This window comes from Solanum lycopersicum, chromosome 4 (genome assembly GCF_036512215.1).
Source record: "Solanum lycopersicum chromosome 4, SLM_r2.1".
Taxonomy (NCBI): domain Eukaryota; kingdom Viridiplantae; phylum Streptophyta; class Magnoliopsida; order Solanales; family Solanaceae; genus Solanum; species Solanum lycopersicum.
In genome coordinates, this window is record NC_090803.1 from 8,335,251 (window position 1) to 8,407,339 (window position 72,089).

Consider the following 72,089-nt stretch of genomic DNA (forward strand, 5'->3'; position numbering starts at 1 on the left):
CTTAAAGCAAAAGATACCAGACTGGGTATCAAAGTAATGCTATAAAAACTTGTAGCTTTTTCATAAACTAATTGAAGTGCTAGATGATATATTCTTAATTTTCGTTTTCTTTATGTATATTCTTGGATGGTCCACATATGATCTAGCACTTCAATTAGTTTGTGTAAAAATGATGGGTTCTAGAAATTCAAAATGCTAGATTCACTTGCATGTGTAGGTTAAGTCCTGAGATCCCTATACACGAGATATTTTATCCTTTTTGTATGTTTTAGGCTTTCAACATATCAAAATATGTGTTTAATATTGCACTACGTCATACTAAGTGAATGGCTAGTCTATTTTATTTCTTGCTTGTTGGGCATGTGGTAACGAATGTCTAATTCTCAAATTCTTATTAGGCAATTGTTAGTAAGTAATTGTGCACAAATTAACAATTTCTCCTCCTAGTTATGGCATATCATGAACTGTATGTTCCCATTTAATATTTGAAATTCAGTGTACCCTGTACTAGAATAACTTTAATACACAAAAGTAATGTCTATTATGGTAATTGTCTGATGTTTTTCATATTGTCTCCCCTTCCACCAAATCTAAGAATTCGTCCAATATAATTTTCATTAGCTACATGTGTGGTGTATGTTTTTTCAATTTTTGGTTTCTTACAATTTTGATATTAATTAAATCTCACCTAATACTTGTTTGTAGACAATATTTCTTGTGTATGTCCCGATGCGTCAGTATGGTTGTTCAGTCATGACTTGCACATTTTTGTTAGCATGCGAGAAAGCATGCCGGTGTAGGTATGCTCCTACATTTTGTATTGTTTGACCTTTATCATTTGACCTTTAGCATATTCTATTTTTTTATCGATTTTTGATTTATCCATTTTGATTCTTATTATTTGATTTTCGATTTAATCAATAAGAATATGCTTATCAAACAAATATATGACTTCTCTAATAAATTTGACATGACAAGACAATAATGTAACTTTACAAAAGCTCATAAAATAGAAATAGTAATAATAAACATGAAAAGAACTATACATGTGTAACATAAAGAGGAATATAATTCTTACTTTAGGTTTTGACGATTTGTATAATATAAAGTTGTGAACTCAAAATCATAGCGAAGTATGCATTGAAGGCTAAATGATAAAGACATAACTATTAAGATATTGAGATTAGTATTTACCCAATAACCGAATATTAAAAATCAACATCGAATCAATAATTCCATAATTCTTTTTATAAAATCATAAAGAAATCGTTCACTCAATAACCCAATGATGAGTCCCCAAATTGGACTCATCCAGGGCCTTATTTTAATGTAAGTAGTGTCCTAAATTGTACATTTTATATCGATATCTGATAAAAACCTCTAAGTTTCAGGTACTTAAGGATTTGGTAGGAGCATGAATACTTAGGCGCAAAACAAAAGCAAAATGAAAGAAAGAGTGGAAGATACAAAGCGCGCATCGCCAGACACACGATGCAATACCTCGTATAGCAGAGTTCCACCTTCTGTTACAGTAAGCAAGCCCCGAAGGAAGTGGATCAAAAGGTGAAGAAAAGGAGAAGTCGGCTCTTCGCCGAATAATTTCGTGAAGCAGAGTTATTCCGCCCAACATTACAACATGGATGGACAAAAAGGCAGGGCACAAATAATGACGAATCGGAGAAAAAGTGAATCGTCGAATCACTCGGTGATTCACGACTAAGGATGCCGAATTGATCCCTCAACACTAAATCTGAAGCCTATAAATACTAAACTCTTTTATTATTTAGAAAGAGAATTTTGGAAACTAAACATTAAGATATTTTTCCGGTTTTAGAACTTAAGTTTTTGGCATTTTTTTCTCAAGTTTGGAGAGGGTTTTGAGGAAGCTTGAAGAAAGAAGTTCTTCTTCCAATCTTGGAAGTGAGTCTTCTCCATTTACCTTGCTTTGCGATTTTAAAGGTCTAATATCTTATACCCATTTGATTCCATTATCATTTTAAGTATATTTGATTATTGCTTGATGTATGGATAAAAAACCCCTTTCTTGGGGTGTGATTTAGAAAATATGTGTTGATATTATTGTTGGGTCTTGCTTACTAATAGGGTTAGATGTACTTTAATGGTGATTTCACCTAGCGGTTGTGGTTTATGTTAATAGGTTTGTAGTTGCAAATACAAAAATCACCCATGTGTTTTTGGCTTGCCCGAGATGGAGGTCGTGAAACCAAGACCACTAGACTGATGTCCTAAGGAGTGGGGCGACATGAGGTTCAGCTCGAGAGGGTGATCCCTAGTTCCATATCCAAGCACCCTCTATCGAAAGGTCAGGGTGTGGATAAGACGTAAGCCGGTTAGTTTAGACGAGTGGGTGTCCGAGAGGAACCCATTTGATATGGGGTAAGTTGTCTGAGAGGAAATTTACTTTCACCTAAAGCTTAGCCCAGTCACCATTGTCTTGTAAATTCTAATATCAAAAGCATGTAGCCATTAGTTTGTGTCAACATATATTGCGGTCACACCCCATGAACTTTCACTCATACTTGTTTTCTCCTTTATTTTTGTTATTTTACTACTTGTGACAAAACCTCTTCTTAATATTTGACACTTTGGTGTCACCAATTTAACTTGTTTTGTTTTAATATTCAAAAATGTCTTGAGATATCACTATTTAGAACGAAATATAAAAGATACACAATAGTGAAGCATCAAAATCGTGCACTGTCGGGGAGTGGTGTCACGTGAAACTGTAGTTACTTATAGTTGTTAGTTATTTATTGTATAGTTACTGCTAATTTAACTCTTGGTTTCAGTTCAAATATTTATGTTGAGAACAGGAATGATGAATGCTCATGAGTCTACTCATTGCCACTCAAACAGCCCAGTGGCCAGCGATCTACGACGTGATTACATAGATGATGAAAACAGTGTGTATGATCCGATTCGAATGGGTATGAGTGCAATTTGCATGCCTCAAGGTGAAGGAAATGAGTCTTTTACAGTCACTAGCACAACACTCCATCTCATACATTCTAGGGGTTTATATGGAGGGTTAGATTAGGAAGATTCATATGAACACATTCAAAATTTTGTAGAATTGTGCTCTCCCTTGTCCTTCAAAAATTGGTCATAAGAAGCAATCAAACTTCGTTTGTTTCCATTGTCACTATCTGGAGAGGCGATCAAATGGTGTTCTGAACTTCAAAAAAATTCAATCAAGTCTTAGGAAGAACTGATCTCAGCCTTCCACAAAAGATTCTTTCCTCCCTCAAAAATGATGAAGTAAAGGGATGATATTCAAAATTACAGGCAAAGATAAAGTAAACCAGTCCATGAATCGTGGGTTAGTTTGCGAAAATGTCCTACACATGGGTTGCCAAGTGAACTACTAAACTTGGTATCAAAGTAATGCTATAAAAACTTGTAGCTTTTTCATAAACTAATTGAAGTGATAGATGATATATTCTTAATTTTCGTTCTCTTTATATATATTCTTGGATGATCCACATATGATCTAGCACTTCAATTAGTTTTTGTGTAAAATTGATGGGTTTAGAAAATTAAGAATACTAGATTCACTGCACATATGTTGCACTTGTAGGTTAAGTCCTGAGATCCTTATACAAGAGATATTTTATATTATATGTATGTTTTAGGCTTTCAACATATCAATATGTATTTAATATTGCACTACTCCATACTGATGTACCGTGGTTTCACGGTACTTGCAATACTTTTTCCTTAAGTTTAGTGTGTGTCTAAGGCCTTTTTGTATTGCTTTATTGTAGTTTTCTCTTTGTTTGCAGGAAATCTGTCCAGAAGGTTAACGTGAGAGAATTGTGCTGAAAATTGCAGAAGTGACGACCTACGGAGCCATCGACAGTCCGTAGGTGGCCACCGTCGTACGAAGAAAAAGGCTGCTAAAGGAAATTGGGAAATTCTTACTAAGTGTGGGGCTACGGAGGCTCTCGAAGGACCGTCATAGCCATGACGGACCGTCCTGCACATCCGTCAATGTTAACACAAAGTAGCCCCAGTACTCATCTTCAAAAGATTCTAAGTATGGAAGAATGGAAGTCATCGGCCGATCGTGGTGCATGCAACGGACCGTCATCCATATCCATCGATGGTAACAGAAAGTTAGTAAATAAAGATGCAGAAAATGAAGTTAAGTATGGAATGACGGAGGGCCTCGACGGTCCGTCGCTCCAATCGTCGACTCAGACGCATTTTTGGGCAGATTTTCCTTAAATAGATTTCCCTCTTTTGTTAGGACTCTATTATTATAAATACTTGTAAAAACCTCATTTTTGGGGTTAGACTCTTGATTATTTTTCTGATTTGCACTATTGGTGTTAGACTCTTGGATATGTTTTTCAGTTTTATTGTTCTTGTTGTGAACTTGTGATTTTGGGAAATTATTCTATTTTCTGGAATCGTTTGTTGCAAGTTTTTGATTAATTCAAGTAATTTTTTGGATTTTCTTCAATCTCATCAAAGTAAGTACATGAATTCTTATCTAATTAATATGAATTGTGTGATTATTAACATGGGTAACTAAACTCCATAACTAGGGTTTTGGGAACCATCAGTAATTAATAAGGTAAAAACTAGCTAAAATAATAATCCTAGAATAGTGTCTTGCATGTATTGATAATTCTTTTGTTTAGAAGTCTTTTTAACAAGTGCACGCGTTAGAACCCGCCTTGTTGCTACTTGTCAGACCAAGGAGGTAGATAATAAGAAAAGAATTATCAACGTAGATTTAGTATATACTATCTAATAGGCTAGTGTCGATTGGTGCGAAATAACAACTAAACCATTCATCGAAGGTTTAGTAAAGCATACAAGCGTAGCCGGACCAAGGTGCGGAGTGAAATTTCTTAGTTATCCGACAAAGGAATTAGGGATACATAACTTACCACTTTGCGAGCAAGATACTAGGAAAGGATTGTTATAGCTAGAATTACCGCGTTATGAACCTGTGGGGAATACTTAAGCCCTTGTTACTCTCATTACTTGATAAAAATCAAATCTTTGAATATGTCACTTGTTTATTTAGAAATAGCTAATTACATTTATTTCTTAAAACCCTCCTTTTTGTTACTTGTTTCTTGGAAAGGACTTGACTAAATAGATGTAATAATATGTTAAAGTTAAGTCTAAATCATTTTCCTCATGGGATCGACCCCAACCTCATAGTTGAGTTCTTTACTTGATACGATCGCTTATACTTATTTCTCGAGAATTAAATTGAGCGTGTCAAATTTTGGCGCCGCTGCCGAGGAAAGTGGCCTTTAGATTAACATTAATCTTATTACCTAAGTTTTCTCTTTGTTTTTGTCTCTTGCAGATCTATCCTCCGTGTATCCCAAGTACGCGATGTAGAGGAGAACCCATAATCTCACCCGACCGCGAACTAGAGCGTACATTGTACAGAATGAATCGAAATTTGAGTATTCTCGATGACAATCACAATCTGGAACTTCTACCACCGGGCGATGCTCATGATCAACTATTACCTGAAAATCGTGGGAAAGGTGAAACGGAGGAAAATTCTCGCTCCACGCCCTCAAGAATATTATAGGGGATATGATAATATTACTGATAGAAATGCTCACCGCTAGAGGTTTGTTTTCTGGGATACCTTTTGAGGATCCACATGCTCACATCGCCAAGGTGACATAGTTGGGTTGAGAGTGTTTCCTCTCTCACTGATGGGAGAGTCCACTATATGGTTTACCTAACTCCCCTATAACTCAATCTTAACCTGGAATCAATGGAAGGATGTGCTCTTGGCACGTTACTACCAAGTGTGTAAGAAGCTAAACCACAAAGATAGAGTGAAAAACTTTGTGGAACTACCAGGAGAATCAGTCAGTAGCTCTTGGGATAGGTTCACCTCATTCTTGAGAAATGTCCCCAATCACCTCATCGATGATGAGTCACTGAAATAATACTTCTATCGGGACAAGATGATACTAATAAAGTTGTACTTGATATGATAGCGGGTAGTTCTTATGGGGAGTGTCCTTATGCTAAGATTGCTGAGAAGTTGGAGAAAAACTCCCGAAATAATAAAGCTTGGAGCACTAGGAAGTCAGATACTGGGAGAAACACTTTTGTAGTGCAATTCGCACACAATTCATCCACATATGAGATTCGTGAAAAAATGACTCAAATGAGAACTAAGTTTGGGTTGGTGTTGAAACACGTCACTGGGGTGAAGAAAAGGTAAATGCGGTGAACTACTTGTCTAAACCACCACCACCGACTAATGAGTATTACTATGAGGAGGACTTTTATGTGGTAAATGAGCAGACGGGGGGTTTCCGACCAAACGCCCAAGGCTCCAATCAGGAGAATTGGCGCCATGGTCAAGGAAATCAAAGTCGAAACTATGGTAATTACAACAGAGAGGGTCATTATGTCCGAGATGGGAATCACAACCGTGACAACAACTTCAACTGGGGTAACTATGGTAACAGAAATGATAGGAGTGGGCCCTATGTTCTACCTCAAAATCGTGAAGTTGCTCCTAGGGATGGTGGAGGTAGTATGGCGCGAGTTGAGAATATGTTGTAGAAAATTATGAGGAGATTTGATGCTAGTGATGAGTAAACTAAAGAGTTGAGGAGTGACTTAGAGAGTATTGGGCAAAAAGTTAATGCACAAGCAATCTCGATCAAGCATCTTGAGTTTCAAATGGCCCAATTGTCTTCAACTGTGAACCCACGCCAATCAGGCACTCTTCCTAGCAATACTGTAAAAAATCCTATAAATGATGGACATTGTATGGCAGTCACAACTCGAGGTGGTAAGCAAACCATTGACCCACCGATGCCGTCTGGTGTAGAAAATGTAATAAGAGGCAATGATGAGGTAGTGGAGGTTAGTGGTTAGTTAGAAGACAAAACGGGGAAAGAAGTTGAGGTACCCCAAAAGGTGACCCCCATGCCTAGACAACCACCTCCATTCCTACAGAGATTAGTAAAAAAGACAGAGGATGGTAAATATTTTATCACTATGCTTAAACAGATTTCCATCAATGTTCCTTTGATAGAAGCTCTTGAACAAATGCCCGATTATGCCAAGTTCATGAAAGATATAGTCACTAAGAAAAGATCGGTCAGTTTTAAGGATGATGATAGAATGCAGCATTGTAGTGCTATTGCTACAAGGTCTCTATTGCAAAAGAAAGAAGATCTGGGTGCCTTCATTATTCCATGTACAATCGGGTTATTACACTTTGCCAAAGAATTATATGATCTTAGGGAAAGTATAAGTCTCATGCCTCTTTCTATTTACAAGAAATTGGGTTTGGGTGACCCAAAGTCCACTGCGATACGGCTACTGATGGTTGATCAAATGGTGAAGAGGCCTATTGGGATACTCCATGATATGTTAGTAAAGGTGGAGTCATTTATATTTTCGGCCGATTTTGTGATTCTGGATTGTGAGGTTGATTTTGAGGTGCCTATTATTCTTGGGAGGAAATTCCTTGATACGGGTAGAGCCTTGGTTGATATGGAGAAAGGGAAAATGAAATTTCGGTTGAACAATGAAGAAGTGACTTTCTACGTTTGTAGGTCCATGAGGTAGAGTGGTGTGATCCAATCAGTATCTGCCATATCTTACAGGGTTGAAAAGTCATTTGAGGTACAAATACAAGAGCGTCTGGATGTAGAAGCACTAGCGGCAGTGATCATGAATTTTAATAGTGATTGTATTGAAGATTATGGGTCATTAGTCGCGGCACTTGATCGAGGTGATGTTCGGTTAAAACCAAAGAAGTTGGAGTTAGATATGAAGCATCGCGATTCTCCACCGGCGAAACCATCTATAGAGAAGGCTCCAAAAGTAGAACTTAAGGCTCTACTACCTCATCTGAGGTATGTATTCTTGGGAAAAGGTGACACTTTGTCGGTAATTATTGCATCAGATTTGAATGTGCATCAAGTTGAGAGTTTAGTGGAGGTTTTAAAAATATTCAAAAGAGTTATTGGGTGGACAATTGCGGACATTATTGGGATCCCTCCTGGGATTTGTTCACATAAAATCCAACTCATGCACGATCATAATCCAAATATTGAGCACCAAAGACGTTTAAATCCACCTATGCAAGAGGTGGTGAAGAAGGAAATCATTAAGTGGTTGGATGCTAGAGCGATATATCCAATCGCCGATAGTAGTTGGGTATGCCATGTTTAGTGTGTACCTAAGAAAGGGAGAATGACTGTGGTCCCCAATGAGAAAAATGTGTTTATTCCGATGAGGTCGGTGACTTGATGTAGGGTATGTATGGATTATCAAAAATTAAATGCATGGATCGAGAAGGACCATTTTCCTATGCCCTTCATGGATCAGATACTAGATAGACTTGCAGGAAAGGGGTGGTACTGTTTTCTTGATGGCTATTCGGGTTATAATCAAATTTCTATTGCACCGGAAGATCAAGAGAAAACCACCTTTACTTGTCCTTGTGGGACATTCGCATTCAAGAGAATGTTGTTTAGGTTATGTAATGCACCAGCCACATTTCAGAGATGTATGATGTCAGTATTCTCCGATATAGTAGAGGACACTATTGAGGTGTTTATGATTGATTTTTTCAGTGGTTGGTGACTCCTTTGAGCGGTGTTTGAGTCATTTTTATGAGGTTCTTAAGAGGTGTGAAGATTGCAACCTTGTGATAAATTGGGGAAAATGTCACTTCATGGTGAAAGAAGGTATTGTATTGGGTCATCGCATTTCAGAGAAGGGTATAGAGGTTGATCGAGCTAAAGTTGAGGTGCTAGAGAGACTTCCTCCACCTATCTCGATAAAAGGTGTGAGAAGTTTTCTTGGTCATGCAGGCTTTTACCGGAGGTTCATCAAGGCTTTTTCAAAGATTGCACATCCTTTGTGCAAGTTGCTTGAGAAAGAGTGTAAGTTTCATTTTGATGAATCTTGTCTTAAGGAATTTGGTGAGTTGAAGGAAAAGTTGGTGTCTGCGCCTATCATCATTTCTCCGGATTGGAGCAACCCTTTTGAGGTGATGTGTGATGCGAGTGGGGTTGCTCTTGGTGTGGTATTGGGACAAAGAAGTGACAAAATCCTTCATCCCATTTACTATGCTAGTAAAGCCCTTAATGAAGCTCAAAAGAACTACACTGTGACTGAACAACAGCTCCTTGCAGTAGTCTTTGCTTTCGAGAAATTTCGCTCCTATTTGCTTGGCACTAGAGTTATAGTTGATATTGATCATTCTGCTTTGAGATATTTGATGGCAAAGAAGTATGCGAAACCGAGGTTGATTCGTTGGGTATTATTATTGCAAGAATTTGACTTTGAGGTAAAAGATAGAAAAGGGATCAAAATTCAAGTTGCCGATCACTTGTCCCGATTAGAAGATGAAGCAATGAGAGAGTTGGGTGAAAAGTCTGAGATTGATGATACTTTCCCTGATGAGCATGTATTGGCTGCCTCCCAAGACTTGATTCCATTGTTTGCAGATTTTGCGAATTATCTGGCTAGTGATATCGTCCCACCGGACATGTCCTTTCATCAAAGGAAAAAGCTCATGCATGATGTGCAAAAATTCTTTTGAGATGAGTCATACTTGTATAGGAGTTGTGTTGATGGGCTTATTCGGCGTTGTGTGCCGGAAGTTGAGATGTTGAGTGTTTTGGAGGCATGTCATTCTTCGCCTGTAGGTGGGCATCATAGTGGTATTTGAACTGCTCACAAGATCTTGCAATGTGGCTACTATTGGCCAACCATCCACCAAGATGCTCATGAGTTCGCCAAGGCATGTGATAGATGCCAAAGAGATGGTGGCATTTCGAAAAAGCAAGAGCTCCCTCTAAATATCATTCTTGTGATTGAGTTGTTTGATGTGTGGGGCATTGACTTTATGGGCCCTTTTGTGAGTTCTCATGGAACTTAATTATGTGTCTAAATGGGTGGAAGTTATTCCACTCGCGAATAATGAAGGGAAAAGTGTTATCGGGTTCTTGAAAAAGAACATATTTTCCAGATTTGGCACTCCAAGGGCTATTATCAGTGATGGGGGGATCCCACTTTTGCAACAAGCTGTTTAAGGGATTATTGGAAAAATATGAGGTTCTCCATAATGTGGTCACTCCTTACCATCCTCAAACTAGTGGGCAATTTGAGGTGTCAAACAGGGAGATTAAGCAAATTTTTTTGGCAAAAAGGGTGAATGCTAGTATAACGGATTGGTCAAGGAGGCTTGATGATGCTCTTTGGACCTACCGCACAGCATACAAGACTCCCATAGGTATGTCCCCTTACCGACTTGTATATGGGAAGGCTTGTCACTTACCGGTTGAATTAGAGCATAAAGCCATGTGGGGAATCAAGAAAGCTAAAATGGATTGGAATGAGGCTGCGGAACAGAGGTTAAACACGTTGAATGAGCTTGATGAATTTCCCCTTAAAGCATATGAAAGCTCATCCCTCTACAAAAAAATAAAGAAGTACCATGACCAAAAGATTTAAAAGCGCAATTTTTTGGGGTTGGGGATTTGGTGCTTTTATTCAATTCTAGGTTGTGCTTGTTTCCGGGAAAACTCAAGTCCAAATGGACTGGTCCCTACTTGATCACCCAACTATTACCTCATGGTGCGGTTGAGTTGGAGAACAAGGAGGGTGTACGGTTTAAGGTGAAGGGGCAGCGAATCAAAATCTATCTAGGGCATGCTGAAACGGTGAAGAAAGTGATTGAGGCTTACCATCTTGATGAAGTCTGAGTAATTAAGAGTCCTCTGTCATGCTGCTACGTTAAAACAAGCGTTGAATGGGAGGCAACCCAATATGTACCCTTTAGCCAACTATAGGTCTTTCATTATTTTCTAGGAATAGTTGCATTATTTTTTATTTTATTTATTTAATATTCTGTCTGACTACTCTTTTCTTTTTCGTTAGTAGTGTTGGCTAGAGTATAGATTAGGGTCCGTGTCCACAAAGTTTCCAAAAATGCAAAAAGATTAACTTAATGGTGTTAAATGTGCAGGTATCAAATCACCAGAAATCTGCAAATAATTGGTCTGCTGCACCCATCAACGAACTGTCGTGTCATCGATGGAGCGTCTGTGGGATCCGTCATGCCCAGGTGTGTCTTTCAAATTTTCCAAGTTAGGTCACCCTCGACGGACCCCCATGACGGATCGTCGACCCTGTTACGATCCGTTGATGGAGAATCATCGCGTCTTTACCCACCAACCCCACCAGACCCGTCCGGTTGAATATTAAAAGTTTTAAACCTTTAAAGTTCCCACCTCTTCACATAACCCCTCATAACCGTTTCTCTCCTCATTTTCTACCATTTCTCCCCACTTTATCACCATTAACTCCCATTCCCTCTCCATCTTTTGATTTCCCAAATTTTCCCAAAACTGTTATAGTCCCTTTCTCTCCCAAATTCTCCTAGTTTCTTCAGTCAATTGCCGGTCGGTGTTCGTGGTGTTTGTGTTGTTGTTCAACTACCAGTGTCTATATTCTTCATCCTCTACTCCAGTTATCAGGTATGTTCTTCTGATCTGTGTATTAACTATCGTTAATTTTTCAGTTTTCTGATTAAACTTGTTGTCTTACTGTGTGGGTCTCCAATTTTGGACCCTTAGTGCATGCTAGTGTTCACCCCCGTAGTCCTAAGTTCCCGTAGAACACTGATATTGAAAAGGAATGGGCGTGTTTTGTTAAAAAATGGTGTGTGTTTCCTGATTCTATTTCTGAACGAGGGTTAATAGGTTGTCGAAAATTGAATGCTAAAATTCAAAAAATTCATGCCCTACAAATGATGGGATGCTAGGTAAATGTTTAGCAAACTTAGTCTTCTCAAAATACTTCAAATTAGTATGATAGGGTATCCAAGTTCGGCTGCAAAACTATGTTCCTTGAAGGTCAGTACGAGACCCCGTCAACAAGCCGTCGGTCCCTCGACGGACCGTCATTGGGTTCTGTCAACCCTACCTACCCAAGTCTACTCTAAGTTTCCCGACGGACTTCGACCATCCGTCTTGTACAACCATCGACACTGTCAGAACCTTTGTTTCGGATGTTTTCAAATTTTAGTCTAAGTGTCCCTTGACGGACCCCTATGATGGACCGTCGTGCCTTCGACAGTCCGTCCAGCACAACTGTTGCCACTATCAGAACCTCTGCTTCTGATGGAATACAAAAAGTTCACTAAGTATTCCTTGATGGACCCCCATGACGGACCGTCGTGCCTCCGACGGACCGTATTTGGGTCCGTCATGCAGTGCTGAACTGCTGCACTGCCATTCCAATTTTGTTTCTACTTTGGTTCTTTCTTATGTTGCATGTACTGGTGCTAATTGCTTTTCTTTGCAGGTACTAATGGAACCAAAACAAAACCGCGTCTACTCACGAGGGCGTTCTAAGTCCGTCACCTCGTTCGTCCATATGGACATAAGCTCAGACAATGAGTGTGACCCGGAGTACGTGCCACCAGGCACTCTCACTTCCACTCGTGTTGCACGTACCACCAGAGCCATGCCCACAAAGATGGCGCCTGGCGGAGTAACGGCCTTCCAGTCTGAAGAGGAGCGCATACTGACCGGCACACCTTCTAGGTCTGCTGCACAGTTTGAGGGAGCATATGGGTCCTAGGATGATTCCGATTTTGAAGAAGTGTTCGGTTCTGAGGAGGTCTCCGGGTCTGAGGAGGCCCCTACTCCCGCCACTGCATCCCAGTCTGCCTTATCTAATGAGACTGATAATGCTTACTCAACTCCGGCACCCCAGACAGGCGTCCCCACTTCAGTTGCTGATCATCCCAACAAGTGGTGTGTCGAGGGGCAGTACCAAATCTACACTGATGCCAAGATGCCCAATGACAAAGGGGTCATGATCCGAACCCTGACACTTGAGCAGCGGGTCGTCACAGGGATTCTTCCAACCATGCCGGCAATCCATGAGTTATTCACCCAACATCGACTGGAGTAGACGACTCAAGATGTAAGCCGCTACAATAAGGATATGGTCCGAGAGTTGAGAGAGACCACCAAGAGGTGTATTGCACAGTACCTTTCCATCGATGGTGAGCCTGTCGATTGGGTGTTGGAGCCTACGGGAAGTATCAACAAGTCTAACCTCACCTTCACAGCCAAGTTTTTGTGGTTATTAGTCCGACATTGCCTTTTCCCCACTGCAGCTGACAATATCGTCACTTGGGATCGTGTGGTACTGATGGTGGCGATGATTGCGGGGTTCGAGGTGGACTTCGCATGGCTACTACAGGCGGTGATGCACGAAAAGTCCTTCAAGGCCACTACTACTTACCCCTTCGCGTTCATGGTTTTTGCTTTGTGCGGGTTAGCAAGAGTGCCCGTGTGGCACATTGATGTGCTCAAGACCCCATCTGGCATAGTGGATATTGGCCTCATTCGGGATGAGGTCAATGATTTGGCACCCCATAGAGGGCCCCATCCAGAGGTGCAGACGCTTGGTGAGAACCTAGCGGCAACAGTAGAGCAAGACCAAGCGGCTAACCCGACTACATCTGAGCCTACTGACACCACTCCGGTCGAGTCTATCCCAGGTGGTAGCACCGCTCCGAGCTCCTCCCGCTCGACTCCATATGCTACTCAGGTCTTGATTGCTAGGGTCCAGAAACTTGAGGCCCAAATGGCCACACTTTTGCACCACATCCAGCATTGGATGCAGAGTTCTATTGCTGAGGAAGACGAGCGCTTAGAGAGGAAGATGGCCCAGCATACTGAGCGGAAGTTCATGGAGGTCCACCAGCGTTTGGATGCTTTAGAGTTGCGGGTTCTTGCCCGACCAGACCCTACAGTGGATGTGATGTCTCTCTAGGCTGTTGTGGAGAGTCTTAGAGAAGACCTAAATACTATACTAGAGGCTCGAGTGCCAGAGTTTGAGGCCCCTTCTGCATAGCCTGCTAAGGACACAGTGTTGGTTGCCTTGTTCTCCACTGCCACAGTGCCACCACCTCACCCACGAGAGCATGCCAAGAGGCACCGGACTAGAGATGAGGATGAGTCCCAGGCTCGAAATAAGGAGCGCCATGAGTTGGAGGCTGCGAGGAGAGCCTCGCTTATTGATGAGGAGGCCCGCCAGTTAAGGGCTATAGAGTTGGTTGCTGAGACGTCTAGCTCCAACGTTGTTGAAGCTGAGAGGAGCACTACTGATGGTGCTGTTGTTGCTGAGGACACTGCTGAGGGTGTCCCGACTACAAAAGAGAGCGGGTTCCGGGCAACCGGACTCGCCAGCTTATTGATCGCCGGCGCTTTGCCCTCATGTTTGCTTCACCTACCACCCTATTTTATATACTTTTATGCATTGGGGACAATTGCATGTCTTTTTGTTGGGGTGGGGTAAATGGAAAGTAAGTGCTAGGGTGAAGTTTGAGTATCCCAACTCACGATCCTCTCTTGGGGTTTTCTTGCATGTGTTCTTTATCCCCAAGAGACTGGTTATTTTATTGTTGAAACGGCATGTTGGTATCTTTTGTACATAGTATAGAAATGGAATCTAAAGCATGATGGCTAAACAAAATGATATCCTGATTCAAAGAAAATACTGCATGACTAGGCACGATAACTAATAAATGTGTGGCTCTAAGCATGACATAGAGATACACCACTGCATGACCCTAAATCTAAAACTCGAACTAGATTTCTGATAATTTGGTAGAGTAACGAGATATCAAGTGAGTTTGAGGAAAATTTGAATATTCAACCATTGGTACTGAGCTAGAACTTGCCTGGTTAGTCCTCCTAAAAGTAAGTCGTAATAGACAATTAGGAAAGGATCATAGGCCCTTGTTCAATATAGCCAATCTTTAGCCTAAATAACAGAAAATCGAAAGAAATTAATCCCTTCTTGATCCAAATGATTTGAACTTAAAATAGACCTTTCTTTTTCACCCCAACTGATCTTTTCTGGGAACAATATGTTGACCCTGGTCCCTCCTTGGACATGTGCACCTCAGCTTATGTCAAAAGCATAAATTGAGGGTGGCTAATGCAGAAAACAACCTTGTTGTGGCCATGACCCAACTTTGGGTATTGTGTACCTTGACTCATGGTAAAGCCATGAGTTGAGAGTGGCTATTATGAGGAATACTCCGAAAAGTGGGGTTGAAAGAAAAAAGAGAGAGAAAGAACAAAACAAAAGTGACTCAAGAAAATTTGAAAGCAAAGTGAAAAAATTTGAAAATTTAAAAATACAAGAAAAGAGAAGAGTCACTTACACAAAAGTAAAAAGAAGGGAGAATAGCAAGGTGAAACAAAATTGAGAAAAAGGACGAAATAAAATGATAAAAAGGTAAGACGCTTAGCCGTTATGTCAAGGAGGGCAACAAGTCACTAAAACATATCCTAATGTACCCTACCTGACCCTGAGCCTAAGTTACCAGCTAAGAAAGTCCTATCGTAATCCTAAGAGTACATTATGGTAAACTTAAAGAAGAAAAGTTAAGGGCAAGCCTATGGCAACAAGTATAAATGAGGTGACAAGTTGTTCTGAGAGTGAGTGTTGAAAAATAATCCTTATACTCAAACTGAAATCATTGTGTGAAAAATGAGGATGTTGTTTTGAAGTGAGGACACTAGTTGCAATACCGGAGAATTGGTACCTTAGGGAGAGATCAAAGAGGATAGTTGTATGTATGTGGTAAGTTTGTGTCATGGTATGATCCACATTATCAAGCCTAATAGTGATAGCATGCATAAATCAATTTGAATATAATCGGGATTAATAGCCAGATGATTGCAAAAAGCTAAAATAAGGATGCTCTTGTACAAATATTTTGTGTTGAGTTATAGTGTGTCGCTTGAGGACAAACAACGAATTTAAGTTGAGGGTGTTGATGTACCGTGGTTTCACGGTACTTTCAATGCTTTTTCCTTAAGTTTAGTGTGTGTCTAAGGCCTTTTTGTATTGGTTTTAATGTCGTTTTCTTTTTGTTTGCAGGAAATCTGTCCAGAAGGAGAACATGGGAGAATTGTACTGAAAATTGCAGAAGTGACGACCTACGGAGTCATCGACGGTCCGTAGGTGGCCACCGTCATACGAAGAAAAAGGCTGCTAAAGAAAGTTGGGGAATTCTGACTAAGTGTGGGGCTACGGAGGCTCTCGATAAACCGTCATAGCCATGACGGACCGTCCTGCACATCCGTCAGTGTTGACACAAAGTAGCCCCAGTACTCATCTTCAAAAGATTCTAAGTATGGAAGAATGGAAGTCATCGGCCGATCGTGGTGCATGCAACAAACCGTCATCCATATCCGTCGATGGTAACAGAAAGTTAGTAAATAAAGATGCAGAAAATGAAGTTAAGTATGGAATGACGGAGGCCTCGACGGTCCGTCGCTTCAATCGTCGACTCAGACGCATTTTTGGGCAGATTTTCCTTAAATAGATTTCCCTCTTTTGTTAGGACTCTATTATTATAAATACTTGTAAAAACCTCATTTTTGGGGTTAGACTCTTGAATATTTTTCTGATTTGTACTATTGGTGTTAGACTCTTGGATATGTTTTTTCAGTTTTATTGTTCTTGTTGTGAACTTGTGATTTTGGGAAATTATTCTATTTTTCGAAATCATTTGTTGCAAGTTTTTAATTTATTCAAGTAATTTTCTGGATTTTCTTCAATCTCGTCAAAGTAAGTGCATGAATTCTTATCTAATTAATATGAATTGTGTGATTATTAACATGGGTAACTAAACTCCATAACTAGGGTTGTGGGAACCATGAGTAATTAATAAGGTAAAAACTAGCTAAAATAATAATCCTAGAATAGTTCTTGCATGTATTGATAATTCTTTTGTTTAGAAGTCTTTTTAATGAGTGCACGCGTTAGAACTCGCTTTGTTCTACTTGTTGGACCAAGGAAGTAGATAATAAGAAAAGAATTATCAACGTAGATTTAGTATATACTATCTTATAGGCTAGTATCGATTGGTGCAAAGTAACAACTAAGTCATACATTGATTATGATGCTTAATATGAGATAAAGGTATGGTTTAGTAAAGCATACACACGTAGACGGACCAAGGTGCGGAGTAGAATTTCCTAGTTGCCGGACTAAGGAATTAGGGATACATAACTTACCACTTTGCAAACAAGATACTAGGAAAGGATTGTTATAACTAGAATTACCGCATTATGAACCTGTGGGGTACACTTAAGCCCTAGTTACTCTCACTACTTGATAAAAATCAAATCTTTGAATCGGATACTTGTTTATTTAGAAATAGCTAATTACATTTATTGCTTAAACCCCCCCCCCCCCTTTTTGTTACTTGTTTCTTGGAAAGGATTTGACTAAATAGAAGTAATAATAGGTTAAAGTTAAATCTAAATCATTTTCCTCGTGGGATCGACCCCAACCTCATAGTTGGGTTCTTTACTTGATATGACTGCTTATACTTCTTTTGAGAAGTAAATTTGAGTGTATCACATACTAAGTGAATGACCAATCTATTTTCCTTCTTGCTTGTTGGGCATGTGGTGACGAACGTCTTATTCTCAAATTCTTATTAGGCAATTGTTAGTTAGTAATTGTTCACAAATTAACAATTTGTCCTCTTAGTTATGGCATATCATGAACTGTATATTCCCATTTAATATTTGAAATTCAGTATACCCTGTATTTGAATAACTTTATATAGTTGTCTGGTGTTTTTCATATCGTCTCCTCTTTCACCAAACCCAAGAATTCGTCCAATTTAATTTTCATTAGCTACCTGTGTAGTGTATGTTTTTCCGTGTTTGATTTTTTGCAATTTTGGTATTAATTAACTCTCACTCAATACTTTCTTGTCGACAATATTTCTTGTATATATCCCGGTGCGTCAATCTAGTTATTCAGTTAGGACTTGCACATTTTTTTTTAACATATATATTCCTCTAGATAATGCAACATATAATTTTCCATGCGAGAAATCATGTTGGTGTTGGTATACTCCTACATTTGATATTGTTTGAACTTTATCGTTTGACCTTTAGCATATTCTAATTTTTTATCGATTTTTGATTTATCAGTTTTGGACCTTAATGGTTTGATTTTATATGACCTTTAGCATATTCTTTGTCTTGAGCATTAAAAAACAAATCGTCACAATTCTCTAAATTTTGGAAAATGATATTCAGAAGCATATATCTACATCACAAGAGAAATTGTAAACGAAATCAAATGAATTTAGACTACATCATGTTAACATTTATATACTAGAACATTACATACTAATATATAAATTAAGTAAAAAGATAACTATTATATTATAAAAACTATATTATTTTCCTCCAGCACTCGAGGTCATGGAATAAATCATCTTAGAATAGAACGACTTACTTTATCAGATTAGTGGTACCTCATATTCTGCTAAACTTTGAAATCACTCAATAACAATAAATCACAGCAAAATAATATTAAAATGCAAGGAGAAGAAGAAGAAGAGTAGAAGATTAGAAAAAATGCGGTTGAAAAATGAGAGAAAGTCCCTCTATTAATAGTTTTTAAAAAGTAGTATGAAGAAATGTCTTTTGTGTTTTATACGAAAAATCATGGCCTTTCCGAGGAGTCACAACACTTTGAAAAGGTCACAACTCTTTGGAAATTTCACAACTCATCAAAAGATCACAAACCTTTCGAAAAAGTGGCAAGTCATCGTAAAAGTCACAACCTAAGTTAGGGATATTATAGTAATTTAACATTTAACTTAGGAGTTCATGCTTCTAGGGAATACTAGTTTTGATGCACGTGTGTTTCACGTGAAAATCAAACCATGTACCACACAATTTTTAAAAATAATATAAATATTTCTAAATAAAAAATTAGTCATTCTTAAAATCTCTTAGTTACACCTCTTAGATAAACTTTCTACTCCCTTCCCCATAGTGCATTACTTTGTTATTATTGTTTTCTTGGTGTTCTTACTTTTAGTATAACATAATATAAATAAATATTGATATCAAATATAGATGACATACTAAACTGGATGTTTTACTTGGAGTATTAGATTAATTTAACATTCATGTTATGGAGAGTTCTAATTTTCATTGAACTTTGAAATTGCCAACGTTTGTAAATCAAACGTGAGGTTTTAAAAAGAGAAGAATAGAAAACACAAAAGATTTTAGTTTAAAAATGTAGTATTAGTATGTACATATTGTTTCTCATCATATAAATATAGAAGATATACTAAATTGTGTGTTTATAGAATAATAATAATAATAACAATAATATTTTTTTAAAACGTAGTTTACAATTTTTATGAAAGCCCTCATTTTACGGCCAAGAAAGTGCACGGTATGAAAAGCTGCTCGTGGTGCCTTATCAAAAAGAAGTCACAACACTTCAAAAAGGTCAAAACTCATCGAAAAAGTCATAACTCTTCGTAAAAGTCATAATCTTTCGAAAAAGTCACAACTCTTTGTAGCCGCAACCCTTAAAAAAGTCTTTACTCTTCGCAAAAATCGCAACCCTATAGAAAACTCACAACCCTTCAAAAAGGTCACAACTCATCAGAAAGTTATCACTCTTCGAAAATATCAAAATCTTTCAATGTGAAAAGTTGTCTAACTTTAATATAATATAATATAATATAATATAATATAATATAATATAATATAATATAATATAACAAATATACTTCATTTGGTGTTTTAAGTTGGGGGTATTATAATAATTTAACATTTAAGTTATTAATTCATTCTTTTAAGGTAGTATAGATTAAAAAGAGATAGATATAAATTGGTCTAATTTTAATTAGATATTCAATTTCAAAAAATAAAGAAGACTTTTAATTTAAGGATCATATGTAGAATATATAAAAATATTGTTTAACTTTGTAGTTTTAACAATGCGTCCTCACCCCAAGGAAAAAAGAACATTCTATATAAAATTGAATAAAAAAAAGTACAACAAATAAATTGAAAATGAAAGAGTACTTATTAAATGTAGTTGAATTCTTCAAACAAGTTATTGATCAAATACTTTTTCTCCAACCGTTTGAGACTTATTAAATGTAGTTTGTGCAACGAAAAATTATTGAACTTCTTGTCAAGGAAGAATTGCTGCAAAAGTATATTTTATGGCTATTAAAATGAGTGTGTTTACTAATTATCACGATACTCTTCTCGTTTGAAGTTGAGTTATTTCATTCTCCTTTTTTCATCAATTTCTATTGATCTATCTAATTTACCCACAAAAATAAAATATTATAATTTCATAATCCAACAACTCTCACAATCTTCCCTTTTTTAAGTAGAAGAATAGAAAACTTACAAAATTCGTAGTTTAAAAAGTGTGAGAAACCCCCTCTTTTTATAGAAAACAACATAACGTATGAAAAGGTACTTATCACGTCTTTTCAGATAAGTCACAATCCTTCAGAAAAATCACAACTTTTCGAAAATGTCATAACTTATCAACAAAGTCACAATTCTATTTTAAAAAAAAAAGACACACCCTTTAGAAAAAGTCACTACCCATCAATGTGAAAGGTGTCTGCATTTATTATAATATAGTGTATATAAATATAATATTGAGTTGGTTGTCTTAAGTTGGGGGTATCATAGTCATTCAACATTAAAATTAGGGAGTTCATGTTTTTAAGATAATATAAAAGATAGGTAGATATAGACATGTGTAAAAATGATAGGTTCAGTTGAATCCATTGATTATAGGTGCATCTACCTCTGGAGAAACGTTTAGTCAATAACAATGATAACAAATTGGGAAGCAAAATAACCCTGAGTATGAAAAGTTGAGTATAACACCATTTTATCTTCAATTGTGATCAATGACGGAAATTTGAAGAAATGAAAACATTTGTTGTGTTTCTCCTCAATTGAACTCAATATGATAGTCAAATACTCACCAACTAATATCAAAGACAAGGTATACATGAATGTGGAACCAAGGAAGAATGTGGACAAATAATCCAACATAAGGACAAATCCATATTCCAAGTACATAAATGTACAATAGAGCAAGTAGACATCTTGATAGGTAACATAATAGTCTAACACAATGTCGAGTAATAACCAATAAAGGGAACATATGAACGTGTGACAAGATGACATATATCAGGGACTAGACAATTGAAGCAAGTTGGCTTGATATGGGCAAATTGTATATCCAACATATAAACATATGTACCATGTATAATCTAGGATCACTTTGATTTATATAAGGTATCTAGGATCACTTGGACAATGAAACAAGTTTAAACCTTGCATGATAATACTTGGTAGAGTAAGCACGTACATTTAGTTACAAACTCATATTAGAGTGTTCACTTTAATGCTCTAGGGAGTAGGAACTATAACTATAGATCAGTCAATACCAATGACACTTAGAAAGCTTACTTTTTGTAATGCAAGTTTTGGATTCATGCCAAAGAAATAGAAAATCGAATAGCCTTACATACCTCAATTACCAATTCGTATAGCTTACGAAGTCTCAACCTGTCCTTTAACATCATTGTCTTCATTTAAAACAGGCAATCATTAAGGATTGTATTCAACTAATCTGAACAGTAGTCATCCCATAATCTTTCTAATTCATTGTTTTCTTTCACAAATCCTGTCGTTATACTTATTTACACGAAACAACCTTCACATAGAAAGGGCAATGAGTTAACTAAAACTTTAATTTAATGGTGAATCACCATAGCATATAAATATTCCCCCCACAGCTTTCCGCAATCATTCTCGAAGAACATCCATGACCTCCGATAAAAAAATCAATACAATAGCAGTACTCCTCAACACTCAAAAATAACCAAAAGAATAGAATTTTATGGTTTTAAATCACCATCCCATGAGTTGCAATAAACAAGTAATTTTGGAATTCTCAAATAAACTAATAACTAAAGGTTGTGGCAGCGCCCTTACCTTGGCTATCTAAATTCGTTATTCTCCTTCAATTACTATTTTTGTAACCTTCTCTTAATATTTGCAAAAGAGTGGCAGAACTTCGGCTTCCAACATATATATCTATCTCTGGTTCACTCCCTTTGAAGAAATATCCAATATACTTGAAACAATATAGGAGAGAAGGTGTTCTTATGGCTGCTTTGGAAGAAACATGGTGAAAAATAGTTAGAACCTGAAGGAATATTGATTGTATTGAAGTGTTAACCTAATAAGGGAATACATGATATATATATATAGGAGATATAGGAAGGAGTACTAATCCTAATAGGATTAGGATTAAGGAGTACTAATCCTAATAGGACTAGGATTAATACACAGTAAATACTAATATTATTTAATACTATTTATTTAATACTATATATTATTATCCCCCCTCAAGCTGAGCTGAGCGGAAGCGAACGGAAGCTTGGAACTGAGGTAATCGTGTTGTCGGCTCGGGAGAGGCTTGGTGAGAATATCAGCCGGTTGTTCTTCAGTGGGTACATACTGCACAGTCATGGTGCCGGCCTGAACTTCATCGCGAACAAAGAGACAATCGGTATCAACATGCTTCATTCTGGTGTGTAGGACGGAATTCTTGGCCACACAGATGGTTGATTTGTTGTCACAATAGAGAGCAGGAACAGTGTGAGTGGCGCGGAGTTCGCGAAGAATATATGTGACCCATATGGTCTCAGCAGCGAGAAGAGCAAGGGTGGGGTATTCAGCTTCAAACGAGGACCGAGAGACCTTGGGTTGTTTTTTTGTACACTAGGAGATCAGGTTCGGCCCCAAAAAAATGAGAAACCCAGATTTAGATTTTCTGTCATTTTTATCATTCGCCCAATCTGAATCTGAGAACCCCCGAAGCTCCAAGTCCCCGGTTCAAATGAGTAAACCACGACCAAGAGTGCCAAAAATGTATCTGAGAATGCGTTTTAGACAATGGTAATCATGTTCACTTGGTTGATGCATGCGCTGAGCAACTCGGTTGACAGCAAACTGGATGTCAGGACGGGTAATGGACAGATACTGTAGAGCCCCAATGAGGCTTTGGAAGTGGGTGATATCGGCAAAGGGGGTGTCGACTCCATTCGTAGATGAAGAGGCTGCCATCGTGTTGGTTGACTGGTGCATTTTTCCAATCCAGCTTTCTGCAACAGATCTCGAGCATATTTTGACTGATGAAGAAACAAGCCTCTGCCTGTCCGAGAAACCTCCATTCCCAGAAAATAATGTAACGGCCCAAGGTCCTTCATTTTGAAGGTAGTATGCATAGCTCGAGTGACATCCTGAATTAGAGCTGCAGTAGAGCATGTAATAATGATATCATCTACATAGACAAGAAGAATGACTGTACCGTGTGCTGAATGTCGAGTAAACAGACTCGTGTCGTGTACGCAACACGTGAAGCCGAGTCCCTGGAGGAACATTTTCAGATGTGTGTACCAAGCACGGGGGGTTTGCTTGAGCCCATACAGAGACTTCTGGAGTTTGCAAACATGTTTGAGGAAAGCGGGGATCAATATAGCCCGGTGGTTGCGTCATGTAGATAGTTTCATCAAGCATGCCATGAAGAAAAGCATTGGAAATATCCAACTGATTGATGAGCCAATTGTTGCGCACGGCGAGTGACAGTACCAGGCGAATGGTTTCCTGCCGAATAACAGGACTGAATTCTCGGAGTAATCAAGCCCATACTCCTGATTGTAGCCTTTAGCAACCAAACGAGCCTTGTACCTGGAAATACTGTCATCTGCATTGTGTTTAATTTTGTACACCCATTTATAGCCCACTGGGTGCCGCCCATGGGGCTTAGGTACAAGAACCCAAGTTTTCTGATCAGTCAAAGCCTTAAACTCGTCATCCATAGCATGACGCCAATAAGAATTTTTTGAGGCAACAGAGTAGGTTGTTGGTTCACTATCGGGAAGGGGTGTATTTGGTAGTATGGTAGCCTGAAATGTTTTGGGCTTAAAGATACCGGCTTTGCCACGGGTTAACATGGGATGAGTATTGGGGGTGGCACGGGCGGTGGTGATTCGGGGGTGGCCGGGAAGGACCTAAAACAGGATCGGGCTGGAGATGTTGTGGGTATGGGGTAGTTCAGGTTGGTTGTGAGTGTGGGTGGTGGTTGCGGGTGTATTGTGGGTGACGGTCGAAGGGGTGATGAGGGGTGTTTGGGTAGTGGGTGGAGGTGTGGGGGAAGGTGGTGAGGGACCCTGTGAGTATGTTGGAAAAAGGGGAAGGACGTCAATGAATGATGTATTTGTGGAGGAGGAAATAGACTCGTAGGGAAACTCATTTTTGACAAATTTGACATGACAAGATATGTAGACTTTATGAGTTTGTGGGTCAAGACAGCGATAACCCTTGGAGGTAGGATGATATCCCAAAAAAATACAAGGACGGGATCGGGGTTATAATTTGTGAGTAATATGAGGGCGTAGCCAAGGGTAGGCAAGACACCCAAAGACGCGGAGGTTGGTATAATTGGGAAGTTCTTGGTAAAGGAGTTGATAGGGGTGATTTGTTGGAGAGGGTCTGACTGGGCATTCTGTTAATGAGGTAGTTTGCGGTGGCTAGAGCTTCTACCCAAAAGGAGACAGGGAGATGAGATTGATGTAGAAGAGTAACCACCGTTTCAATGAGATGGCGATGCTTACGCTCAGCCACCCCATTCTGTTCGGGAGTGTATGGACAGGAGGTTTGATATATAATTCCCAGGGATTGCAGAAACTGGACAAAGATGTTATTTACATATTCCTTTCCATTGTCACTTCGAAAAAGTTTAACATGAGAATTGAATTGTGTTTTGACCATTTTTTCAAAAGTGACAAAGGTGGTGTATGCCTGTAATTTGTGTTTTAGTGGGTACAACCAAGTGTATTTTGTAAAATCATCCACAAAACAAATATAATAGCGAAAACCAGCAAATGAAGGAACAGCAGTAGGACCCCATAGGTCAGAATGAATAAGTTGAAAAGGTGCAGTTGTACGCTTCTCAAATAAAGTAAAAGGTAATTTATGAGATTTAGCAATTGAACAGGAGTCACAATTGTTTACATGAATGAAAGAAAAACCTAATTGAGACATTAAAGAATTTGTTATTTGAGTAGACGGGTGACCCAGACGACTGTGCCACAACAGACTGTGGCCATCAGCTGAAAGAGCCACCGGAGCCACAGGAACGCTTTCTGAAACTGGGTGGGCAGACGAGCTTGTGCCAGGAGGAACGTACAGACCATGCTCACATGGGCCTTGAAAAATCACTCTCTTGGTAGTATTGTCTAGGATCTGAAAATCATTAGAGGTGAACAAGAGTGAGCAATTATTGTCTTTTATGAATTGGTGAACTGAAAGGAGATTGGTTTTAATAGAAGAGACGTGGGTAAGGTTACCTAGGTGAAAGATAGCGGTGGGGGTTTTAATGGTACCCGTGCCAGTGTGAGAAATATTAAGCGACTCACCGTTGCCAACAGTAATACCATTGGAGCCATGATATGGATTTGGAGCGTTAAGCTTGGATAGATCAGAAGTAATGTGCATGTTGGCCCCAGTATCCAACAGTCATTCAGAGGAGGGGCCGGTTTGAGATGCATAATTGGCACGGTTATCACTATTTCGGCTCTCCTCATACCAAAACCAGCAACGAACAGCGGTGTGTCCTATTTTCTGACAGATTTGACAAGTTGGACAATCCCGCTCGTAAGTGCCCTGCCCGCCGCTGGAAGCTGACTGCCCGCCGCTGCCGAAGGAGTGCAGGCTGTTTTGCTGTCGTGCTGCTGATCGTCGTACGGCGGACGACTGCCCTACTGACCGCCGCGCCCGCGGCCTCCGCTGTTTCTGTCGTAGCCATCGTGACTCCCCTGCCGGCCGCCACTACGCCCCCCGCGATAGTTCTGGCTTGCGGTGAGGGCGGTGGCCGGCTCCATAACAGCGGCTTCTCGGAGAAGAAGTTTGCTCTTCAAATCCACATTGATTTCTTCACTTTTTAGCCACGAGGAGAGAGTAGTCAGGTCAACGGGCGTTGGACTGATGCGAACCGCCTATTTAATGGAGGAGTAAGCTGATGGGAGCCCCTGAACGACGCACATGACGAGATCTTTTTCGGGAATGATTTCGTTCACGGTGTCGAGGGCTGTGATGATGGTGGAAACCTCGTCTAAATACTCCGCCATAGTTTTCGTGCCTTTGGTAATTGTGTGGAGACGATCACGCAATTGAAAAATATGAGAGTGGGAAATTGATGCATAGCGTGTTGCGAGGGCCGTCCACAGGGCTGAAGCAGTTGTGTAAGATTGGACGTGTTTCTGAACCGTGGGAGAGATGACTGCAATCAAACATGATCGGATCTGGCCATCCACGGCTTTCCAGGCGGCATGGGCCGGATTGGTTTTTTCTGATTTGTCCGTGGCAGTGATGACTGCCGGCAGCGGTTCTGTGCTTCCATCGACGTATTTGAGAAGGTAATTGGCCTCAAGGGCGGTAAGAACGGTGATTTTCCATGTAGGGTAATTTATGTCTGATAATTTTTCAGGAATCAGGGCATGAAGATGCCTGAGAAGGAGTTTAACGCCAGAAGGAAGTGAATCGAGAGGATCCACCTCGGTTGTCATGGCTGCCGCCGCCCAAGAGAAGAGAAGGAACGATCGGTGCTCTAAAGAGAGAAAAAAAAAACCTAGAGAGAAGAAGATCTAGGTTTTCTGGCTCTTGATACCATGAAGGAATATTGATTGTATTGAAATGTTAACCTAATAAGGAAATACATGAGATATATATATAGGAGATATAGGAAGGAGTACTAATCCTAATAGGACTAAGATTAAGGAGTACTAATCCTAATAGGACTAGGATTAGTACACAGTAAATATTAATATTATTTAATACTATTTATTTAATACTATCTGTTATTAGAACCCTTAGTGGAAAAATTGGGCGGTTGGTTCATCTTGAGTGAGAGGAATATATGAACTTGAGAGCTTAAAATTTGGATAAGAGAAAAATGAGATATTTGTATCAGATTTTTGACCTTAATTGGTTCTCTTGTGCCACCTTTCTTATACTTTATTTGCAGCCAACATGTGTCTTTACTTTAGGTCACACATAGGTGATGCACCTAATTTTTCATTCAAATTATTTCTTGTGGGCTTGAAAAGATTGGGTCTTGGTTGTCCGTTTCTCCTTTATTTTTCTATTCAACTTGGACCAGATATAGGTGGTGTACTTGGCCCAATAACATGGTCAAATGAGTCTTAGTGGGTGTTGCACCTACTTGGGCATTTGGCTGGTCAATAAGTCAAAGTAGGTGATGCACTACTTGTCACCTACTAGCTTAGTGAAGTCAAGCAAGCACCTCAATATTTTATTGCATTTCTAGAACATAATACCTTTAATTTAACTTAAAACTTGTATACATTGTCAATTTCAACTCTAGACTCAAACACCACCTTATGATTTCAAGTTTAAATACTTCCATCGATATCAACTTAATCGTGTCACATCAAAATATATAGACAGTACACTTTAAATCTATTCTATTGTCACTAGTCGCATAGGAAACCGAGTTCATAACTATACCACAAGACAATATATAAGCATCGTATGATAAAACAAGTACACGTAGAATACAGGGTGTTATAGTAACAAATGGAAAAAATATATAAGGGGATCACTCCACCAAAAGACCAAGAATTTAATCCTTTCAACGTATAGTTTTCAATGGCTATAAAAAAAATTAATATAGCCCATAAATATGATGATTAAATGGATATTAAGGTATTTTCATAATAATTAATAGTAACTCATTAAAGACTAAATAATAATGAATAACGAAATAGTAATGTTTTGAATATTATTGTCATACAATAAAGAGTCTAATAAATAGATTAAGGAAAGAAGCTTAGACAATAATATGAATTATTATTTTTTGAGATACTAGAATTATTTTTTCAAGAATTCCCTACATATCTCAAAAAGAATATTACGAAATAGAATGAAATAAGAGTTTTTTTGTTGGATTTTCACATATGAGTCTAATGCATCGAATCTGGTGTCCGTAAAGTATGAACCAGACTTAAGTAAAACAAGATTATACTTACATGAATAATTTGGTGAAGTTTAGAACTTCTATGAAACAATAATTATTTTGTAAGTCCAGCATCTTATTCCATCACATTATACTCACAAAATCTTTGTCGTTATCGCGGTTTTGTGCTAAGCGGTCATGCGCATGTCCTAGTATTCATGATTGCTCTATAAATCTGTAAAAATTTCATAGAAGCGGCACCATTTCACACTCATATAGGTCCAATCATCAAGTGTATTCTGTAGAGCAATACACCACCTATAAAGGATATGATTTGGATTAAGAGCTCTAACTCTGCCTCACTTTGCTTTGCAGATTATTACACTATATTCACACATTATAGGAGGGACAAAACTTTATAGTGTTTACTTGATCAACTAATGACTTGTTATTACCCATATGAACCTAGTTCATGGGATCTTCAATCACATAGGTTGGGTTACCATCATTGTTAATCTTCTCAAATGACTAAGGTCTTACTCCCCTCGATGTTTCATTAGTCTGTGAACTGATCAGATTTACCTTCGACTACACATAATTTATTTACGTAAATAATTTATCGCATGCATTATTTCTACACATTGTGTCTCAAACACATGTATCTAATTTAGTTACATAAAAATTGATTTTATTCCAATTGGAATACACATAGAATTGTCTTAACCACTAAGTCTCATCACCGATCAACTTCACAACAACTAACTTTGTTTAGTTGATTTTTATATTATGGCATTTACAAAAATGTACCAACTTCTTTTATCTTTGTCATCATATATTCTTCCATTTTTGTACAACAAATATTTAATTTACTTAGTATTGTACATATTGTATCTCTCATGTGTTACCAAAGACTGTTTCAAGATAATATATCAAGAATTAATATCATTTTTACCAACAAGTACATTAGAAGTATTTTCACTTTTAAAAACTCAACAATACTTTGTTTTATTTTTCCCATCTCTAACATTGCATTCAATCAAATCACAATTGATTACCACAAATATGTGTATATGCCAAATTTATTAACATACAATTATGAAAAATTATTTTGATCAAATTTTATTTTATTTTACATTTTTCTTTAGGATCATGATGTAGCACAACATTAGAAACATACTCCTACACTTTCAAATACTTCATAATAGAGGAAAAAATATTCAACATCCATAAAATTCTCTACATTAAAATATTTTTCACATCTAGTCATTATTTATAAAAGTCTCAAGAAATTCGATAAAATCACTTTTAACAACTTAAACCCTCAAAAACGCCAACATATATTTTCGTAGTAATCTTAATTTCAACATAAATTTATGCATCAAAAGAAATTCATATATGATAACTTAGACAACCACTCAATAACGATCTTCAAAACAATTTGAAACAATAAGTATAGATAAATTACTAGCATAAAACTCATTTTAATATATAGAGGTGAATATTTAAGAAGAATTTTTCATTTTAAGAACTTGAAGTAGTTCTCCAATTTGGATATAGAACACAAAATCACTTCAAGTATAAAAAATGATTAGAAGCACTAAAATCTAACACCCATTTTCTCACATATTAGCCACAAAATTCACTTGAGAAATGACCACAATAGTTTAAATCATTTGCTTAGTCAAATTTATATTTACTTAGCGGAATTATATCATTTTCCAAACATCTTTTCATTAAGGAACATACATCATAATATAATTTACCACATACAAATTCAGTAAATTATAAACAAGCGTGGTAGGTACCTTATTAACGTGAATACAAAAATTCAATTGGCCTTCTATTTGTTTTATCAAAACTTTGTAATTGATTTTCCGTAAAATAAAAGTTAAATATCCTTAAGATTGTTCTAAATTTTACGAAAAATACCTTCATCACGAACACTTGTACCAGATTCACCAAAGCTTGTATTTCACGAATAACTTTCATAGGAAATTTTCATAGCTTGAGGCGTGTCAAAAGACACTGTCCTTAAAGATATTTCACCCGGTATGGATGTATCCCCAGAATTCAGCAAGCTCTTCTAGTATAAAACTCTAGGAGCCAGAAACTAACAAAGATTCTATCTCAAAGAAAACCAGCACTCAAAAAATTGAAGAAGAAGAATATTGTTTCTTACTAGTCATATTGTGTTCATCTCTAACACATAAAAAGAACATATTTATATAAGTTGGGGATGGTCCAACGAAAACTGATGTTAACGTCTCTTTGGACGTATATTCTTCAGGCTGAGATCGATGATATCATCCGAAGAGACTAACTGGTTTACATTCTATCATTGATTTACCTGACTTGACGCGTTAGGTACAGCACCACATGAAGAGTTGACATAGAAAGTACATTTTCGTATTCCAGATACACTTGTTAAATGTATTGGTGAAGAAGATTATGACAAGTAGTACGTGCCCCGTGTGGTTTCCATTCACTATAGAAAATCTCTCTATGCACCCATGGAGAATTCCAAGCAGAAAGCGGTGAGGGAATTGTTACGCTTGTTGAATAAGAAATTGCTCATCAGATGAGGAGCTGCTGCTGGCATCCCTTGAAAAAGTGTTGAACAAGAGTACTTGCTCAGTGCTCGAGATTTTTATGATGAACATTATTCAGACAGTGAGTGGTGTCAGATGATGTTCCGCGATATTATTTACTTCATCACTAGTACTGGCAAGAGGAGCTGGTTTAATATCATGAAGAAACGTGATAGAGATTTGGTGTGGTGTGACATTTTATTGCTTCAAAATCAATAGCATGCGCACTCAAATGTGAAGAGTTTACTTTCCAGCTTCAAATTCCTCTTCCTATACTTGATAATTATATCAACAAAGTTTTCTTTCATGATGCTCCACTTCCTGTACATCTTCTTCAATTTTATAGAGACCTGTGAATCAATGTTTTATTTAAAGATCATGATGTCGAAAAAGAAGAAGAAGAAGAATATCATCAACCTTTCTCAATCACAGATTTGAAGAAAGTCCATGGAGTTTCCTTGCTGTTATTTTCACGGTTAGTATGACTGTAATTCAGACTGTCTTCACAGAAATTCAGACATAACAAAAGACTGACTGACTGTGTACCCCGCTATCAGTATTTCATTCCACGTTGTATCGTGATTGTGTTTGTATTTGAATAAGTCAATAACAAGGCCTTGTTCGGCTGCATATTTGTACTTTTTCATGTATTCGTTGTATTTTGATTGTCGTTGTATTTGATTAAACAATAACAAGGCCCTTGTTGGGCTGCATATTTGTATGTAATTCATGTACTCGTTGTATCTTTATTGTGTACTTATTACAATAGTAGAATATGGAAATGTTAAATGAGTTCACTTGATGTAAACTCATGGAATTGAATTTGTCAAAACTTCTTAGAATGGATTTGTTGAAAAGCAGCACAGCCTCTTGTGATAACATGCTCATATAACTTATAGCCATGTTTTGATCTCAAACAGCCAACAGAGCAGTCATGCTTTGTATGTGTCATTTCATTTTGCTTGTCTTGAAAATATGATGATAAATTTACAGCAGACGGAAGATTAAAAATCTAAAGTCTATGACTTACTTTTTCCATCATTAATTGAGTAGGCATTTGGAGATAGACTTGGTTGAAACTTTGGAAAAATAGTTTTAGAAGTTGAAAAGTTTTGGAAAGATATTCACATTTTTTCATATTTGCCAGACCAGTTTGCACATAGTTTATCTATTAGAGGCACTCTGCAAATTGAGGAGCTCCTAAGTCAAGCTCTTGTTTCATGATGCAGTTCATAAACCAGTCACTGCTGAAAGTCCATATTCCCTTTTTCACTGCTGACAATGCTTCATCCATGTCTTCTTCACAAGCAACAAATATAGTTTTACATTCATCTTTCACTTGATTGAGTCCACGTATAACCTGAGAATTTGATGAGAAATGCACGTAAAAATAATGTAGGGCATGTCTGTTGGGATAAATATTGTATGTATCTAAAAGTGTCTACACAATAGATGCTCAGCAAAGGGAAGCCTTATGCACTAAAGTCCCTCTATGCACAGTGATCCTGGAAGAGCCAATATCATGTTGGATCTTATGTACGCAGCCTTACTTGCATTCATGCAAAGGTTGTTTCTGCAGCATGAACTTATGACCTCTTGGTCACACCATGAAATTTTTTACCATTGTGTCAAGGCTCCCCTTCTCCAACAAATGCACAATGGAGCTATAAAACATAAGGATGCCCTAAAACCAAATTCTGCTAAGGAAGTTGACAAGTAGAGAGCTCAAGTTTGACATGATTTTGGAACATGTAGAAGTAGAGGTCGGCAATATGAATCCATACACAACATTTTGAATATTCCAAAAAAATGCTTGCTCGATTAATAAATATTACTAACTCACATTGCCTCCTGCAGATTTTACAATGGCTGATAAGGTACCAACTGGAGGATGAACATGAGTTGCAAGACATATGTCATAACCCTTGAGAAGAGCTTGGGGGTATGCTTTTGCTCTAAGAACTGCCCTTTTTAGCGCACTTCTGTACTTAAGTTCATAGTCTTCATCCCTCAAAATAAAAGGCATTTCATCTGAGAAAAACAATGGCAACTGATCATCAGATGTCAAAAATATTCCAATTAAGGTCAAAAGTAACAGTTTTTACCCACCTAAAAATTTGCCATTTCGGAAACTTTCTTTCAACCAATTTGGTGACAATATCCAAGCTCTGATCACATTTCCACAAGATCAAAAACAAGAAAACATGAAATCAAAATTAGGAGTCTAAATACTTGCAAGAATTTAGGTTGCAAGTTCTGGAAACCAAAAAGTAAAGCTGGACAAAAAGAACAACAATTAGAAGTGAACATATGAAGTATTGTTCATACATTTAAGAAAATAAAGACAGTAGACCTTACTACCCCAACAAAGGTAGGGCAAGGTCTGCATACACCCTACCCTCCCCAGACTCCACTTGTGGGACTACACCAGATATGTTGTTGTTGTTGTAAAGACAGTTGACCTTAGTTCAAAAACTCCAAGGACATTTTAATAGTATCTTAACACTTTGGTACCATTATGCACAGTAGTTTCAGCCATGCAGTGGCGGAGCCAGAAACTTCTTAAAGGGTGTCCAAAAATAGCAACTTGTTATGTTAAGGGTGTCCAAAATAGATTATTTAATCATTTCGTATAACATTTTACTTGTATATATGCTAATATTTTTCCGACAAAGGGTGTCCAATTGGACACCCTTGAAAGTATGTGGCTACGCCACTGCAGCCATGAATATATACGCCTTTTATTATAAGCACAACAACAAAAACTTGTCCTATACATGCAGACCTATATTTTCTCCTAGTTTTAGGATATTTTGCACAAAATGTTCCTTAGTCTCTTATTTGCACATGCTGTGACAATTTTGTACAGGCTCTTAGGATGTCGATCTTGGAAAAATATCCTTTTTATAAAGGAAAGCTGAAAGTAATCTTTAAGAAAGAAAATACTCATCAATTAACCTGAAATAAACCTACGAAGCACAATGCTGGTCTTTGGTTTGATCATTCCTCATCAACTGTAGTTCACATGCACATGGCCAGTATTACGAGTGACTTAAATCCTGGACTTATTCCTGACTATTCTGAACTAGTACTATAGCCTAATTAACACAACTTTATGTTTTTTACTCTCCTGGATTATGTCGTCAATTGGTCGGTTTTGGTTTTGCTTCCCCTCTCAATATTACTACTGATAAAGAACAACAAAGTGGCCTAGTAGAAACAGTAGACATAAGAAATAGAAAACAACAAATCTACATTTAAGGAATAGATAAGATAAAAGAAACTGACCCTGAGCAGAGAGCTGAGCAGAAATTCAAAGTTTTCCTCACTTTGCCAGTGACTACGTGTGTGCTTGAACTTCCATCAGCAGTAACATCTCCACCAAGGTCTCCTATTATCTGCATAATCAGCATAAAATAAGCATTTAAAAGGAACAATTAGCATCATTTACAAAATTATATTAGGAAATGGGTTAAACATCGAATAATCATTAAAACAGTATCTGGGAAGAGAGTAGGCAATTAGAGTATACCTTGGTCAAATTTGCCTTTTTACTATCATCAGCAATGTTCATCAGCATAATTCTGAAGTTTGTCCCTCTTGAAGAAATGACTCGACTACTATTCCCTTCATATGTCAAATTATCTGCTGTAGCTTCTACAGCATTCTTTTCCAGAAAGTGGCTTGTCAAATGATCCTTGGGAGTAATACCTACCTGACATTTGCTCTTAGAGATAGCAGAAAAACTGTTCCCCGAAACACTTTCTAAGCTAATGTCCTTAGAATGCAAGTCACAGTCAGTTTGATGACCTCCCTTTATTTTTTTGGATTTAACACAAGTGTGTGAGGTTTCCCAAGTCCTTTTGTTTGATTCTGACGCTGAACAGGAACATTTCTTCAGAAGAGTTTGGCTTTCCATTTCATTAAATCCTATATGTCCATGTTTGCTTCCGACAGCACCATCTCCAGGTTGAAAATCTTGGCAATCTTGAAAGAAATACAGAAAATGAGATTCGTGATACACATGGAAAGATAAGCCGTATTACTAAAAGTAATGTTGATGCAACCAGACATTTAAGGGTCATAAGATTACTGAATTCACCATGTAGCGAGCAACTTTTTTTATGTGCGCAAATAAGTAATTGTTGCAAGGATACACAAAACATACCATGCAGTTGATACAAGATGAAAATTAAAAGCAGTAGCTTCACTTACCGTAGTAGTTAGAACCCATGGTTTTAGTGGCCTGACTTCTTCCTGGAGAATGGTTATTTCCCTCAGACAGAGTATCCCTTTGTTCTTGGAGAATTGGAGATTGGCAATCCTCTCTTAAAGGCTTTAAGGGGAATTTCAGATTTAGATACACTGCAGAACTGTGTAAGTTATCCTTATTGAAATGAGAAATCATGAGATTTGAACCACCAGGAAAGCACAATGCTTTCCGAATATCAGCCTTGATAGGGAGCTTGCGAGCTCTGCCTTTCGTGTCAACTTGACCAATAACTGAAAAACCCTACAGATATTTCATATTATCATAGAGTGTAGGAGCAACAGTGAAAGCATGTGTATATAAATCAATGATCATTGATCAGATCGCAGAATAGCCAGCATCTTTTCACCTGTTTGGTTTGTATTATCTGTATCTAATTATTCAGAGAAATGCTGAGGGATATATCATAGTATAATCTCATGTTGCATTTTGATATTTTGGATTTCTTGACTTATTAAAGTGTCATAAAAGATATGAAACTATGTTACAAAGCATGCTTTTTGGTAGTCTTTTATATTAAGAAAATACTTGCTATATATTTCCTTTTGGAGAGACAGATGTTACTAATGCGTAATGTTTTAAAACCATCCATGATTGGCTATACTTCTTTTACAAACATCATTGAAGGTTTACCTGCTTAAGCCAAAATCCTTCAGACTCCTTATCTCCCCAACAAAGTACTGTTCGAACACCCACATGTCGCAATCTTTTCCTCAGCTCCAAATAGATTGAATAACCAATCCCCTGCAAGCTCAGGGTGTTAATGTTGTCCAAAGTTCCTATATCATTGAGCATTATCGAGTATGGAAATTTGTCAAAATTAATTGCATGTACGTGCATTGGAATGTTAAGTTTTTCAAACTTAAAAAATAATGCACCTTGTTTAGAAAATCAGAATAGTTATGAAGGGTACCAAAGCTAGAAGCTTAAACTGGTAGAGAGTGGGCACTCTTATTTGGTTAATTTGAGTCTATAGTAGGCATCTCTCCTAGAAAGAACAAAGAAAAGTAAACAAAGAGTAAAGAAGATGAAGTTTTTTCTAAGTTTAAACAGAACACTACATCAATGTTTGTCACAAAGTTACATAATTCTGACAGCAATATTTTCAATTTTGCATCATTTCTCTTGCAAGCATGAGAGAAATAATGAGTGTATTCTAAAGCCAGACTATGAATCAAAACAACAATCACAAATCAACATAAGTTTCATATTAAAGCTAGAGAACAGCTAGAGGACCTTGAGTTGGTAAACTGATTTAACAGCAGCAATAGGAACCTCAGCAAATTGCATATCAGCTGGAATTATTTGATAAGTGATTGCTGCAATAACCTTTGACATAATGAAAAGCAAAAAAAAAGGGATTAGAGCAGAATTTAGTTAAAGCAGCGTGCAGTCAATCATGACTATTGATATAAGGTGTAGACTGTAGACTATAGTATAAAACCAGAAAATCTTCGCAAGAACACCGACTTATTCAGTTAAATAGTAATGTTAATACATGCAAATCATCGATATGCATGCCATCAAGCTCAATGACCTTGAGGATGGAATATTTTCCACTCCACTTATCCACCTAGCACATAATAAGCACAAGTACAGTAATGCTTGAGAGTATACCTCCCCAGGGTCTATGTCATCCTTGGTTTTCAGAACTAGCGTGCAGTACTTCCTGCAAAAGCAATCAACATTCAAAATGAATATACATTTTCATCCATCTGAAATATTGTGAAATCCAGAGACTATAATGTTTCTTTTGCAGAAAACGATAGCAAGAATGCAGGATTGCACTAAATGAGCATACACAAAACATATCAGTACACAAGAAAAAATCAACTAAATGCTTGTACCCATTTGATACACATCTTTCAAGGAATTGTGATTCTTTTCCTGTGTTTGCAGCATAGTTCATGGCCGGAAGCTCTTTAGAATAAATGCTTAATACTTCCTGCCACAGCATAGACAAAAACAAGTGAGGAATATATACAAGGAACCAACTCAGTGCAAGCAGAGTTGCCAATTAGTCTACAACTATCAAACTGGGTAAAAGACAAGCACAAACAAGCAACAGAGCAAGAGAAAACAGCCTTCATTTGAAATACAAGGCATAAGCAACACAACTAACATAATGTGCAACTTTCTGATTTTGTCAACCAATGAACATAGAAAGGGCAATTGATCACAAATGCACAGAAATAGCGGATTTCCACTACCACCCTATGTTCAAGTTTTTACCTTGTTGATATCAATGCATTTATAGGTTGATACTCTACACAAACATATTAAATTATGGACCAATTCATACTTAGAATGTCAGCCACCATTTTCTGGCAGAAGTTTGTTGAGTACTGGCAGAGACAAACAGGAAGGTATCTTCGAAAATACAGAAGAACCAGTATTAACCAAACAATCATTTTCTTTGGAGAATGGTACCCCCAGATTTGCATAAATGCTATAAGCAAAATGCCCAACCAAATTCTTATCAAATTACCATTTCATTGCCTCAACAAGTTTCAAGTGCAAGAGCAAGACTCGTGAGTCGTGAGAAAGGTTGTCCAAGAACTAAGCTAAAGGAACTATACGCACATGCTACAAAAGACTAAATATGATTAAGGAATCAAGCATAATGTATTATTAGTATATGATTGACATGAAGTAGCTTAGTACTAAGGCAAGGTTGAGTGAATTGAATATATACACTGCATAGGCATACACATACATGAAATGAAGGAATTACCTGAAGTAAAGACTTGGTTTTTCCATCATCATCTTTGGGATTAATGAGCACAAAACAATAATTTCCTAGTCGCCACAACCCAAAAACAAAATCGAGCATTTCACCAATCAAGAAAAGTTATAGACTCAACAAATTCAATAAAAACAAGAAAAGGAGAAACTCATCCCAACAAAAAATCAATATTCCGTACCATTTTCATCATACTCAATAGGGTTTCTGCATTCCTCTGAATGATTCCCACCATCCACAACTACAAACACATTAACAAAAAGTAAACAACTTTGTAGTATTACCAATAATACTCCTTCAATCCCAAAACAAATACTAAAAAATACACTTTTTCAGTCTGTCCCAAAATGAGTGTATTTTACTATAATTAGTAAGTTCTCTAATACCTGACAAGTCTGTAACCACAAGATTAAAAAAACTACACACGTCTTTATATGAAGACCACACAATTCAAAGGTTTATCTTTTTTTATTAAATTTCATTCCCAATCAAACTAAAACACTTATATTGAAATGAAAAGAGTACTAACACGATTCAAAAAGCATCAAATTTTCAGCATACTCAGAAAAGTTGTACAAACCACAGATCTATTACCAAAGGTAAACAACAACAGCAAAAATTACCAGAAATTTTGACTTTGACATTCTTTGACAAAGAAATATTGAGACTATTTTCGTTTAACTCTGAATTAAACTTCCCAGCTTCCACAACAACCTCGCAATTTCCTTAAAATTACAACAGAAAAATAAAAAAAATTAGAGATTTTTATGAATAGATTATTGAACTGTTAATTTGGATCTTTCTTACCGATGGGTATTGGAGAAGAAGAGGGTTTTTTGGGTGCCATTGTTTTTGTTGTTTGAAAAATGGAGAAAAAAATGGTGGGAAATGAAGAGTTGTTATTATATTTAGGGAAAAGGGTGAAATATGCCCCTGTACTTTTCGAAAAGGTTTAAATATGCCCTTCGTTTAAAGTTTGGTCCATTTATACCCTCGTCGTCCAATTATTGGTACAAATATGCCCTTATGGGCGTTAGTTGGCCACCTCAAAATTTCCAACGCATTTTACTTTTTATTAATTACCCAAATGAATTTTTCACGTAATTTTTATTTTACAGCGTGGCATTTATATTACAAAAGAGAAAGGGTCAAATATGCCCCTAAAAATCCGACCCATTAAACTTACCCATATTTTAAGGTTCAATTATACCCTTTTATTACCCTTTTATTACCCGGATCCGACCCAAAACCCATATTCCTTTTCCCCAAATTTTATTACCCGTATCCGACCCAAAACCCATATCCCTTTTCCCCCCAAAACAAATCCCTAATTTCCTAAACTTCCTTTTCCCCCAAGAACACAAATCGCGGCGCATTAGGGTTCTTGAAGACTTGCAGAAATTGCGGCGGCGCTAGGGTTAGAAAATCTACGGGTTGAAGGTAAGTTTCTCCCTTCAGTAAATTATATATTCGATTAGGGTTACATTTTCTTATGAGTTAGGGTATTTAAGTAAAGTCGACGTGTATCAAAATCACTTGAAATGTATTGTTTTGTTTTAAAATGATGTACTTTTATGCCTTTGATAGCTTTGTTTTGTTTCTCTTTTGGTGGTCTCGAGATGTTGTTTGTCTTTTAGGGCTTACTTTATTTTATTTTTGCAGCTTTTAATGTGTTTGGTTTGAGTGGTCTCTCTGATTTTACTGTTTTTTTCATGTGATTTTGAAGAATGCTTGATGAAGTTGAAATTGTGTTCAACTACGGGGGTAGTTGGGTCATTTCACCTCTGTTGGCTTACACTAAGAAATTGGTGCACTCTTGGCTAAATTTTGACCCTGAATTATTGAGTCATAAAGATATATGTGATGAGTTTACTTCCAAGCTAGGGTTTTCTCGAGTTAAACAATTATTAACCACTGGGCCCTCTGAAAAGTATTATATAGTAGATGGGAATGATGGAATTAGGGCCATCCTTAGCCTTCTATGTGAGAAATTTAAAGTCGTCAACTTCTTTGTTGTGGAGGAGGGTGAGTTCACTGTCGTTGCCCAAAATATCACACAATATGTTGAATCATGTTGTGTAGATGTTGAGGTTGGTACAGATTGTGAACACAGTCCTGGTTCTGTTGATGAATGGGATCTTTCTGAGGGTGAGGAATGTGATTTAGAGTGGATGGATGCTATTAGCAATGAAAGGGGAAGAGTAGTAGGTGACAGGTTGGAAAGCTTCAAAGAATTGCAAGTTGGTATGACATTTAAAGACATGAAAGAAGGTAGACAGGTTATGAATTATTATGCATTAGCTAACAAAAGGGCTTTGACTATAATAAAAGGTGATACAAAGAGAACTAGGTATGGTTGTGATATAGGATGTCCCTTTAGGTGTTTGATTTCAAAAGATGGCAAAACTGAAGGGTTTAAGATAAAGACTTTCATCAACAAGCACACATGTGAGGAGACCTTTTTTAATGCTAGAGCTGATGCAGTTACTTTAGCTCAATACTTCAAGAACAAGCTTCAAAATAATCCCAAGTATAAGGTAAAAGATATGAGAGGACAGCTTGAAAATGACTTAAAATTGAATGTGTGTCAGTCTAAACTTAAAAGGGCTAAGAGGATGGCTCTTGAGAAGTTGGATGGAAGTTTTATTGATGACTACAACAAGCTTGAGGCCTATGCACAAGAGCTTAAGCAATCCAATCCCGGAAGTGATGTTTTGATAAATATCTCTAAGGATGCCCTGGCTGAAGGAAAAAGAAAATTTTTAAGGATGTACATCTGTTTTGATGCTCTTAAGAAAGGGTGGAAATCTGGTTTGAGGCCATTTATTGGACTTGATGGTACATTTTTGAAAGGTATATGTAAGGGTGTTCTGTTGGTTGCTCTAGGACAAGATTCTATGAACAGTTTCTATCCACTAGCATGGGCAATAGTGGACAAAGAAACAAGCAATACATGGTGCTGGTTTATTGAGTTATTGAAGGGGTCTTTGGACCTTAAAGATGGTGCAGAAGTCACATTCATTTCGGATATGCAAAAGGTATGATGCTGTTTTTAATTCACTTTCATTCACAAATTTACTCACTGTTTTTACACACTCTTTATCATAATGTACCAACTGTTTTTACTCAACTTGTACTCACTGTACTTCTGTTTTTAACACTTATTTATTCTCAACTTTCACTGTTACAGGGACTGATAGATGCTGTTGTCAAAGTGTTGCCTGAAGCTCAACATAGGTATTGTGTGAGACACATTGAGAGTAACTGGTGCAGAAAATGGAGGAGTGGTCAAATGAGGAAGCTGATGTGGTGGTGTGCTTGGAGTTCCTATGTTGAAGAGTTCAAGGACCAATTAAATAAGTTGGGGAAACTATCAAAAGATGGTGCAAGAAATTTGGTAAAGTATCCACCAAAGGCATGGTGTAGAGCTTATTTTGATACTCAGTGTAAGAACATGATGGTTGATAACAACTTCACTGAATCATTCAATGCATGGATTCTTGAGGCTAGAGCCAAGCCAATAATCAAGATGTTAGAAGAAATAAGAGTACAAGTGATGAGATTGCTAGTGAATAATGAAAAGAAGTTGAAGACTTGGGTTATAGATTTCAGTCCGGAATGCATGAAGTTGTACATCGACTACAGGGCATTAGCACACACTTGTAAGGTGGAGTTCAATGGAGATTGGGGCTATGAAGTGTCTGATGGAGAAGATAGACACACTGTCAATCTAAAGGAAAAGAGATGCACTTGCAGAATTTGGGATTTATCAGGTATTCCCTGCCAGCATGCCATCAAAGCATTGACACACAAAAAAGTAAATCCAATAACTGAAATACATTGGTGGTATAGCAAGGAGGCTTACATGCTTACATATAAAAACAAGATGCAGCCTGTAAGAGGTCAAAAGTTTTGGAAGGTTGATCCTTCAAGTGCAATGTTGCCTCCTAATGTTGTGAAACAATTGGGTAGACCAAAAATGAAAAGGAATAGAGAACCAGATGAAGCAAGAAAAAGAAAGGGTGAATGGTCTCAGTCTAGAAAAGGCACTCAAATGACATGTAACAACTGTGGTGAATCAAATCACAATGTCAGGTCCTGTTACAAGGTAAGCACAATATTACATGTTTTTCATGTTTTTCCATGTTTTTAATTGTAAGCTAATTAATCTAAATACAAAAAAAATTACAGGAAAAGTGTGCTGAAAATAATGCACATTCGAAGAAAGGCAAAAGGCCAATGTCTAACAATGAACATGGTTCTGATGTTGAGGGTGGAATTGAAGCTGAAACTGGGACTGAGGCTGTAACACAAGAGTTTGAACCATATGGTCCTAATGTTGAAGATGAAGAAGACCCACCTCTAAGACCAATGGTGATTTGTGAATCGGAATTGAGGGCTGAGAAGTTGAAAAAAAGGGTTGTTCCAACTGGTGCAAGAAAAATTCAGTTTTATGGAGATCACACTGGTGCCTCAGTGCCAACTAATCTGCCTTATTCTCCGATCAAAACAACATGGAAGGGAAAAGAAGCTGTCCCTGCTGGACATGTGCAAATGCAAGCAAAAAAGAAAAGAATCAAGATGATGGGGGTTAAGGGCAGAAATCCTGTTGTAGATGATTTATTGTAATTTATTTTCTATGTTAATTTGTGTTAATGCTCATGGTTAACAATATTGCTAATGAGTATTAAGTTAGGTGAAACTTTCATATGCCTTCATAGAATGGCATCACAGATACCTTTTTTTGTTGTGGTTTGTCTTGTCATTGTGAATTTAAGACGTCTTCTTTTGAGTGTGTTTTATTTGCCTAAGGTTTACATCAAAACACATAGAAATAACTCAATATGTACAGAACCATATAGTCAACTAACAGAATTGATGTGCCCCTAAACTTTTCGAAAAGGTTTAAATATGCCCCCGTTTAAAGGTTTAAATATGCCCCCGTTTAAATGTTTAAATATGCCCCCCATTTAAAGGTTTAAATATGCCCCCCATTTAAAGGTTTAAATATGCCCTGCATTTAAAGGTTTAAATATGCCCCCTAAACTTCCTGTGTTTCATCAAACACAATTATGCCATCACCAAAAAGAAAAGCAAGAAATGGTGACATCGAACTTAACATACCATATAAATCAAAATGTCTGCTACAATTCAAGTCATGAACTACTACAATTCAAGTCATCAACTACTACAATTCAACACATCACACATGTTTAACGTTTTCTAAGTTAAGGATGAAAAAGTTAAAGATTACAAACTGATAGAAATTCCTATTTTCCTTCCTACTTCATTACCCAGAATGTGATGAATGCTGCAAAACAACACCACAACATAACTATCACAATCCATATTTGATCAACTTTTGTCTTAGACTTATCGATAACAACATCTTCATTATCGATAACAACCTCTTCATTTAGACGTTCACATTTTTCTTCAATTTCAGATGCCAAATACTTTTCAAGATCAGCCATCTTCGTCTCCAAACTTTTGTTTTCACGATGAAGATAATCGTTTTCCTTCTTTAAATTGTGGATTAGATTTGCAACTCTAGGATGGAGCGGATCATCAACCCATTTCCAATAAGCACATTTATAACCCTGTACAATTATGAACTTAAAATCAATACTCACAAAAAATATGAAAATTAACGAAATTGTATGATAAATTTACATTAGGATTAGCACACTTATAAAAGCGTCTTCCAGCATTAGTTGGAGTGAAAGCCGTGAAAATCTTCGCCACAATACCACATTGACATTTTACCATCGACAAACTTGAAACAGTCGAGTCCCGACTCATTTTTAAAGGAGAAAGTGTAAGAAGATGATTGGAGATGACTAGAACACTCTTTTATTCGAGCTCCTCAAAATGAACACCCTAGCGCCGCCGCAATTTCTGCAAGTCTTCAAGAACCCTAATGCGCCGCGATTTGTGTTCTTGGGGGAAAAGGAAGTTTAGGAAATTAGGGATTTGTTTTGGGGGGAAAAGGGATATGGGTTTTGGGTCGGATACGGGTAATAAAATTTGGGGAAAAGGGATATGGGTTTTGGGTCGGATCCGGGTAATAAAAGGGTATAATTGAACCTTAAAATATGGGTAAGTTTAATGGGTCGGATTTTTAGGGGCATATTTGACCCTTTCTCTTTTGTAATATAAATGTCACGCTGTAAAATAAAAATTACGTGGAAAATCCATTTGGGTAATTAATAAAAAGTAAAATGCGTTGAAAATTTTGAGGTGGCCAACTAACGCCCATAAGGGCATATTTGTACCAATAATTGGACGGCGAGGGTATAAATGGACCAAACTTTAAACGGAGGGCATATTTAAACCTTTTCGAAAAGTACAGGGGCATATTTGACCCTTTTCCCTTATATTTATAAGGGAGGATTTCAGCGGGAAAAGGGAGTGATTTTTGAAATTTTGGATTTGGGATAATGACACTTTGTTTACTTACATAATGACAAAACTATGGTATTAAATTTAGGGAAAATTATATGTAATAGCAGACTAATAACCTAAAATAAATGAAATAGCTAGGATTTGATTTAATTGTGTTCCATAGCAAACGTTTGCAAAAAATTGTCAGGCGCCTCTCTCCCAAATATCTCGCTCGCCACTCTCCTCCAATCTCTCGCTCGCTTCCTCACTTTTTATACAAACACGAGTATATAAAAATTATTTCTAATTGTATAAACTAGAGAAAATTGTATAAATGCATATATTTTTGTTCCTCTCTCTCCCCTCTTCCAGTTCTCGCTCACCATTCTCCCAAATCTCGTTCGCCACCCTCGCCTTTCTCACTTATACAAACAGAAGCGAAATGTATAAATTGTGTTTCTGTTTGTATAAAGCATAAGAAAATTGTATATACACATGCAAGTACATATATTTTCGTCCTATACACTTATAATTATACAATAAAAATACTCCTCTGCCCAGTTTCTTTTGCCTTTTTTCTCTTTCTCGTTTTATACAATTTTCAAATTGTATCTAATTTCTCTCTTTCTCGTTTTATACAATTCGATTCAATTGTTTATTCCTTGTCAAGTCTCTTTTGTCTTTCTCTCTTTCTCATTTTATACAAATTCAAATTGTATATAATCATTCTAAACACTTATGATAATACAATTCGTTTTATACACTTCGTTTTTATACAGTTCTCTGCCCAAGTGTCTTTCTCTTTCTTGTTTTATACACTTCGTTTTATACAATTTGCTTCAACTGTATATGTATAGCGAATTATACAGTTTCTATGTTTGTTATGGAGCGCAATTATGCAAACTATGTTATAACATACAAATATAAATTTTTTATTTGTTGTATGTGAAAGTTGCCCTTAAATTTAATGCTTTCGAAATGTACTAAATATTGAATAATTCTTTCATTTTATATTAGTCAATCATTATATTAAAAAGAGTTGTTAGTAAAATATTAATCAATTTTTGTATAACTTGCATAAATCTTATAATTTTAAAAGCAATTTTCACATATAAGAAACACAAATTTTATATTTTTATGTTATAGCAAAGTTTGCATAATTGTATTCAATAACAAACATAAATATATATAATTCATTATACATATACAAATAAATCAATTGTATAATTTGTTATACATATACAAAAGAAAGTAGTTGTATACAAATTAATTGTATAATTTATGTATGTATAAAAAAGAGAAAGAGAAAGAGAGAGACGAAAAAAAGTTGAGCAGGGGAATATTTGTATTGTAAAATTATAATGTATAAGATGAAGATATATGTATATGCATGTGTATATACATTTTCTCACGCTTTATACAATCAGAGATACAATTTATACATTTTATTTCCGTTTGTATAAGCGATAGAGGCGAGGGTAGTGAGCGAGATCTGGGAGAGGAAAACAATAATATATGTGTATTTACAATTTTTTCTTGTTTTATACAAATAGAAATGCATTTTATACACTTGTGTTTGTATAAAAGTGAGAGGGAGCGAGCGAGAGAAGGAGAGTGGCGAGCGAGAGTTTGCGGGAGAGAGGTGATTGACAAACAGTTTGCTACAGGGAACAATTAAATCAAAGTGCGGTTATAACGTTTAATTTGATTTATTAGTTTGTCATTATATACAATTTTCCCTAGTTTTGATATGAAATTGCAATTTATCCCTCATTAGTTTGTAATTACATTAATCCCTTAAAAAATAACAAAAATCGGATACATAATATGTAATTCAGATACATTAAAGAGTATTTCGGATAAATCATATATTTATATAAAAGAGAACCCCGTCTATTTGGTGTCACCACAAACCGAGATTCTCTTTTAACTTATTTATTTTTAGTTTCCCTTTAATGAAAAGTTGTGACGTTTATGAAAAGTGAATCTATAAAATAATAGTTGAAAAATATATGAATTATTAAAACTAAAACACTTATCAAGATTATGTAGTAACGAACATTAATAATGTAAAAGAAAATGATAACTATAACATCTTATCAATTATCCTTAGATCAGTCATCTTTGCTTTAATTTTATAATTTATCATTTTTTTCCAACAAAAAATGTTACTATTTGATATTTTTTAAAAATTAGATGAACCAATATGAGATATTAAATTTCGTAATAAGTAAATATTTCGGAGAACTAGGCAACTATGATTTATATGCAATTTTTATACTATTTGTTCAGACATAAAAAGGAAGAAATTTATGTAAAAGCCAAAGGAGGTTCATTGCATAACGTATTGGAAATTATTAATAGTTAAATTAGCAAGGTTCTATATTGTAGCTTTGAAATTGCGTAAAAGTATGCATCTTTTCATTCCAATTAATTAGAAAATATTTTGATATCAATTTATTTGTGTAACTTTTCTTTTCTTTGTCTTTTTCACCATATTAAAATCTCCGGATCATATGAACAAATTAAAACGAGAAAATAACATTTATTTGATCAAGACTTTCTGGAACTTGGGGTGATTTGTGTTTGTTTTTTTCTTTCCATTTTATCTTAGTTCATGTTCTATCCCTTACATATACTTCAACTTATCATGTTTGCAACACTAATATAGATATTTGTTGAAGATAAGGAAGTTATGATTTGACATATCAGGAGAAAAGACAAATTATTACGTAAATGTTTTAAGGATTGTAAATGTTTATCAAAAACAATACACTCGTCACGATTCGATATGTCAGGAGAAAAGACAAATCGCTACGTAAATGTTTTAAGGACTGCAAATTAAATATTTATTTGAAGAAAATAAACGCGTCACGATTCAATATATCGGGAGAAAAGACAAATCATTATGTAAATATTTTAAGAATTGTAAATATTTATTAAAGACAATATATTCATCACGATTGATATGTTTGTCGAAAGATAAATCTTTATGCAAATGCTTTGAAAATTATAAATATTATGAAGACAATAAGTTGGTCACGATTCAATATATCAAAAGAAAGATAAATCTTTATATAAATATTTGTTAAAGACAATAAATTGATCACAATTTGAAATGTTAGAAGGAAAGACAAATCTATATGTAAAAGGTTTTAAAAAAAGGAAAGACAAATAATTATAGAATAACTGCTGGAAAAGTATGAATTATATAGATAAAATATTCGTAAGTAATTATTTTTTTCTTGCAAATTTTCTTAGAAAACAAAATAAACTAAAAATAAGGGAATTTTCCTATCACGAATTTTTTTACTAGCTTCATGAATATATTGTAATAATTTTTTTTAAAAGAATTCTTTGTGATCATACTTTAATTATTATTTCCTCTCACTAATTATGTTCAATCTCATACATAGTTAGCGCGCTAAATTTCACTTTATTACAGTTGTTAATCACAATTTTAAAATGCTTTAAGTTTTACTTCTATTTTGGATCTGATACAGTAATACTCGTGTCTTTACGCCAAATTTTAGTATATTTCTTTGATTTAATTAATTTTTATGGCTAAATTTAATTAAATTAATTTAATATTTAACATCTAATTTATATTTTCATAAATTATATAAAGAAATATTATAAATTCATCTCATATTAATAAGATGGAATGTATCTTAAAATATTGTCTAAAATTCATGAAATTTAACTCTTAAAAAAATGAAAATTGACAACTACTTATATATTTAAAATAAATCACTATCATCCAACATATCATAAAAAATGTTATGCTAACACTCACTTTTTATGAGATAAAATTTATAACTTAGCATATTAAACATAGATAAAATTTAAAGTACAAGGAATTATAATCAATGGTAGATTTTATTAGATAGTTAATAGTATGACTTAAGTCATCGATAGATCCTTAAATTTATCCGCATAATTCACCTAAACACCTCAACTGAGATTTGTACCTATTGAACACTTTGATTCTTCTGAATTTGAACCATTTAAACACTTTGTGCATACGTGGCACAAAAAGTGTATTGTACACGTTTTTAGGCGCGTGAATCATTTAATCAATGCCTTTTTAATTTTTTTTTCTCCTGGTATTTTTTTAAATAATAAAAAGAACAATTCTTCTTTTTTCTTCTTCTTTCTTCTTTCTTCTTTCTTCTTTCTCCTTTCTCTCTCAAAATTGCAAATCGCTGCCATCAATTATTCATAACAATAAAATCTATCATCTTACATTTTTTTTTATAGATTTACTTCTTCTGAATTTATGCTTAAATTTAATAAGAAATGTGAGTCCTTATTTCCTTTGTTATAAGAAATGAAAGAATATAATCTAAATTTTCTTGCCGGAAAAAATGGAGATCACCATTTTTATTTTACCGGAAAATATGGAGGCCACCGGAAAATATAGAGGCCACACACACAGCCTCAGGTTCACACCCATTCTTTCTTCATTACGAAACAAGAACAGAAATTAAATTTAAATCAAAACAAAAAGACACTGAACATATTCTTTTTTATAAGAAAAAATATACTATCAATTGTGAAATAGGAACAAAAAAGAAAACATAAAGAGAAGTAAAGAAAAAAAGAAGAAGATAAATTCATACTTAGTATATATTAAAATCTCCATTTGAAAAATAACAATGGTGGAAAAGAGGAGATTTTAGTGAGAGAAGAAAAGGAAAGATTTGAGGTGGTGAGGGTGCAGGTGGGTGTGAGGGTGATAACATGATTTTTATTTTATTTTTTAAAAAGTTGAAATTTTTATTTTTTTTATTTAGATTCTTTTATTTTCAAAATTCATTTATAGAATTATTTTAAATTTAAATACCACGTGTCTTCATTTGATTTGCTATTTTGCCACATCAATTGCATGTGCATTACACGCGCTTTCTCTTTTGACCAGGTTTTATAAAAATGTTTGATAGGTACTTATTTTTTAAGGTTTGAGTGTCTAATAGAAAAATGGACATGTTAAGGTATCTAAGTGAATTTTACGGACAACTTCAAGGGGCCACAGATGACTTAAGCCTAATAATATTTATAATTTTAATTTAATTATATATTTGCAAATAAATATCATTTAATTACTTATTATAAATAAATTAAATTATTTTAATGCTCGTAAACAAAAGATATATCTACTGGGTGTATAACAAAAAAATATTGATTTTTCATTTTATATAATTTTATCAATGAGCGATAATTAAACTTCACGTAATAATTTATATACTTGAACTTTCCTCTACTTAAAAATTATGATTGATTTACATATATAATAATACAAAATTTAATATAAAACAATCTTAAATCAAAATTGATTACATTTATGATAATTATTTTTCTATTAGATAAAAACTAGTAATATTATTTTAATGTTTTGTATCTTTCAAATCAAAAAATAAAAATAAATTTGGAATGTTTTATTTTTAGTGAGATAAAGTATTATTTTTATATAAGCTATTGATCCTGACATTTTTGGTAATCACTATACAAAAACAGGTTAACTTGTAGAGATTCATTTATGGGTTTTTTTAGAAACTCTACTATAAAATTATTTTATAGCGTTTATTTTAATATTTGTGATATAATTTATTTTGTGCCGATTTTACTATCGAGACTTGTGACAACCTTTGGAAATTGTATCAATTTGTGAGGTTTTGTGAAAGTCGCAATTTATTATAATTTATAGCAATTTTATTGTGGATGTTTGTGATAACCTCTGCAAATTACATTAAATTGTGAAGCTTTGTAAATGTCACAATTCATTACAATTTATTATACGTGTACAAAATAAAAAATAAATTAAAAAAATTGAATTATAGAAAACACTTTAGAAAACAAGGTTCTCATCGAAAGTAGAAATACAATTGATTGTATGCATTGCATGTTTAATTAGCATGAGAAGAGCAAATTAAGTTGTAAATTGAATTGGGCAACAAAGTACAAATAATTTAGATATTTAGGTTTATTCTTTCAAGAGAATGAAATAATAGATGAAAATGTTACTCCTATAATATGTAATTTAATGGTTAAAATAAAAAAATTATTGAGGTCTTATATATATATATATATATATATATATATATATGTACTAAAGTAAAAGGTAAATTTATATGATGACACTTATATGATTATAAGCACTAGATCGGTAAAGTTTAATATATTTCCAAGAGATGAATATTTCAAAGAACTGGATGTTGGATGTGCAATCATACAATATTAGGTAAGATTAAAAAATAAACAACATTCACCATAAGGTACTAGCTAGTAGCTCTTTTTGACTTTAAAATAAGAAATCATTTGAGATGATTTAGGTATCATTTATTTTTAATAAGATTAAAATGTCAAAATCTGAATATAATTAAATTGTGCATTTAAATTTTAATATTTGACTTTAAATATATGTTGTTAATATTAGGATGTTCTATTAAGACCCAATTACAATATAGTTAAAATTATTTTTACATATGAATGTATAAATTTGTCTTTATCTAAAAATCAATGAATATAAATTTATTATATCAATAAAATATTATTTTGTTATTAGAATATATGGTGTTGTTGTGATGAAAGAAAATATGAAATTAAAATAATAAACTCAAATCACTATAATTAAATTACTATATTATCTTTTTTACATTTGTTTAATGTGAAATCACTTGTTGAAGTTTTATACATTAAGTTATCAATTGAAGTTTTAAACATTAAGTTATCAAACATAATTACTAATTGTGTCAATTTGTCATGAATTAAGATTTATATTGTTTTATAACTTGAATTTTTTTAATGTAATCTATGTTATAAATGACAAAACTCAATTTTCTTAATGAAGAGATGAAATTGGTTGGATGGCAAGCACCCCTCAGTCACCAAGGGAGCAAAGGGGTGAGAGCTCAGAGGTGGAGGTGGGGGGATAAAAAAATAAATGATAAAAACCCTCTAAAAAGAATTAAATAAAATATTGAGACTATATTGTGTGGGTTATATAAACCCTTGTAGAGTGTAGTTATTCAAGTTCTAAAATCATATTGAAGGGGCTACAAATGATCACAAATTGATTTTAAAAATCACCACAAATTTCAAATTCTTGTAGAGTATAGTTGTAAAGTTCTAAAATCATATTTAAGGGGTTACGAATTACCACAAATTGATTTTAAAAATCGCCACAAATTTTAAATTCATTTTGTGAAGGATGTAATGGAGGATCTATGAAACCGTCATAAATATGCTCGTGACATAAATAATTGTGCCAGTATCTAAAACCGCCCCAATTAATTTTGTGTGGATCAAAAACTCCCACAATATCAATAAAAAAACCTCCACAAAATGACTCTTTTTTGTAAATGAATGCTCCAACATCTTATTAGATTGGTATTATTGTATACTAATTTATCTAATTATTGTATACTAATTTATCTAACCTTAAAAGTAGAATAAATATTTAATAATAAAATTATTCTAATATCATTGACATTTTTTATATTATTATGATTTTTAATTGTGGTAAATATGATTTTAAGGAAATATTCCTCGGAGACTCTAAATTTAAATATTTAAATTATATTTTTAAAAAATCAAGTACATATTTTCAAGTAAATTTCTTGGAAAATCTCCAATCAAATTCACAACAATAAAATCCTCAAGTTATTCTTTAAATAGAAAAATTTTCAAGTAAACTCCTAAGAAATAAATTCCCCAAAAATTGAACAGAAATTACACATACAAAATTATTTTTAGATAATTTTTTTAACTAAATCAACAAATAAGTTAAACTATGAATTTTCTGGCAAACAGAAAAAGAAAATATTTTTTATCACTCATAAGTTTACCTATGAAATGATATTTACAAATTGTTTCCGCTAAAATAATTTTTCAGGAAATGGTTTTGTGAATGATGCCAAATTTACCTATCAATTTTTTTGGATAGAAATTTTTAGCATGTAAAAATTTCTAGAATTTAGGAACTTCATATTTTCACATGAAAATTGTAGGAAATTGCTACGGAAGTAATCCCCAAGTAAATTCCGTAGGAAATTTACAATTTTGTAGTAGTTATAAATGTCTTTAAATTATAAATATTTATTGAAGACAATAAGCTAGTATTTGATATATATGTAGGAAGCGAAGACAAATAACTTTATGTAAAATGTTTTAAGGATCGTAAATATTTATTGAAGACGATAAGCTGGTCGCGATTTGATACGTCGAGCAAAGAAAAATCAATACGTAAATATTTTGAAAATTGTAAATATTATTGACAATAAACTGGTCACGATCAAAAATTTGATATATATGTCAAAAGAAAAGATAAATTTTTGTGTAAATATTTATTGAAGATAACAAAATTATTATTTGATATGTTGAGGGCAAAGACAAACAATTACGTAAATGTTTTGAGCATTATAAATATTTATCGAAGACAATAAGCTTGTCATGATTAATATTTCTAGAGGAAGACAAATCATTATGTAAATGCTTTAAAAATGATTAAAATTTGTTGAAGACAGTAAGCTGATCATGATTTGAAATATCACAAGGAAAGACATGAAATCTTTAAATATTTCAAAAATTAAATTTATTAGAAAAATAAGCTGGTCACGATTTGATATGTTGAAACAGTCGAGAGTAAAGATAATTCATTATGCAAATCTGATAAGATTATAAACATTTATTGAAGACAACAAACTAATCTTAATATATATGTAGAAAGAGAAAATAAATTTTTATGTAAATATTTGAATGGTAGTAAATATTTATTAAAATTTAAATTGATCATGGTTTGATATATCAAGAGAAAAGATGAATTATTATGTAAATATTTTAAAGATTATAAACAGTTATTAAAGATAATAAATTGATCACAACTGATTTTATATATATATAAATTTTCATTTTAATATTTTAAAAATCATAAATATTTATGGAAGACGATAAAATTATTGTTGCCAATATGTGTTTTGAAAATCAGAAATTACTGGTTGTAATAAATCATTTAGAAACACGAAGTAACTGAGATTTTTAGAACCAGTAAGTAAGATGAACAGAAATTTATTTGTAAAAAATAATTGAATATATAAAAACTTATCAGAATTTGGAATACTTTTTTTTTAATAATTTAGGAAGAAAATCAAGTCCACTGAATTCACAGTGTCCCCTTAAGGAAATTATTCCCCTCTAGTATCCGAGGTTTGATTTGGAATATAACCTCCCAGGGTAAAATGATATTAATCAGTAGAGTATAGATACCAAAAACTCTACTGTCAGCGAATCAATCCACAACAGGAAAGTACACGAAGAAATATGTGTTTTTTAAGAAGAAGGAAGATCAGAAATTTCGTAAAGAAATATTTTGAAGACTGAATGGTATTTATAGGCAAGAAGAATATATTCTGAAAGGTTGCAACCCTTTCAGAATTGACACGACCATTAATGAAAGGTTGCAAATTTTCAAATGGTATTGACTGTTAAAGTTACAACCTTTCAGAACAGTCATGGCGGGAATTTTTAAATATAACGGAATTTAAAACGGGTCACACGCGCGGATCCGAGTCGGGTCGGGTTAACTAAAAAGTTGAAAACATTTCAATTAACTTTTGTTATCAACTAATTAATTGAAAATAATTTTTTGGCCATTAATTAATTAAATAAATAATTAAAATAAATTTGTCCAAAAAATTATCTCTCGATCGATCATTTGCCAAAGCCGAAGCCGAAGCCGAAGCGAGCGAGCGACGACGGCGACGACGGCGCGAGGGGGGTCCCTCTTTCCAACCCTTTTAACAATTAATAGGAGTGTTTATTTATTTAAACTCTCTTATTTTCATTTCCATTACCGATGAGAGATTTTTGCCTTTTTTCATTAAAGCATTAGAGGACTTTTCAAGTTCCCAACCTTTCAAGTTCTAAACTTTTCAAATTCCTCTCCTTCCCTCTATTTCACATCAATTCTTGCTACATACCCAACAATCCCCCACATTGATGGGGAATAGTTATAACATAGGAATGCACAGACAATTGTGTATTTTACAAACAAGGATTAATTGTATCTGGATAAGTAGGTTTCCTCTTGGACTTTCCGTAGTGAACATATGTTGGATATACTCGGTCAATCGGTAGATGTGATATCTTTGAACCGTCGAACTTTGGTGTATACCTAGACAACCATATGTCACACAATTAACCCTTTACTGTTTATGATTCTTACGGTTGTGTTCGTTTCAGCCATGAACACCTCCTGGTTTCATGAGTGTATAGAGAATAGGCTTTTGACATAAAATTCTCTTTGAAGCGGCTTCCACTTCACACTCACATAGGTGATTTCTAACCGTGTCATCTCGTAGATACACTATTTGGTCAAATCTACCAAACTTAGCAAATTTTAAAAACTTTAAGCTTTATTACCTCATTAACAAGCCTTAAAGTCTTGACCTTTTCCTGAACATTGTCTTCATCATGAGAATGGATTGAGTTAATTGACAATGTCGAACCGTCAGCCACAACTTTGTTTTTCTCCTTGAATCTAGCTCTTGGGATCTCCAATCTGCTAGATAGAGTTACCGTCATGCTGACTTGTCCTAAGCCGTAAACTCATTCCCTTAGATGATCTTTCAACTGCCTCTCTCACTTGGCCTTTCGTTAGTGGATCTGACACATTATCGCTTGACTTTACATAGTCAATTGTGATAATTCCACTAGAGAGCAGTTGTCTTATGGTTTTACGTCTACGTCATATATGACGAGACTTCCCGTTGTACATAACGCTCCCTGCCCTACCTATTGCTGCTTGACTATCGCAATGTATGCAAATTGGTCCAACAGGTTTGGGCCAGAATGGAATATCCTCTAGGAAATTCCGGAGCCATTCCGCTTCTTCAAAAGCCTTATCCAAAGCAATGAATTCAGATTCCATTTTGGAGCGAGCAATACATGTCTGTTTGGAAGATTTCCAAGAGACAACTCCTCCACCAAGTATGAATACATAACCACTCGTGGATTTTACATCATTTGACCCGGTGATTCAATTTGCATCACTATATCCTTCAATCACAGCAGGATATTTATTATAATGCAAAGCATAATGTTGTGTCCATTTTAGATAACCCAACACACATTTCATAGCCATCCAGTGAGTTTGATTCGGATTACTAGTGTACCGACTCAGTTTACTAATAGCACATGCTATATCTGGTCGCGTGCAATTCATAATATACATCAAACTTCCCAACACTCTGGCATATTCCAATTATGAGTCACTTTGACCTTCATTCTTTTTAAATGTACAACTTAAATCAATTGGAGTTTTGACTACATTTAAATTCAAGTAATTGAACTTATCCAATACTTTTTCAATATAATGAGATTGAGATAATGCTAGTCCCTGGGGAGTTTTAATAATCCTGACCCCTAAGATCAAATCAGCAACTCCTAAGTCTTTCATATCGAACTTGCTGGACAACATGGCTTAGTAGCATTTATATCATCAATTTCTTTACTCAGTATTAACATGTCATCAACATACAAACAAACAATGATTTCATGATTCATAACATTTTTAATGTAAACACATTTATCACATTCGTTAATCTTGAATCCATTTGCCAACATTATTTGATCAAATTTAGCATGCCATTGTTTGGGTGCTTGCTTGAGTCCATAAAGTGACTTCACAAGTCTGCACACTTTCTTTTCTTTACAAGGAACTATAAACCCTTCAGGTTATTCTATGTAAATTTCTTCCTCTAACTCTCCATTTAAGAAGGCTATCTTTACATCCATTTGGTGGATTTTAAGATCATGCACTACTGCTAGTGCTATTAACATCCTAATTGATGTTATCCTTGTTACTGGAGAGTATGTGTCAAAGTAGTCCAGACCTTCCTTTTGTCTGTACCCTTTGACTACCAGTCTAGCCTTATATTTGTCAATAGTCCCATCAGGTTTCATTTTCCTTTTAAAAATCCACTTTGATCCTAAAGGTTTATTTCCTGGAGGAAGATCAATCAATTTCCAAGTGTGATTGCTTAAAATTGATTCAATCTCACTATTGACTGCTTCTTTCCAATAAGTTGACTCTGACGAAGACATATCTGCTTTGAATGTTTGAGGCTCATTTTCAAGCAATAGTGCTACAAAATCTGGTCGAAAAGAAACAGATTTTCGTTGTCGAGTACTTCGCCTAGGTTCCTCACTAGTTAGAATATTTTCCATTGATTCTTCTCGTGGTCGTTTAGGTCTTTCACTTGTTGACTCACTTTCAGTTTTATACGGATAAATGTTTTCAAAAAACTCTGCATTATCTGATTCAATTTTTGTACTAACATGAATCTCAGGATTATCAGATTTGTGAACCAAAAACCGACAGGCTTTACTATTCACAGCATAGCCAATAAAGACATAATCTATTATTTTGGGTCCAATTTTAACTCTATTCGGTAAAGGAACCTCTACCTTGGCTAAACACCCCCACACTTAGAAATATTTCAAGTTGGGTTTTCTTCCTTTCCACAACTCATATGGAATATTCGATGGGGTACTCTATTGAGTATTTTATTAGCTGTAAGGATCGCTTCCCCCCAAAGATTTCGCGGTGAACCAGAATTGATCATTAAGACATTCATCATTTCCTTTAATGTTTTGTTCTTTCGTTCTGCTAAACTATTTGACTGGGGTGTATAAGGTGCAGTAGTTTGATGAATAATACCATATTCCAAACATATCTCTGCAAAAGGAGATTCATATTCTCCACCTTTATCACTCCGAATCATTTTTATCTTTAGATTCAATTGGTTTTCCACTTCATTTTTGTATTGCTTAAATGCATCAATTGCTTCATCCTTACTATTAAGCAAATATACGTAACAAAATCGAGTGCAGTCATCAATAAAAGTCATAAAATATTTTTTTCCACCACGAGATGGTGTTGACTTCATATCGCATATATCTGTGTGAATTAAGTCTAAAGTTTTAGAATTTCTTTCAACAGACTTGTAAGGATGTTTAACAAACTTACTTTCCACACAAATTTCACATTTCGATTTATCGCATTTAAAATCAGGCAATACTTCTAGATTAACCAATTTTCGCAGGGCTTTGTAATTTACATGTCCCAGACGGGCATGCCATAAATAACTTAACTCCAAGAAGTAAACAGAAGCAGAATTTTTATTAATACTGTCAACAACCATTACATTTAGTTTGAAAAGACCCTCATTGAGGTAGCCCTTTCCTATGAACATTTCATTCTTATTTATTACAGCTTTATCACTAACTAGGACACACTTAAACCCGTTCTTAACGAGTAGTGCAGCAGAAAGTAAATTCTTCCTAATAGTAGGGACATGCAGAACATTGTTCAAAGTCAATATCTTGCCTGATATCATTTTCAACATTACTTTCTCAGTTCCTGCAATCCTTGCTGTTGTTGTATTTCCCATGAATTAATCTTCATTGTACTCAGCAGAAGTGTACGTTGCAAAGGCTTTTTTCGCAGAGCAAATATGTCTAGTGGCACCTGAGTCGAGAAACCACTCCTTGGGATTTCCAACTAAGTTACACTCCGATATCATTGCACACAAGTCATCTGCATCTTCCATCTTTTCCACGATGTTTGCTTGACTTTTGCCTTTGCCTTTGTTTTTGTCCTTTCTTGGAGCATGACAATCAGAAGATCTATGACCAGCCTTGCCACAATTATAACAGTTGCCTTTGAATTTCTTCTTGGCCTGTTCTGACTTCTGCCCATTGGACTTCTTTCTCTTTTTAACTTTGGTAGGAGCTTCTTCAACAATATTAACTCCAATGATTGTTGAAATCTTACGCGACTTCTTTTCGGCATTTCTGTTATCTTCCTCAATCTTGAGCCGAATCACAAGATCTTCAAGCTTTATTTCTTTACGGTTGTGCTTTAGATAATTCTTGAAATCGTTCCACGAAGGAGGCAACTTCTCGATCATTGCAGCCACTTGAAAAGCTTCATTTACTACCATATCTTCAGCAATCAAATCATGGAGAATAAGTTGAAGTTCCTGCACTTGTGATCCAACAGTTTTACTATCTACCATTTTATAGTCTAAAAACTTTGCGACCACAAACTTTTTCAAGCATGCATCTTCTGTCTTATATTTCTTCTCAAGTGCATTCTGCAACTCTTTAGAAGTTGTTATTGCACTATAGACATTATATAAGTCATCCTCTAAAGCACTCAAAATATAACCTTTACATAGGAAGTCTGACTGTTTCCATGCTTCAACAGTCATAAATTTTTCCCTGTCTGGCATATCATCAGCACGAGCTGGAGTAACTTCACCTGTAAATTTCTGCAGACCAAGAGTGGTAAACCAGAAAAATATTCGTTGCTGCCATCCTTTGAAATTCACACCTATGAATTTACCCGGTTTCTCTGCTTGTGATACAAGAGTTCGGGTTGGTGCAGCAACAACCACTGTAACACCAGTGTTTTCCATTTCTGATAAACAAAATTGATACAATATAAGTAAGCAATAAACTATAATTGCAGACTTAAAGGAGTATAAAATCACAAAGATTTTTGTCTCCACCAGAAACACAGATTTATTAATTTCCTTAAGATTGTTGCAAATCTGTGTTATGAAAATAAGAAATTACTGGTTGTAATAAATCATACAGAAACACGAAGTAACTGAGATTTTTAGAACCAGTAAGTAAGATGAACAAAAATTTATTTGTAAAAAATAATTGAATCTGTAAAAACTTACCAGAATCTGAAAAACTTTTTTTTTTAGTAATTTAGGAAGAAAATCAAGTCCACTGAATTCACAGTATCCCCTTAAGGAAATTATTCCCCTCTAGTATCCGATGTTTGATTTGGAATATAACCTCCCAGGGTAAAATGATCTTAATCAGTAGAGTATAGATACCAAAAACTCTACTGTCAGCGAATCAATCCACAACAGGAAAGTACACGAAGAAATATGTGGTTTTAAGAAGAAGGAAGATCAGAAAATTCATAGAGAAATATTCTGAAGACTGAATGGTATTTATATGCAAGAAGAATATATTCTGAAAGGTTGCAACCCTTTCAGAATTGACACGACCATTAATGAAAGGTTGCAAACTTTCAAATGGTATTGACTGTTAAAGTTGCAACCTTTCAGAACAATCATGGCGGGAATTTTTAAATATAATGGAATTTAAAACGGGTCACACGCGTGAATCCGAGTCGGGTCGGGTTAACTAAAAAGTTGAAAATATTTCGGTTAACTTCTGTTATCAACTAATTAATTGAAAATAATTTTTTGGCCATTTAATTAATTAATAAATAATTAAAATAAATTTGTCCAAAAAATTATCTCTCGATCATTTGCCAAAGCCGAAGCCGAAGCGAGCGAGCGACGACGACGACGACGCGAGGGGAGTCCCTCTTTCCAACCCTTTTAACAATTAATAGGAGTGTTTATTTATTTAAACTCTCTTATTTTCATTTCCATTACCGATGAGGGACTATTGCCTTTTTCATTAAAGCATTAGAGGACTTTTCAAGTTCCCAACCTTTCAAGTTCTAAACTTTTCGAATTCCTCTCCTTCCCTCTATTTCCATCAATTCTTGCTACATACCCAACAATTACTACCAATATGTCGAGAGGGAGAAGAATAAGTATGTGAACTATGCTAATGAACTATAAATATTTTGAAAAACACAACGCTTTATTCCAATTTTTTCAGTATAAAATAGATTTATACGACTTCATTATTGGTATCAAAATTTAAGAGTGTATTTGATTTTTTGTTATACTAGCTATTTGATTAGATCTTTTTAATTTTCTATTTTGAAAAACTTGTTAGGATCGAATTCACGCACACACACTAGATGAATGAAGAACACAAGAACTTTCAAGAGAAAGAGATGAGAAATCTAGAGAGAGAGAGAGAAAACCCAATATTTCGTGGTAAAACCCCGTAAGTAAACTTCCAGGCGGTAAGGTATATTTATATTAATAAATCAGAGTATTTTTGGTTACAGAGAATAAATAGGAAAACCTAAAATAGAGAATAAATAGGAAAACCTAAAATAGAGAATAAATAGGAAAACCTAAAATTAATCAGGCTCCACTACCTAACAATTCTCTCACTAGGAGACTGACTCAGTCATCCAACAAAATATATTCTCAAAAAAAAAATCTCTTCATCATCAACATCTTTACCGCACCGCAACATCTGTAGCAACAACTACAGAAGACCAACCGAGGTTTTACATAACCTCAGTTTTCCAACATCAACACATTTCGTCAACATGTCTGCCGGGTTCTTTGCACCCTCTATCTTCTCCAAGCACATATCACCATCCTCCACTGCCCTGCGAGTGAAACGGTATCGCCTTCTGATGTGCTTTGTCTTCGAATGATAGACTGGATTTTTCACCAACTGTATGGCACTCTGACTATCTGAGTAAAGAATCTTCTCGCTCTGCTTCTTGCCCAATTCCTCAAGATAATCTGCCAGCCATATCATCTCTTCCCTAGCTTCAGCTATTGCCACATACTCAGCTTCAGTAGATGAAAGAGAAACACACTTCTGAAGTCTGGACATCCAACTCACTGATGTTCCACCTATGGTGTAAATGTACCCGGATGTACTCTTGCTCGAGTCAACATCCCCACCAAGATCAGCATCCACAAAACCCTGTAGAGTCACCTTGCCTTTGCCAAAGCAAAGTAAAGTACTGGATGTACCTCTCAGATATCTCAGAAGCCACTTCACAGCTTCCCAATGCTCTTTCCCAGGGTTCGCCATGTACCTGCTAACAACTCCCACTGCATGTGCTATATCAGGTGTAGTGCAGACCATAGCATACATCAAACTACCAGCTGCTGAAGCATATGGAACAAGTGCCATGTGATCACGCTCCTCGGCAGTCTTGGGTGACTGCTCCTTTGACAATTTAAAGTGATTTGCCAATGGAGTAGTCCTGGGTTTAGCATCATTAACCCTGAATCTTCTCAGCACCTTCTCAATGTACAACTCCTGAGATAGATTTAAAGTGCCAGCAGATCTATCCCGAGAAATCTTCATCCCCAAAATCTGCTTTGCTGGACCCAAATCTTTCATCTCAAACAATGCAGACAACCTTGTCTTCAAATTGTTAATCTCCCTCATACTAGATCCTGCAATCAACATATCATCCACATACAAGAGTAGAAAGACATATGAATCAGTGTATTTCTTGAAGTAACAACAAGGATCCTTTTCAGCTTTGCAGAATCCACTCTTGGTCATGAAGGAGTCAAACTTCTTGTTCCACTGCCTTGGTGCTTGCTTTAGTCCATACAAGCTCCTGGTGAGCTTGCACACCATGTGTTCCTTGCCTGGAACCACAAATCCTTCCGGTTGCTGCATATAGATCTCTTTGTCCAGATCTCCATGTAAAAACGCTGTTTTTACATCCATTTGCTCTAGATGCAAATTTTCCGATGCAACAATACTCAACAGAATTCGAATAAAGGTTAACTTCACAACAGGAGAGAATATTTCAGCATAATCAATACCTTTCCTTTGTGAATATCCTTTAACCACTAAACGAGCCTTGAACCTTCTTTTGCCATTTGGTTCAGTCTTGATTCTGAACACCCACTTGTTCAGCAAAGCTTTCTTCCCTGCAGGTAACTCAGTCAACACCCATGTGTCGTTCTTCTCAAGTGACCTCATCTCATCATCAATAGATTGCTCCTACTTGATCGAATCCTCCACCTGTAGGGCCTCATCAAAAGACTCTGGTTCCCCCTCATCAGTCAGCAATAGATAGTGTAATGAAGGTGAATACCTATCTAGTGCCATGATGGATTTGGATGATCTCCTTAACACCTGCTCAGGTGTAACTTGCTCCACTTCAGATTCTTCAGTAGGAGTTGGTTGAGTATCTGCTTCGACATCTCTGAGGTTACTCTTCTCCAACTCAACATCAACTCCCACTTGCTTTGTAATCTCTAGATACTTCTGGTCTCTGTCCTTGTACAGGACAGACTCATCAAATGTCACGTCACAATGTCTCAGGATCTTTCTGTTCTTGTCATCTCAAAACCTATAATAAAACAAATCAGAACCATATCCTATGAAGTAACACTTCACAGCCTTGGCATCAAGCTTGTCTCTCTTTTCTGGATCAACATGAACATAAGCAGTGCAACCAAAAGTCCTCAAGTGTGAGTACTTGAGTTCTTTTCCTGTCCACACCTCCTCTGGAATCTTGAACCCTAAAGGAACTGATGGTCCCCTGTTGATCAAGTATGCAGCTGCGCTCACAGCATCCGCCCAAAGTGTTTTGGGCAGCCCACAGTGTATCCTCATACTCTTTGCACGCTCATTCAATGTTCTGTTCATCCTCTCAGCAATTCCATTCTGCCTTGCCTTACCAGGAACTGTTCTCATCAATCTGATTCCCTCAGCTGCACAGAATGCCTTGAACTCTGATTTGTCATACTCTCCTCCATTGTTAGACCTTAGGCATTTGACTTTCAAACCGGTCTGATTCTCAACTTCAGCTTTCCACTTCTTGAAAGTTTCAAACACATCTGACTTATGCTTTAAGAAGTAAACCCATACCTTCCTGCTGAAATCATCAATGAAGGTAACATATAATCTGGATCCTCCAAGTGATGATACTGGAGATGGTCCCCAAACATCTGTATGTACCATTTCCAACCGCACTTTCTTTGGCTCTCTAGGAGTCTTTGTGAAGCTTACTCTTTTCTGTTTGCCCATAACACAGCTCTCGCAAAGACCCATATCAACAGACTTCAGACCCTCTAATGCTCCTTTTGCAACCAGCATCTTCATTCCTTTAGTACTCATGTGTCCAAGTCTGTTATGCCACAGACATGAACTGGAAGCACCTTCAGCAACAGCGGCCATGTTTATACACCCTGCAATGGTGTACAAGGTTCCAGATTTGGTGCCACGAGCTACTACCATAGCACTTTTCACGATCTTCCACGAACATTTCCCAAACTCTGCTGCATATCCCGTGCTATCCAACTGACCAACAGAGATCATATTTTTCTTGATCCCAGGAATATATCTGACATCCTCCAATGTCCACTGGTTTCCCAAGGTGGTCTTTATGCAAACATCCCCCTTTCCTTCAATCTCTAAGGCTTTATTGTCAGCAAGATATACTTTTTCAAAATTTCCAGATTTAAAATTTTGGAACAACTCCTTGCTTGGAGACGAATGTAAAGATGCACCAGAATCCAAAATCCATGATTCAACCGGGCTGTTCACACTAAGGATTAGAGTATCCCCAATGTCCTCTGCTGAATTTACAGAATCATTGTCATCTCCAAATTTTTGATTCTGTTTCTTCTTTGGCTTTGTACAGTTCGTCCGAAAGTGTCCTTTTTCTCCACAGTTTCAACAAGTCACGTTTGATCTGTTCGGTGATTTTCCTCGATTCCTTGATTTTGATCGACCATGTTGATTTTGGCCTTTCATCTTACTTCTCCCCCTTCGATCAACGCTGAGAGCACTGCCCGATGAATCTCCCACTTCTCGTTTGCGAATACTTTCGCTAAGAACAACATCACGAATTTCATCAAACTTCAGTTTCTCAGATCCACGGGAACTGCTAATCGCAGCAACAACAGTATCCCAAGACTCGGGCAGAGATGACATCAAAATCAACGCCTTAATTTCATATTCGAAATTGATATCCACAGAATTGAGTTGACTCACAATCATATTGAACTCGTTTATATGATCAGAAACGGATCCATTCTCAGACATCTGTAAATTGAACAATCTACGCATTAAATATACCTTGTTCATAGCCGATGGTTTTATCATACATGTTTGACAGTGCCTTCAACAGACCAGACGTAGTCTTCTCCTTCACGATGTTGAACGCCACGTTTCTTGACAAAGTCATCCGGATCAACTCTAGAGCCTGGCGATCCTTGAGTTTCCACTTCTCCTCCGTCATGGATTCCGGCTTCACCCCGGTCAACGGTTCGTGAAGATCTTTCTGGTACAGATAATCTTCGATCTGCATCTTCCAGAAACTAAAATCGGATCCATCAAACTTCTCGATTCCAAGCTTCGAAGTATCCATCTTCTGTGATCGTGTTGAATCTTCTTAGCTCTGATACCAGTTGTTAGGATCGAATTCACGCACACACACTAGATGAATGAAGAACACAAGAACTTTCAAGAGAAAAAGATGAGAAATCTAGGGGGAGAGAGAGAGAAAACCCAATATTTCGTGGTAAAACCCCGTAAGTAAACTTCCACGGCGGTGAGGTATATTTATATTAATAAATCAGAGTATTTTTTGTTACAGAGAATAAATAGGAAAACCTAAAATAGAGAATAAATAGGAAAACCTAAAATTAATCAGGCTCCACTACCTAACAAAACTGTCATTCAATCTGAATTAAAATAAATTTGATTTATATTTTTTTTTATTTAGTTATTCGATTGCGTCATTAATTAATAACATAATCATAATTTTATTTGTAATTTCAATATATATATATATATATATATATATATATATATATATATTTTCTACGAGAAGTGAGTATTGAATCTGTTGAATATGCTTTCTAATATAAATCATAAATAAAATTTAAAATACAAAACTTATAAGCATATCAATTATAGATGTTCATATATAAAATATAAATTTGATTATAATAAAAGACAATAATTAAAAATAATAATAATTAACTTCAACTTAGTTCCAAACTTATATGTAAATTCCATCTTTTCATTTTTCTTTTCTTTTTTAAATTCGAAATCAAACAATATAATTATTAATTTTAAAATTAAATCAGGAAAATAACAATCCAAGTTAGAATTGATGATTTTTTAATTTAATTAAAATAGTGCACAGCACACCAAAATAAAGAGAAAAAAACACAATCTTCCTTGAAGCGTGTCAATAAAAGGACTAATGTGTGAGTAGCCAAATCACATATACGTGGCATGCCACCAAACACGCAAAATTTTCAAGAACTCAACACGTTTCACTTAAATATACATCTATACACTTGACTAAAACTTATATAAAGAAAAATTAACTAAAATTGGATAAAATCTAAGTCTCTAGAGTATCTTATCTTATTTTTCATAAAATAAAAATAAAAATGTCTATAGTTCCATTATCATCACAAAAACAACCACCTCCATGGCAAGTTGTTGTTCTTGTAGCAAATCATCTTGATCCAAAAACCCTAGCAATTTCTTCATGTGTTTGCAAATCATGGTTAATTTCTATGTCTTTAGATCAAATATGGCAACCCCTTTGTTGTTCTTATTATCCTTCTCTATCAACACTTCATAATTTTAATAATAATAACGATAATGATGGCTCAAATGTTTCTTATAGGCGGTTATTCGCCCTCGGTCAGAGGGCGAGTAACCGTCGATGGAAACCGCCATCAAAACCTTGTATTTTGCTTAAAAACATCATATTTGCACTAAACATTTATAAAAACTCTACGTGTGTGGTGAGTTTAGTCAAGCATGGAGATCAACTTAATTTCGACAAAAAAGGCATTTTTCGATTCGATATCGATGTTGAGCAATATCGGAGGAGGTAAGTGTGTTCAATTGATTTCTTTTTGTAGGAAACTTGTTTCTTTGAACAAGTTTTCAAATATTTTCTGTTATTAATATACTTTTTTAAAAAAAATAATATTTGAAGTGGTTAATTAGGGTGGAGTATAATGTTTTTTATTTGGCTTTTAAATGTATAAATTTTATTTCAAAAGATTAGAAGTCTTTTATGTTCAAATTTTGACCATAGTTTATAGTAACAAGTATTTAAATATGAAAATTTTATTTCAAAAATTAAGTAGCTTTATTTTTGAATTGTGAAATGACACCCCAAAAGCTAAGCGAGAATTGTCCAGGTCCACCATCTCATTAACAATACATGTGTGATTTTTGTCATTCTTTGACATGAATTTTAAATATATGTACATATTTTATGGATACTTTATTCCTTGTTTTTTGTTTGCTAGGAGTCCTGGCTCCGCCACTGATATCAAGAACGGGGATTTGGGATCGTTCGATACCCTCGGAGATGTGATAATAATGTGGGACGTAATTTTGGAAGGGTATAGAGGGGTTTTCAATGTGATGAATTGTAAAGGAAAAGGTAGGTTTGTTTTAGGGTTAGAAGGGTGGTTTTCGGAGGAGCTACCACCGCCGGGGTGTTGCTCGATCGAGACCGTTAGCGGTCTCGTGGCGGATTTACGGTTGGGATTGAAGCTTGAAGATGGAAAAGCAATGGTGGAGAATATAAGTGCTGGAATTTTGAGTATAATAAGTTGGAGGTATTTATTTGTTGAAGATGCTCTTAGGTATTTACAACATTTTCTTTCATCTTAGAAAAAAAGTGTAAATATTGTCCTAATTAATTAGGAAATGGTTGTGCCCTTTTAGTTGGAAAAAAAAGTTCTTTTTTGTTATTAAGTTGATATTTCCTACTAATTTTATTAATGAGATGTTAATGATGAATTTTGCATTCTAAATTTTGTATAAGCTAAAAGTGTTCAGAGGAAATGAGTGATGTCAATGTAATAATTTTCTCAAATTATGGGTAACTATTATGAGAAAAATATTTATACGATTATCGGTAGGACCTAGCGATGAATAAGTGGGAAATGATCGCATACTTACTGTTGAGAAATAGAAAAATTAATTACGCTGAATTCTATTTTTTCACATTTTAGTGAAACAGAAAAATAGAAATTGAACGACAAACGTTACATAGTAAAAGAAATTCTTGTTAGAAAATAGAAATTATATCGTTGATCAATAAGAATTAACTAATGAGGCGATTTTTATAAAGATAGTGATAAAATTGTGTTAGCAAATTCGTTCATCACTATATATATGTAAGTAGCGATAGCGAAACAATAAAATTCGTAGTAAATGTTAGTATTTAATTAAATGAATCAAATTGGAAATTAGGATCGAATGATATTTTACGTATCTTTTTTTGAAAAAGAAAAAGGAAAGAAAGTAAGAAAAAAGAAGATCCTAGTTGGACAATAGAACTTGTGCTAAAATAATGTTAAGAGTCGAACAACTAGTTAGCTACAATTAGGTAATTAGTTAGAGATAATTGATGGATGAGATTTAATGAATGACTGATTATTTAATCAGTTATTAGCTAGTAACATGATTTATGTATGTAGGTATTGATGGATAGTGTTTAAATTAATGACGAACGATTTAGATAATTAGCTATTGATATGATTTCTTTAGGTATTAATGGATGAGATTTAATTAATGACGAATAATTTAGGTAGTAGCGGTGCGATTATGTAAGTGTTGATGGATGTGATTTAATTAATAACGAATTATTAGTAGTTAATTAGTGACACGATTTAGATAGATACTGACTGGTGAAATTTAATTATATGACGAACGACTTAAGTAGTTATTAGCTAGTAATTATGTAGGTATCGACGGATGAGATCTAATTAATGACAAACGACTTAGGTAGTTAGCAAGTTACATGATTTTTGTAGGTATCGATCGATGTGATTTAATTAATGACGAACCATTTGAGTAGTTAGTTAGTGACACGATTTAGATAGATACTGACAGATGAGATTTAATTATATGACGAACAACTTAATAGTTATTAGCTAGTAATTATATATAGATATCGACATATGAGATATAATTAATGGCAAACGACTTAGGTAATTAGCTAGTGACACGATCTATGTAGGTCATCAATGGATTAATTAATGATGAATCATTCAAGTATTTAGTAAGTGATACGATTTTTATACAGTAATTTACGGATTAATTTTAAGTAATAACGAGTACTTAAGTAGTTAACTAATAATACAATTTAAATAGGTATCGACAAATGAAATTTATGTGTAACTGGCAATGTCAGCCAAAATCAAAATTCATCATATAATTAGGTGCTATATCGTATAAATTTTCAACATTTCATCAATAACATATACATAAAAAATACCTAGTATAATGAGTTTTTTCGTGTTACAACTAAAAATATTTCTCCCAAAATTTAATTTTCACATTAAGAAGTGATAAATAATCGAATAATTTAAAAACTGCTCAAACTTAATTACTAATATTTAACTGTCCAAAAATGAGTATTTTCCAATTTCTTCCATAAATTATATAAATATTTTTTGGATAAAAAATATTTTGGGCTAAGGGCTATACTTTATGGATCTATAGGCCCAAATTAAAATTGGATAAATAAACAAATAAAGAAGAGAGACTACAAATGAGGCCCAAATTTCTAATTAACTGCAGTTTGCTCTTCTCCATTTCTTTCTCCGGCGAAACCTGATGTAAGTTTTTTCTTTGATTTTCCTTTTCTCGCAATGAACTTTTAGTGAATATTGCAAATTGGGTTTTACAGTTTTGTGTATATTTGATGATATATGTAGGAAAAATCAGTTCTTGATTGTTCAAATAGTTGGATTTCAATGGTACCCCAAAAGTGTGTTTGTTTAGCTGCTACAATGCACTTTTAATGGTAAAATAATGGAAATGTAGTTGTTTTGTGTCTATTTCTTGATATATGTAGGAAAAATTGATTCTTGATTGTTCATAAGTTGTATTTGTTCAGTTTATGTTGTGTACGTAACCTGTTTGATGAAATGCCTATGAAAGAATTTGGGTTTATTTCATTGCTAGAGTCTTACAATCAGTCAGTACATTAACTATAGGTTTAGTTATTACTTATTACGTTACTCAGACTTTAGTTGTTCGATTCTATTGTTTATTTTTATATGTAAGTGGCGAAGGAGTACGAACGCGCTCATGAACACATTTTTTTTTGGCATTGACCCCCTACCTTGTTAATAAAACTTCAAAATATAATTGAGAGGAGGGCTACACCATATCTCCCTAGTTACACATCAAAAGATATTTCCAGACTTCAATTGAACACTTCTTCAGAGAGAACACTACTACTAATTAATGATGCTCTAATTAGCTATGTTTTCAGCAAAAAGTGGGAGTGGATCTCTTAGCCTAAGTCCTTAAGGAACATCATAAGTAAATAAAAGGTACTAATTTTACATTAGACATGTAGTTTGATGCAGCTGAGGCATTTCTTGGAAAGCGACTCTTTAAGAAAAGGTTGTCCTTCATAAGCTCATTGAATGCTTAAGATGTTAGGTTTGTCAATGCATGGGCATCATCTTTCTAGTTTATATATAAAGTGACCATAGGTAGACAATTTTTACGTCCAATTATGCTTTGTTAAGCTTGCAGTGACAATGTTCTCTGTTATCGCTTGTATAAACTATTGGGAAACTATTAGCTGCACCCAAGTGTGTGATCTAGCAAATCTTAATAGTGGAAAAATGCTAGGAGATTTCTACATGTACTTGTACCTCTGCAGATGGAAGATCGTACTTTTCTCTCGATTGTGCTCTTAGAGAATTTTATTTTACTTTTTCATTTTTTTCTAATGTTTTCACAGGGAACATTGACTTGCATTAACAGACTAAAATAATTATTATGCTTCTCTGCTTTGTAGACAAACTGAGATTGTTCTAGAGGTATTGAGGGGGATTTTGTTTAGCTGAAGAAATGGTGGGCTGGGAACGTCATCTTCAGTGCATACTTCGTCAGGCTGGGAAGAGATATCAACAAAATCTAACTGTTCCTTTCAATTCATTGTTTCACTCAAAGGCAACTCCAGTACTCGGTAAATCTTAGTTTTGGAGTATGATAAAACTGATGTTAGGAGTGTCTCATGATCAGTGTAAATAGATGATGCAACAAGAGTAAAAGCTAATCGATTATGGGGTTCAAAGATCTGCTTTTATTTGTCTCCAAGTCCTTTTCATTTACGATGTCTCAAGTTATACATCAACTTATTTGATAGTTGAACATAATGCATTTTCTAGGTGGGGTGCCTTATTTACCAAGGCTGCAGAATACACCTTCTCCTTGCATCTCAAGGCCATTGTACCAATATCTACAACATCTGGTAATACTTTAATGTCCTTTACTTGATCTATTGTGCCCATTTATGGTGTGCTGAGTTGATATCTGTGATTGTGTTTTTCTTGTTTCAGTGGGATGAACATTTTATGTGGTAGAGCTTCATGGTAACAAAAAATTCATTAGTTGGAGATCTTATCTTAGGTTCATAGTTGTTAGGGCGTTAGACTAAAGCATGCGTCATTCAAGCAGCTAACTCCTGCTTTGAGATATTTACAAAACGATCTAAATATGAGTACCTTATTGTACACCTAGTTACTAACTATCAAGAAAGTCTTGTGCACATGCACTAATAGTTATATCTATCAGAACATTAACACAATTTGTTTTCTTACAAATGCTTTTCTTATTTTATCTACTTCTCCAGTATAGATATGCCTATTCAATTACTTATAATGACTTACAACTTGCAAGCTACAAAAGGCACTTATGCTTCTTTTTTTTTACTTTTTTGATAACTGTTGTGTCAGGGCTTATGTTCTTTAGCTATCAAATGGTTCACCTGCAAAACTAGAATTTAATTGGTTCAAACAGTTCCATTGTTTTTAAATGTTTATTTTACTTTTGATAGGGTTTGTCTAGTTCAAGGACATTACTTGCAGACGATGCAACACCAGTTTCTTCTCCATTAACACCAATGTTACCATCAAGTACGGGAAGTACAGAAGCAGAGAAAGCAATTTCTAAACCTTCAAAAGTTCAAGCTATTTTGAAGGGTATAAAACAGGTATGAGATGCCACAGCCTTCTGGTTTTATGAGAATTATATGTTTTATTTGCTTCTCTCTTGGTGGAGTTCTTAGATCTTTCTTCTTCGCCTTACAAAGCATCCACCTGCTGCTACCTTAACCTAGCATTACCTGCTTAGGAAAGTCTCCCGAACTCCTAAATGTCTTCTTCCAGATTCTCTCCTTACAGGGCAGCCATCCATACATTTTTTCTACCAGATTCTCTCTGTCGGTCAAGGGAGTTGGCCTTGTTTACAGGAAATAGTTCACTATTAAGATTGGATGAGTTGCTTTTCTTTTTTGATATCTTTGGTGTTGGGGACAGTTTACATGCACCTCATTTAATCCATCCTTTACATGTTACCTCTCACCAACGTAGTTATTGGGTAACTGTTCTCACCAAGGCTTTAGACAGATCTGAAGAATTCACCAGTGTACACAGTTTGCTCTTTACTGGGATTCGCTTGGTTCTCTTTGACCACTAGGCCAGCCCCTCAGAGACTGACACATTTGTTTTTTTTCGGAATTCTCCCTTTATCATCCTCTTTCGGTTTTTCTTGACAAATTTTGTTCCCAATCTATTGTAATCCTTTGTATCAGCAAATCTCTCTCCTGTTAAAAAGGACTTATTTCAACTTTTATATCAAATCAACTACATTTGAGTCTAGAAGTAGTTGTGGTTGCCTATATGAATCATCTATTTTCAAAGAATTGATCATAGTTAAACTACAGATAAACTTTTTCTTGGCGACTATTAACTTACTACAACCCTCCTTTAATTGAACTTGGAGTTAGCTATGCTTTGTGGAGTTTGAGTGGTTTATCATTTCAAGCAGTTTGTTGGGGCTTTCTACATTTATAACTTGTCTGTATTTTTACAAGTCATGACATCTCCCCCTTTACCTGGTCCGTGATCTTATCTGATTTTTCAGATAAATTTTCCAAACTTGGAAGTCCATGGGGGTAGTTATGAAATCCTGCTGTTTGTTGAATTGAGATCGCTAACAATCTTTGTTGATTTTACCCCCACCAGCAGCAACTGCTAATAATCCTAGACCTGCTAATCTTTTATATTTTAACGTGTTGTCCTTTTCAGAGCCCAAAGAAGGTGAACTTGGTTGCTGCATTAGTTCGTGGTATGCGTGTTGAAGATGCATTGTTACAGTTGCAAGTGACGGTAAAGCGAGCTGCCAAAACTGTCTATCAGGTAAGGCCACTGCCGCTCCGATATCAAAAGTAATTGCTTCTATGACAAATATATTGCCTATGGTTCCGTTAAAACAGGAGGCCACATCTATCCAGAAGAAAGCACACCAAGCTGTATACTAACCTCGACAGTGTTCTTCCCCAAACACCAAAGTGCAAGCCCCTAAGTTGTACTACTATTGTCTAACATGAGAAGTACATAGAAGTTGATTACTCATAGGTCAA

General features: G+C 35.3%; 5 protein-coding genes and 1 pseudogene across 6 annotated transcripts in view; 4 read left to right on the top strand and 2 right to left on the bottom strand.

The window, feature by feature from the left end:
• LOC138347925 (uncharacterized) overlaps positions 1 to 12,969 on the top strand; it is a 15,575-nt pseudogene extending 2,606 nt beyond the window's left edge.
• An 18,465-nt stretch (positions 12,970 to 31,434) lies between these two features.
• On the bottom strand, positions 31,435 to 38,470 carry LOC101254373 (uncharacterized). The gene is made up of 14 exons (XM_004236518.5): positions 38,351 to 38,470; positions 38,167 to 38,268; positions 37,725 to 37,784; positions 37,535 to 37,599; positions 36,648 to 36,745; positions 36,418 to 36,469; positions 36,037 to 36,129; positions 35,434 to 35,544; positions 34,746 to 35,043; positions 34,063 to 34,517; positions 33,819 to 33,928; positions 32,640 to 32,698; positions 32,374 to 32,561; positions 31,435 to 31,890 (listed from the first exon to the last, which is right to left on the bottom strand). The coding sequence occupies exons 1-14, from the start codon at positions 38,388 to 38,390 to the stop codon at positions 31,702 to 31,704; spliced, it is 1,920 nt and encodes a 639-aa protein (XP_004236566.1). The 5' UTR covers positions 38,391 to 38,470; the 3' UTR covers positions 31,435 to 31,701.
• A 798-nt stretch (positions 38,471 to 39,268) lies between these two features.
• LOC104645464 (uncharacterized) lies at positions 39,269 to 42,335 on the top strand. Its single transcript, XM_069296525.1, has 3 exons — positions 39,269 to 40,581; positions 40,734 to 41,651; positions 41,735 to 42,335. Exons 1-3 carry the CDS (start codon positions 39,271 to 39,273, stop codon positions 42,170 to 42,172), a joined length of 2,667 nt encoding a protein of 888 aa, XP_069152626.1. The 5' UTR covers positions 39,269 to 39,270; the 3' UTR covers positions 42,173 to 42,335.
• Positions 42,336 to 42,825: 490 nt separating this feature from the next.
• Positions 42,826 to 43,345, bottom strand: LOC138347926 (uncharacterized). The gene is made up of 2 exons (XM_069296536.1): positions 43,217 to 43,345; positions 42,826 to 43,143 (listed from the first exon to the last, which is right to left on the bottom strand). The coding sequence occupies exons 1-2, from the start codon at positions 43,343 to 43,345 to the stop codon at positions 42,826 to 42,828; spliced, it is 447 nt and encodes a 148-aa protein (XP_069152637.1).
• A 21,713-nt stretch (positions 43,346 to 65,058) lies between these two features.
• Positions 65,059 to 66,307, top strand: LOC101244947 (probable F-box protein At5g04010). Its single transcript, XM_069296537.1, has 2 exons — positions 65,059 to 65,177; positions 65,938 to 66,307. Exons 1-2 carry the CDS (start codon positions 65,059 to 65,061, stop codon positions 66,305 to 66,307), a joined length of 489 nt encoding a protein of 162 aa, XP_069152638.1.
• Positions 66,308 to 68,146: 1,839 nt separating this feature from the next.
• Positions 68,147 to 72,089, top strand: part of LOC101254078 (uncharacterized) — a 4,650-nt gene continuing 707 nt past the window's right edge. The window contains exons 1-6 of one of the 2 annotated variants that reach the window (XM_010320842.4): positions 68,199 to 68,262; positions 68,362 to 68,450; positions 69,462 to 69,632; positions 69,835 to 69,917; positions 70,503 to 70,658; positions 71,755 to 71,865. In XM_010320842.4, the coding sequence (XP_010319144.1) occupies positions 69,515 to 69,632; positions 69,835 to 69,917; positions 70,503 to 70,658; positions 71,755 to 71,865 (468 nt within the window). In that variant the 5' untranslated portion in view covers positions 68,199 to 68,262; positions 68,362 to 68,450; positions 69,462 to 69,514. Of the gene's footprint in view, positions 68,263 to 68,361; positions 68,451 to 69,461; positions 69,633 to 69,834; positions 69,918 to 70,502; positions 70,659 to 71,754; positions 71,866 to 72,089 lie in introns of both variants that reach the window. The other variant, XM_004236517.5, reaches the window with a different exon arrangement.

Coding starts and splice junctions, on each gene's coding strand:
- LOC104645464 (XM_069296525.1), top strand. CDS start 39,271: ATGCTTGATGAAGTTGAAATTGTGTTCAACTACGGGGGTAGTTGGGTC. Junction 40,582..40,733: donor TCATTTCGGATATGCAAAAG/GTATGATGCTGT, acceptor TCACTGTTACAG/GGACTGATAGATGCTGTTGT. Junction 41,652..41,734: donor ATGTCAGGTCCTGTTACAAG/GTAAGCACAATA, acceptor AAAAAATTACAG/GAAAAGTGTGCTGAAAATAA.
- LOC101244947 (XM_069296537.1), top strand. CDS start 65,059: ATGTCTATAGTTCCATTATCATCACAAAAACAACCACCTCCATGGCAA. Junction 65,178..65,937: donor TCATGTGTTTGCAAATCATG/GTTAATTTCTAT, acceptor TTTGTTTGCTAG/GAGTCCTGGCTCCGCCACTG.
- LOC101254373 (XM_004236518.5), bottom strand. CDS start 38,390: ATGGCACCCAAAAAACCCTCTTCTTCTCCAATACCCATCG. Junction 36,130..36,417: donor ATGACATAGACCCTGGGGAG/GTATACTCTCAA, acceptor ATTATGTCAAAG/GTTATTGCAGCAATCACTTA. Junction 32,562..32,639: donor CCGAAATGGCAAATTTTTAG/GTGGGTAAAAAC, acceptor TGTTTTTCTCAG/ATGAAATGCCTTTTATTTTG.
- LOC138347926 (XM_069296536.1), bottom strand. CDS start 43,345: ATGAGTCGGGACTCGACTGTTTCAAGTTTGTCGATGGTAAAATGTCAA. Junction 43,144..43,216: donor ATAAGTGTGCTAATCCTAAT/GTAAATTTATCA, acceptor ATAATTGTACAG/GGTTATAAATGTGCTTATTG.